General features: G+C 46.6%; 13 protein-coding genes; 5 read left to right on the plus strand and 8 right to left on the minus strand.

Moving 5' to 3' along the window:
- Positions 1-21,617: 21,617 nt before the first annotated feature.
- Positions 21,618-26,888, minus strand: RCC_12189 (uncharacterized protein; the record flags this gene model as incomplete). Its single annotated transcript, XM_023771997.1, has 1 exon — positions 21,618-26,888. The coding sequence occupies one exon, from the start codon at positions 26,886-26,888 to the stop codon at positions 21,618-21,620; it is 5,271 nt and encodes a 1,756-aa protein (XP_023627765.1).
- Positions 26,889-28,388: 1,500 nt separating this feature from the next.
- On the plus strand, positions 28,389-29,936 carry RCC_06737 (related to benzoate 4-monooxygenase cytochrome P450; the record flags this gene model as incomplete). The annotated part of the gene is made up of 1 exon (XM_023771998.1): positions 28,389-29,936. One exon carries the CDS (start codon positions 28,389-28,391, stop codon positions 29,934-29,936), a length of 1,548 nt encoding a protein of 515 aa, XP_023627766.1.
- Positions 29,937-30,340: 404 nt separating this feature from the next.
- RCC_06738 (related to aspartate/tyrosine/aromatic aminotransferase) lies at positions 30,341-31,438 on the plus strand (the record flags this gene model as incomplete). The annotated part of the gene is made up of 1 exon (XM_023771999.1): positions 30,341-31,438. One exon carries the CDS (start codon positions 30,341-30,343, stop codon positions 31,436-31,438), a length of 1,098 nt encoding a protein of 365 aa, XP_023627767.1.
- Positions 31,439-31,739: 301 nt separating this feature from the next.
- On the minus strand, positions 31,740-32,423 carry RCC_06739 (uncharacterized protein; the record flags this gene model as incomplete). Its single annotated transcript, XM_023772000.1, has 1 exon — positions 31,740-32,423. The coding sequence occupies one exon, from the start codon at positions 32,421-32,423 to the stop codon at positions 31,740-31,742; it is 684 nt and encodes a 227-aa protein (XP_023627768.1).
- Positions 32,424-33,176: 753 nt separating this feature from the next.
- Positions 33,177-34,883, plus strand: RCC_06740 (uncharacterized protein; the record flags this gene model as incomplete). Its single annotated transcript, XM_023772001.1, has 1 exon — positions 33,177-34,883. The coding sequence occupies one exon, from the start codon at positions 33,177-33,179 to the stop codon at positions 34,881-34,883; it is 1,707 nt and encodes a 568-aa protein (XP_023627769.1).
- A 911-nt stretch (positions 34,884-35,794) lies between these two features.
- On the plus strand, positions 35,795-36,487 carry RCC_06741 (uncharacterized protein; the record flags this gene model as incomplete). Its single annotated transcript, XM_023772002.1, has 1 exon — positions 35,795-36,487. The coding sequence occupies one exon, from the start codon at positions 35,795-35,797 to the stop codon at positions 36,485-36,487; it is 693 nt and encodes a 230-aa protein (XP_023627770.1).
- Positions 36,488-40,142: 3,655 nt separating this feature from the next.
- Positions 40,143-40,761, minus strand: RCC_06742 (uncharacterized protein; the record flags this gene model as incomplete). XM_023772003.1 has 4 exons in its annotated part: positions 40,143-40,158; positions 40,244-40,481; positions 40,537-40,569; positions 40,734-40,761. The coding sequence occupies 4 exons, from the start codon at positions 40,759-40,761 to the stop codon at positions 40,143-40,145; spliced, it is 315 nt and encodes a 104-aa protein (XP_023627771.1).
- Positions 40,762-41,127: 366 nt separating this feature from the next.
- RCC_06743 (uncharacterized protein) lies at positions 41,128-43,359 on the plus strand (the record flags this gene model as incomplete). The annotated part of the gene is made up of 1 exon (XM_023772004.1): positions 41,128-43,359. One exon carries the CDS (start codon positions 41,128-41,130, stop codon positions 43,357-43,359), a length of 2,232 nt encoding a protein of 743 aa, XP_023627772.1.
- Positions 43,360-45,242: 1,883 nt separating this feature from the next.
- On the minus strand, positions 45,243-46,980 carry RCC_06744 (related to Endo-1,4-beta-xylanase A; the record flags this gene model as incomplete). XM_023772005.1 has 10 exons in its annotated part: positions 45,243-45,368; positions 45,442-45,737; positions 45,857-46,000; positions 46,057-46,095; positions 46,167-46,237; positions 46,299-46,435; positions 46,494-46,518; positions 46,583-46,635; positions 46,764-46,848; positions 46,913-46,980. 10 exons carry the CDS (start codon positions 46,978-46,980, stop codon positions 45,243-45,245), a joined length of 1,044 nt encoding a protein of 347 aa, XP_023627773.1.
- Positions 46,981-49,669: 2,689 nt separating this feature from the next.
- RCC_06745 (uncharacterized protein) lies at positions 49,670-50,126 on the minus strand (the record flags this gene model as incomplete). XM_023772006.1 has 2 exons in its annotated part: positions 49,670-49,970; positions 50,023-50,126. The coding sequence occupies 2 exons, from the start codon at positions 50,124-50,126 to the stop codon at positions 49,670-49,672; spliced, it is 405 nt and encodes a 134-aa protein (XP_023627774.1).
- Positions 50,127-51,406: 1,280 nt separating this feature from the next.
- On the minus strand, positions 51,407-52,574 carry RCC_06746 (uncharacterized protein; the record flags this gene model as incomplete). XM_023772007.1 has 2 exons in its annotated part: positions 51,407-52,067; positions 52,129-52,574. 2 exons carry the CDS (start codon positions 52,572-52,574, stop codon positions 51,407-51,409), a joined length of 1,107 nt encoding a protein of 368 aa, XP_023627775.1.
- An 873-nt stretch (positions 52,575-53,447) lies between these two features.
- Positions 53,448-56,269, minus strand: RCC_06747 (related to DUF221 domain protein; the record flags this gene model as incomplete). XM_023772008.1 has 3 exons in its annotated part: positions 53,448-54,313; positions 54,368-56,174; positions 56,225-56,269. 3 exons carry the CDS (start codon positions 56,267-56,269, stop codon positions 53,448-53,450), a joined length of 2,718 nt encoding a protein of 905 aa, XP_023627776.1.
- Positions 56,270-57,673: 1,404 nt separating this feature from the next.
- On the minus strand, positions 57,674-58,165 carry RCC_06748 (uncharacterized protein; the record flags this gene model as incomplete). The annotated part of the gene is made up of 1 exon (XM_023772009.1): positions 57,674-58,165. The coding sequence occupies one exon, from the start codon at positions 58,163-58,165 to the stop codon at positions 57,674-57,676; it is 492 nt and encodes a 163-aa protein (XP_023627777.1).
- Positions 58,166-63,659: the final 5,494 nt, after the last annotated feature.

The following is a 63,659-nucleotide window of genomic DNA, read 5'->3' on the forward strand; positions in this document are numbered from 1 at the left end:
AATAACTAGGATCGGCACGTCTATTAAAGCACATCGTACGTCTTAAGCTTTCGCTAAGTTAGCTAAATTCAGCTTAAAAGACCGCAACGTAATAATACCTATATTAGTAGACGTCCTAGGCCCTCTAGAAATTCCAAAGTTTTATATAAGAGTATTGCTAATTAACATACAACTCCTCGGGAGGACACTATAGCTAGTCGATGCTATATCCCAGCGAATTTATTAGTAGGTACTAATATTCCTACTCTGTCGGGAAGCTTTACTACTATAGCATATCTAGGAAAGGGCTTAGTCCGATTCCGAAGTACGCTCGAAGATACTACGTTTACTACTAAGCCCTTGCTATTATCGTAGAATCTTTCTAATAAAGATCACGTTAATGCGAGTAGGGTATATGCTAGGGAATTTCAAGATTAGCGAAAAGAAGTTCTTAAGGCTAATCCGGGCTCTTATTCTAGGCCGCGCCGTGTAGTAGAGCGCGTACTAGGGAAGCTATTTTAAACTATCGCTACTAACTATGCTAACTAGGATTAGGAGGAGCCTGTTGTTACGTTCCGTAGAAGTGTTCGAGATACGACTAGTATACATTCCTTTCCTAATAAGCTAAAGCCATCTTATAGGGGACGTAGTAGTTACCTCCTCTCCTATTACTAGCAAGGTTAAGGTTTATATATAACCGTAGCAATTCTACTACCACCTAGCTACTAGTTAAGCTTAGTAGTAGCTATAGTAACACGGAACACCAAATGTGGAGTTCATTTAAGCTAGTAAACGGAAAGTGGAAACTACTACCCGAGCTTAAATATATAGCGGGTACTAACCTATTAGTGGCCTATACGCTCCGAGTGCACTTGCTTACTATTATATAGTAGCGGACGGTAAGATTATCGATAGGGCACCCGATAGTAGTCGGAGGGATGCCTAACGCGGACGCTTCGGAGGTAGAGCCGTATAATAATATATTACTATAGCTGTAAGTATCGACTAGAATAATAAAGCTAAAAAGGCCCGCGTTGCGTAAGGGAGCGTTACGTACTTAAGTTCGAGGGATACCCCGATCTAATAGGAGCTCACTCCGTAGAGCAGCCCCGCTAACATTACTACACCCTAAGTCCCTATTACGGAGACACTTCCGTAGCGTTTCGAATACATTTATTCGGTGTAGGCGCGGAGCCCTAAATTAAAATTGAATTCCTGAAATGCTAGATTACTGTCGATTACTTACTATTCTATATCGCTAAAGTGCCTGCTATATTATATATATTAACTAGACTCTCTACCTACTACGTCTATAAGACACTATTAACAAGTAAGAAACACTACCTCTAGGCGACTTTAATATTATGTTAACATACCGGTCTATAAAATATCGACCGAGAAATTAGTTATCTAGACATGTCCTAGATAGGTACGACGCCCCGACTAGTGTTCTACGAATAGATAAGAATAGACAACGTTATCTAACGCGGCTACCTAGGTATAGTTTCTTACTAGAGTCTAGATTACATAGACCTCCAAACCTAGAATAACACTATGTTAGCTTAGGCTATCGGGTACCTATAGACGACCTTTTAGCGAACCCGAGGGTTTAGGCCGTTTAAGCCGTTATAGGCTATCGTATAGGAAAGTCACGATATAGTAATAGCGGGAGTTAAAGGTCGAGTCGTACATATGCCTATCCGTATAGAAGTCGTTATATACCCTACGATAGCATAAGGCCTTCGCATAAAAGCTATCGCTCGCATAGACCCTACTATCCCTCGGCAGCGAGAAGTTACTACTTATCTTCGCATAGTAAATTTAATAAGGAGCTATATAGGACAGAGAGCGAGAGAAAGGCATATATTAGAGGGCTAAAGAGCATTAACTCTAAACGTCCGACGTGAGCGTCTTCTTCGTGTATAGTGCTATAGCGTCTTACTAATCTTAAGGACAGATTAGGTGGAAGTATTTTTTCGATGTAGGACGGTCTAAAGAGATTATTTAGAAAGTAAACATAGCTTAGAAAGTAATTATAGCCGAATACGATTAGGCCGCTATAGACCGATTAGAGATAATCCTATATGTTTTAGGGTTTAGGATAGAAATGATTTTCGTAGAAGCATTTCTAATTATGGGTCTCTACTAGTATATACTATGTCGATATATTCGCGCTATAGGAGCACTCTATTAAACAACCGGAGCCTCCTCTATACTATATCCCTAGCCTAGTAGATTAGCACGGATTAACTAACGGTCCTTAAGCTCGCTCGGTCTATGTTAGTTATAGTAATAGAGGAACAGGTGATTACTAACACCGATCGCACGCAAACTTTCTAAAAACAACTAGAACGAGGCATCCTTTAGCATTAAAGGTTCTAGTTAGTGTGTTTCGACTCGTAAGGGGGGTCTTAGGATCCTACTAACAATCCTATTAAGAACTAGCGCATTCTAGCGAGACATTGGTTACAATTATTAGTAAATACTAAGAAAGCTCGTGCTATAGCTATACGCAATGTCTAAATCCTAGTAAATAGGATAGACTCAATCGCTATAAAACGCTACGTAGGGCATAAATATCTAGAATTAAGGCCTACTCGTTAGTAGAACAACATGCATTATAGACATAGAGATTAGGTACTATAGGACGTACACAACCTAGCTAGTAGGAATTAGTGCGCCCGGTGTTAAGTATATAGAACGACCGGTCGGTAAATGCTTTTATAGGCTAGATTTTAAGGCTTTATCCCCTAAGGCGCCGGATTTCGGGTTAGATAGGGGCTTCGAGAAGAAGCTAGTATAAGGCCTTAGATAAGTTACGTTCTAGCTGGAAAAGATAGGCGAGTAACTAAGCCCTTAGTTGTTACTGTTAATAGGAATAGAGCGTAGCTATATATATATAACGTGGTCTACTATGTCCTAAGGCGCACCCTATACTAAGACAGCTTCGATATCTCCCTAGGAACGTCTACCTTTAAAATGCCTTTCTAGTAACTCTAGAGTAATAGTCACCTCCTAACGGTGCTACTTAGGCCCTAGTTCTATAAAGTCTCCTATAGCGAAGATAATAATCTCGGAATAATAGTTAGCGCGATGTTTAGGGAGGTTTATAGTAATTAGACTACGAAAGTCAGGCTTTAAATAGCCGCGTTGTTGCCTAAAACTAATACTCGAGAGCTTATTTCGCATAACGGTTACGAGGGAGTTAAGTTTTATATTAGTAATGTGAAGAAAGACGACACCGCTAGCGTCTAAAGCATTTAGCTCGGTAGTAATGTACTACTACGGTTTCGTTGCGCTAAATAGTAAAATGTATAAGACTTAGCCGGACTAAAATGGAATTGCGGAAAGCATAATAGTACGATGTGTAGGTGAAGGAACGTCGTCGAGTCCGTTACATCTATCCTAGAGGAACACATAAAGGGAGCGTTACTATTTATTAATAACATAGACTTGGAGGTCGTTATACGGGATCTAATTATAGCCCTAGTCGCTATAGTATTTCCGGATGAGGTAAAAGTAGTATACTACGTGCTACATATCTAGTACTTAGTACTAATCCGGCGTTATAATTCTAATATTCTAGTAAGCTAGACTCTTCCGCTAATTAAAGATGTCGACTACAAGGTTAGGGATAAGGTAACAGGTATAGTCCTTAGGAAGACATAGACCGTAGGCTCGCACAGTTTGCGAGCTAAGTTAACTAAGGAGAAACGGAACTCTATAGTTCCATAAATTAAAGTACTAAAAGATCTCTCGGTAACGTATACGTAGAGTATTCGGATCGCTATTACTTTATAGACTAGCAATACTCGCTTTAGGCCTATAGACCGTACCTATAGGGCGGATTATAAGTAATTATCTACGGACTAGTTTATAATAGCATGTAGAATCTATAGATATGCGTTAAGCTTAGTAGTGCGTAGAGTATATATGCCACGACGGCTATAGGCTAACGCTAGCGGATACTGCTTGTATAACTCTACTACACCTACGGAGCTAAGATCGGATGCTAGTATAATAATCCATACTAGTGCTAATAATTGCCTTGCCCTCTCGAGGTTAAAGCTTAGGGAGTATTGTAATAATAGCTGGGCTACTATAGTGCTTTCCCTATATACTTAAAAACTCCCGTCTATATAACACTTAAATACTCTGCCTTATCCACTATTATAGCGACAAATCTTCGCTATTTCACTTACTTATAACGTATATAACTAGCCCTTATCACTTGTTAAACGTTAGCGTAATCTAACAACACATTATTAAATAGCACCGCCTAGACAGGCCTTAGCTTAGAGCGAGTCGAAAGCCAGATTTTTCGAACGATTAGGCTTGAATAAGCGAAATGAATTCCACCGCAGAGTATATTTATTAATAAAAGTAAGCATCAAACATCTCTTCTACTTAGTACTTATCCTAATAGTAAATAGGAAGAAGTAGTAGAAGGACGGAGGCGTATAACTAGAAACTAAGACGTCCTAGTACTAGCACTTCGAGGGAACGTATCTATCGAACCCCCTTATAGCAATGCTCAAATTAGCGAGACGGTTATATATCGCGAAATTCTCCGGATCTATTAGATGGCACGGCCGGAGACTAGAATAGTATACGATCTTGCCCGTAACGTTAATCGTGCCGAGGAAGAGAATTAGGTTATCCGGTAGATGCTCTAGTATGTCTTCCGCTATAGAGGTAGTCGTAACAAACACCGGAGAACAACCTTTCCGAGTCTAGAACGATTAAGGTGCTCGTAACCTATAAGCTTGCCGTCGATAGCTACTATTACGGCGTCTCGCTATAAGTACCTTGTTTTAATAATAAGCCTAGTCCTAGCGATACGGTGTAGCTAACGGTCCTTATAGCCGTAGTAAGTAGCACAAATGCCTAACGGCAAAGCTACTATTAGGATCCTGTCCGCGATATATAGTATAGCAGATAGTTTATCGCTTGGACATTAAGTCGGAGTGCTACTTGTTATAGTATCTCGACTCGGTATACTATCCGTAGAAGTATCTATGTCCTAGTAGAAGCTTAGAGGCGGTCGAAAATGCGCGATCCCCCTTTACGATGTTAGCGGCGGTGGAACAACTAGAACAATTAACGGCTATAGTAGGACGGACGTCTTAGCTCGTATCGGCGAGCTATAATTACGATACGAAAGGTTCGACGGCTAGTACTACGACTAGACCGATGCTAGCGATAATCCCAAACCGAGCGTTATGTCTATCGTCGATACTATTAGCGTTTATCTAATTATTAGTCCGAGGAGGCCGACGGTAAGATTACCTATAGGTCGACTTCGACCTCCGTACGTCTTGTTTATACGTCTTAAGTCTACTATTTATAAGATGTTTCGTATGCTAGTCGATTAAGGACGCTAATTCGGGCGGCTATCTTAGCACTTAATAGACCCGAGTACGACGGTATGTTTATTAAAGGGACGAAATAGTACATTATAAACTAGTTAAGCGCGGGGACGGTCCTAAGGAGAGTACGGCGCACCTTTTCTATATATAGCTTCCGCCTCGTTATTAACATATAAAGAGATTCCCTAGGAACCTCTAGTCCGTAAAGAGCACGACTCGCGATTAGGCCGAGTAAGAAGTAGAATAGGGGAGCCTCCGAAAACATTAAATAAGTCTATTATATAGCGTAACGGAGCTCTATCCTATAACTAAACTAGCTAGGAAGAGAACACCTAGGGCGTTAAGCAATCTAAATAAACGTTTCTACGTGCCCGGCGTAGTTAACATAATTTAGTATAACCACGGTCGGAGATAAAGTTAAAGTGTTACGGTCAGTCCAATTACTTAGCTTATAGACCTGTTAGGTATATCTGATTCGTACGACGGAAGGGATGGCATAATTAGAACGAAACGCTTATACTACGTATAGGAACCGTTCGGGCCCTAATCGATATTAAGAGCATCTCGATCTAATAGGAGTTCATTCCGTCGAGTAGCCCTATTTATATCCCGACATTTTAAGTCTCTATTACGGGTATATTTCCGAGGAATGTTATACACAAAATGCTCGGCGGCTTAACGGCTAGGCATACAACGTAGCTACCTATATTAGCACCGATTATGTAGTACCGAAGTAGCGCGAAAATGCTAACCTAGAGATGCCGGTAACTGCTACGTTAGGCCGCTTAGATTATGCCCTTTAACCTTTGCTATAGCATATCTCTCCCTGCTTTATATGTACTTTTACTATTCCTAACATCTGCTCGGATGTAGTTTGCTTGTTATAAGTAGATATCTAGTAGTACTTTAGAGGGCCTACTATTAGATATACGGCGAAGATAAAGAAATTCGTATGTAGGCTTAATTTAGGATAGAGATAGAGAGACATTAGTAGCCGCTAATATAAATTCCGTAATTTTCTAGGCTAACCGATCGTTAGAATATTATGTAAGCTCTTAGCACTCGATTCTCTATAGATTCGGCGATGCCGTGTCTTAGGTGTGTACGGCTTTAAGCACTACATAGTTATACTACGACCAAAACATACACGRCATTTCTAGGTTAAAGGTGTAATACTATATACGAATTGTGGGATCGTAGGAGCTCACTCTTAAGGCGTAAATCTATTCGTCGCTGTTCTATAAGTAGCAGAGAAAGATGTCTTTCGATTTTCACCGCAATTTAATTACTTTACGAAGAAAAATCATAGTCGGATTAGCAGTGTAAGAGAAATTTTATCTAGTTAAGCTAGGAGGCGCCGTCTTGCATTTTTCTACGTAACAACCAGCCTACTAGTGTAACTATAACCTCTCTACTCCTTCTTAATGCCTATTAAGTGCCTTCTATAGACCCTACTCCGCGGTCCTAGTATTCTACCTTGCTTACGCCGCTAGAGGTAGCTCCGTATAGCTAGCTAGAGTCTTAGGTACTATCCGCTCGATCTATTAGTAAAGGCGCGATAACGGACGAATAATGTCGGTTATATATAGCCGAGCGAGCTCGCTAGGAAAGCATTAGGTAGAGAGAGGTCTATTAACATACTAGTAGATAGGTTGGAAATAATAAGCCGAACTACGTTGTTTAAGTGCCTTTATACTATCGTAGTTAGATTTAGGTGTCGGTCTCGGTAGATATTCCTCCTTATATAACGGTACTTAGCATCTACAATGCCACCTTATCCTAGACTAGTAAGGCGACCGCGGAGTTTAGTAACGACAAGAAGTGCTTCTAATCGCCCTACACTTATAGCATGCTCTAATCTTAATTATCCGTCTTACTAAGCTCGATTATAGAACAACATTTGTATTAATTYCCTATCGAGCATCCCTTAAATAGCGTAAGCCGGGAACGAGTATGTCTTCCTCCCTTATAGCCGATAATACTAAAGATCTTACTATATACCTCTAGATTCGTTATTAAAAAAGGTCGCCCGGCTCGCCCTTAGGTAGCGAGCAGAGCAAGAAAATTATTAAAGTTGCGTGCTAGCCCTACCGTAAGAGAAAGGGAAGGGTAGTTTCACCTTAATATTATAGAGCGTAAGCCTTGCTAATACGTATACGCGTAGTATAGTAGTAGAAGACCAGGGTGTTTATATTGCTATTAGCGAGGCGTCGACTACACCTATAAGTTCGACGACGGCCAAAGTAGAGTAGCCTTACTTAAAGCCAAATTGGACTAATTTATAATCCGGATAGAGGACCTTAAGTTCCTATTTAAGCAGTTATAGTCGCGTACCGATAAAGAATCTTCCTTGCTTCTAGCACTTATTCGCTTAAAGGTAGACGTTAACAAGATCGTTACGTAGTTAAAGGACGCACCGGAGGTTATCTTTGCTAATACTAAAGAAGGAAATCTGGTAGATCTACTAGTGTTAATGCTAAAGTGACGAGTGCTTAGTATGTTTGAACTACAGCAATTTCCCTTAATAAATATAAGCCTTAGCAGAAAACCTTAATGTTAAAGACGCGATAGAATAACCCCGAAAGTTCCCTACAAGTAGCGATATTTATTATAAGAAGAAGTTATAGTACTTTATGCTTAACGGGTTAGAATAGGTAGGCGAAGCCGAGCATTAGGGGGAGACTATATATACATAGTCGTAGACATAGTATAAGGACACCGTTAGAGCTATAACATATAGAACAGAGCATGGGTTTTATATATTAGACATAAAGAGCAACAAATTAAGGACCACATAGAAAGACACATTCTTTATAGAGATGTATATAGTTAGTTATAGAAACAGACTACAAGTAGAGGCGAGGGAATAGCTAGTCGTACTTTTAGTATAGCGAAGTAGGGCACGTTAACTCTGTTAGCGCTACTCGAAGCTTGTCCTCGCGCCCTCTTAATATGCTTTTTCCGCGCCTTTACTACACGAATATAATTATACCGATGCCTAACCTTAAAGCCGTCTTAATTAGACTATGTGCTATTGTCGAACTTATAGAGATCACCGATAGCTATGTTTTCACCTAATAGGAACCTCTATATTAACTCTAGACCCTTCTAACCGGTGCTATTACTAAGCTCCTTCCGAGCGCGCGCGAAGGCAAAGAAGGCGCTAATATCGTCGACATTATCCGGCTAAGAGCTCGGCAGCTTATAGCCTAAGTTAGGCCGTAATCCGTTACTAGATTTAGTACGAGGAACCGAAGCACTTGCTAAAGTTGTTAGAGGGCCTCTAGTACCGGTAGTATAGATATATATAAGGTCCTGCTATAACGCGCTACCCTTTATCTTCTAGCGAGCTATGCTAATATTACCCTTATCGGCCGTAACTCTATTACTTTCCGGTTAACAAGTTCTCGGTATAGTATAGGTCCTAGATTCTTAGTAGTAAGCTAGTTGTTAGCAATACTAGAGGCCTATACGGTAAGGATAGTTCCGTATAAGGGGAAGCGGTTAGTAGGCTTATTAATGCTAGAGATAAAGCAGCTTATATCGTTGTTCTTATAGCGAAAGTTGGTGTATAGCTATCGCCTCGTAAGCTCTTCTAAGCGGTTGCCGGAGCTAGTTAGTACCTTACGATTAGACTATAATTAAGATAGTTGAATCGTTGTCGCTATCCGCTATATACCCGGTGTTAAACCGACTATTAGAGCCTCTACTTCTATAATAACATCTACCTTCAAATCGCGTCGACCGGTACGGTACTATATCTCTTACTACTTTACAACACTACCCTAGTTGTCCTCGAAAGCTAGAGGGCTTATAGTTTAGTGCCGCATCTCCCGTATTGCTACTTAGGTGTAATATGTGCCGTATTAAATATAAACCTCGCCTCTTACGGTATAACGAGCAGCTCTTATCTAAGGGGACTAGGTCTAACGGTAGTAAGATATACGTTACTAGACTTGGGCTCGTACATAAATATACTACGACGAGTGCTAGTACGACCGTAATTGCATTAGCCTCCTCCGATCGGTAGAACGAGATTTACTAGCGTCGTAGCATATAAGGGACAAGGTATGCTTACTCCTAGATTCCGTTAGCATCTTCTAGACATTCTATCTAGTATAGTCTCTAATAGATGACCCCGAATCCTTAGGTTATATAATAGCATACTTTATAAAAGGKAAGCTACTATAGTAAGGGCTAAAGACACTTAGTAACGAAGAGAAAGAACAAATAGTAATAAAGCAGAAAATAAACCTAGAGGMCAAGCAACTACGTTAAGAACTTCTTACTACTAGTAATTAACGTTTTACAACGTCTCCCTAGAACTACTCCTAGCTACCGTAGCTCGATAATTCGCCTTGTGCTCTTTAGAGTGGGCGACCTAGTAAGCCCGCCCGTAGTATATAACCTTATTACACCTTCTATACCGCATCGACTACGAGAGGACCTTATTACACTTCGTACACCGGGCCGGTATTAACAACAAGCCCCTCTAATCTCTATTCCCTCTCTCGGCCGCCGCTAACGAGGCTACCGCTATCTTTCTCGTTAATCTTAACACCCGCTGTTTACCTAGACTAACGTGCGCTACTAACTATGCGTTTCCCCCTAGAGTATAGAAACCCTCCGCGAGTTACTCTTCTAGCTTTTCTAGCTAAAGTATAAATCCGTTAGGAAGAGTAGAGATTAATTTAACTAAGAATTCTAGAACTTCCACTTCGTTCGAATCGCTGATTTTCTTAAGTGCGATATCGCTGTAATAAGGCACTATAATAGCAAGATCGGATTCGTGTAATCGTTAAATACGGAGGTATCGAAGAACGCTACTTAGTAGCGGCTCGGTAAGGGTTAGAGAGACGGTAGAGGCAGAATCGAGCCTAGCTATTACCTAAAGTTTGCGCTTTTGCTTAAAAAATGGCGCTATAGGATACGTCGCGAGGACGAGGTTATAGCTGTCGTTAGGATTATCGGGCACGACAAAGCTATAGAGTCGTAAAAGACGATTGTTTAGAACAGGTCCGTAATTAATAAAAACCTAGAAGAATACTTCTAGGTAAGCGCACTAATTAGCAGCATTAGAAAAGCATATAGACGTACCTAATCTCTAGGTTCGTAAGATTTTCCGGCAAGAATAGAGAGGTTTCTAGACATAGGATCGTAGGTATAGTACTACGTAATACCGGAAGAGTAATTTAACATATCTATAAAGGGCGCTAGTAGTCGGGTTGAATCTCCGTTATATAGCTTGAAATCTATCGCGCGACTCTACACGGTATAGATTACCTACTTATACTAAAAAAATGGAAATAAATATTAGTGTGCGGTTAGTAGCATCTTCCCTATGCTGTATATTTACATTATCGATAGTAAACTTATCGCGTGGGAACAATCCTTAATGTCGTATAAACAGTCGCGATGCTAATTCCCTATAATCGTCCTTAATCTGTCGATCCAAGTGCTTCGTAGTAGTATAGAGCGAAGTTCCTATACAAAGTTCTAGATCCGCCTCTATAAAGAAGATGCTCGAAGTATAGCTCGGAGGTAATACTACTATATAGCTTCGGAGGCTATTATATCCCGAGCTACGCGACCGGATAAAGAGAATGTACGTAGCTAAGGTATTATCGATAGACAAGGGCGGCCGCGCCGAAAGAAGGGCTAGCCCGAGCATAGGATTAGTATATACTTGTTTCACTATATAAAGAACGCTATGTAGAATAGTTAGAATTTTTTCTCCTTCCTTAAAGCGCCGTAGCGTTCTAACGCTACGCCTAGTGTCCGAGAAGTCGTTAAGCTCTAAATTATCTAAGCCTAACGCTCTAGATTGTTTTAGCTATCTTTCTATAGGGTCGAAGGAGAAGTATACGCGTAAGGAGGCCACGACGTTACCGTCTTCTAGCGCGGTTAGTAACGAGTTGTCGTTTAGTAAGTTAATTGCTAAGGGCGATGGTAAAGTTTAAGTCGATTTTAAAGCATAACGTAAGCTAGTCGGGTCTCTCCGAGATTTTTAAGGGCCTATATGTTTAACGTTAGGGAAAAAAAAACACTAATATAGCGAGGATTACGATTTTTGGAATTCAGTCTAATTATAGTACGCTATATTCGTCTCTAAAGGTTATAAGAAGCTGTGAAATCAGACGCGCCGCTCGAGCGATTACACGCTCGTATACTAGCTAGAATAGAACTTAGCGAGAGCCTCGGCGTATAGAACAAAGGAAAGTAGCGACTTAAGAGTAGGCTAAAGAGGTAGGCTCGGCTAATTTAGAATACCGTCGCTCGTTAGAGCGTGGACGTAAGTGCGGCTATAAGGCAAAGCGTAATAAGCACTATAGTAAAGCGTACTTATGTCGTAAGGCTAGAAGATCCGACGCTATAGTATAGGCACTATCTACACGAACACTAACGACTATAAAGAAGCCGCTCTAGATATATATCCTTCGCGCGAATTACGGTCGTTCGCTATATTAATGTTCTCTGCTCTTCTTAACGTAGGTTATACGCACCTCTTAAGCTAGTCTTTTTAGGGGGCCTGCTTTTCCTTATAAGTAAAAGAGATCGCGCTCGTAAAATAACATGTATTAGACATTCCTTCCTCGTAAGCCCCTAAAATTTGACTACTATGTGTTACTCGGGCCCTTTTACGTTAGACTATAGTGCTTAAGGGGAGATAATAAAGCACTATACAAAGGAATTAAAATGCCACCTTGGATGTAGTAATTGCGGACTCTAATAGGCGATAAGAACAAGCGCACACCTAAAAAAATATGCCTAACCAATTTTAATGCGCCGTAAGCGAAATGCGCATAGTTCGAGAGTACAACTTAATTAACTAAGATAGGAAGTATTTTATAAACCTTTACTACTCTAACAAATTTCCCGCTAAAGCGGAATACGCGACTCTAATTAGCGTTAATGTATGTCTACGGATTTTTCGAATAGTAGGGTTCGGAAGGGAATAGGAATGTACTTTTACGCGGATTGTTATAAAGCACTGCCTAGGCTTAGCCGTATCGAAGATAGATGCTTAATCTTGTCGTCCCGACTTATAACCTAGAACGTAGTCATCCCGGCATACTAAACTTAACAGGATTGTAGGCGAAGTACCGGACGTAAAATGCGTATCTTAAGAGATTCCATTCGTAGATCTTGCCTATTAATATATAATTACGGCGTCCGCTTCTATATCCGAGGCAGTAGTAGGAATGCTATAACTAGAGAGACGATCTATCGCTACTATTACCGTAGAACTAGTGCGGCTATATACGGGTCTACGGAAAGGGAGAGAGGCGCCGAAGGGGACGGAGCGAGTGTCGCGGAGCGGTATAGTAAGTCTAGTAGTAGGGAGCCTCCGGACGTACTATAAGAGACGCCCTACCGCCTTTATAGCCTATACGATAGTAGTAGGACTCCCTCTACGCTCGACGTACGGGAGAAGAGGTAGTTATAATCGTACGAGGGTACGTAAGGGCCGGTTAACGTAGAGCTCGCTTCGAGGCGCGGCCGACCTCGGTAAGAGCGCGGTCCGTAACTCGCGCTAGGCGAGATGTAGCCGCTCGGGCGGCGAAAATACACCTTATATACGATCCCCCTTCGCGCCCGATCGGCGTATTTTCGCCTTTCCCTCGTTTAATTCTACTATAGGGCTCGCCGTATAGATAGACGGTAGTCGATAGAGTAGAGTAAGGTTATAGAGGACGGCTAGTCTTTACTTACTAAGGTCGACATTAGGCGAAATAGGGCTATCTCGATTTAGTAAGGTCGAGAACGGGCCGGCCGTTAGCTAAGCCCTACTTCCTAGTATAGCCGTAGTAGTTTACCGCTAATACCGTATAGGCGACTTACGGGCTAAGCCGACGCTTTCGCGAAGATAACCGATATATATATAGAGTAGTAGAAACGGTCGTATATATAATAGTAGACTATCCGAAGCTTACCGTAGCGAGGTAGCACATACGGGAAAAGATTAGCGAGGCATTTAATAGCATCTTATCGATGCTCGGCGGGCGTACTCCGGACGCACTTAGTAAGTCGAAAGCGGGATACGTAAACATAGAGGTTTTAGAAGCGGTTATCGAGTTTACGGAGAGAACACAAAGATTCGAATTACGGACGGCGGCGATGGCGTTAGCGTTAAATAAAACAGCATAGGCCCCTACGAGGTAATAAGATCGTATATAAAATCGTATAGCGAGGTGTATAAACCTTAGATAGGACGTAGTAGTTGTATCCTACATATCCCGATAGGGAGGGGTTAGGGTAAATAAAAAGAAGAAGAAGAAGAATTAATTAATTAATTAATCGAACCTCGCGAGCCGTATTTGGCCTCGGGAAGATAGCCGTACGGCTAAGACGTAGGCCTAAGCCACGTTATATGTCGCGACAATATTTCTAAACGACGACTACACGAACCGAGTAATTAGAGAGCCTACCTGCCCTATATAAGTCGAATTAGGATGGATTAGCTAAGCGTTGTCGCTAAAGCTTACGTACAAGTAGAGGACATCTCTAATAATGAAGACACTATAACTACTACTTAGAAGGAGTTCGAGCCGAAAACGAGAAGCGACTAGAAGACTCTAGGAGACTAGGCTACTAACTAGTTATTAAATCGTATCTCAATTGCTATAAAGGAGGTTAGGGAATTAGAGGAGGGAATTAGACGTACGTAAGCACGGCTATCGTCGCCACCTAGAGTTATACGACTCTACGCTTCTTATTATAACTATACATAGCGCGCGAACAAAGGAGAAGCTGTTACTATATAATTCCCCTCGTCTTACTTACGCTAGCGTAATCCCCATTACTAACCTTTATACATTTACTATTACTACTACGGCTAGTAGGGAGGAATGTCGTGCTTACATTGTATTAACAATATCCGTTTAGTAATCTCCTAGTCGTAAACGTATAAGGGTCTCCGTAGCCTCCCTATCGGTCGGTCTAGTAAACTAGAATGTCGAGCATATTTCCGACGTGCTTTAGGCCTCGTACTTAAGTCGTAATATTGTGTTATAATTACTACATCTTGGTCATTTCTAGTAGTAATACATTATATCGGAATCTATAGCCGAGTCTATAGTAGTACGCGCATTCGGGACGAGTCCCCGAGCACTAGTTAAGGATAGTCGAGCTTTAGCATCGATTTATAATTAGAAAGAGAATGTGCGTTCCCTAGGCAATTTATAGTAATTAAAACATACCTTGGTCTTCCTTATACGATAGTCTATACATACATTTCTTTTAGACTAGATCCTAGACTAGACGCCTTTCGCCTTAGTTGTGTCCTACTTTATCGTTATAACTACGGTGTTCGTTATGTGTAACGAAGGAACGATTAAAGTCTTCTACTTCTTCTTTATAGCAATAAACTTCTATATCGCGGCTACCTGTGTTATAGAGTCCTTCCTTAGACTAACCCCGGTACGAGATGCTCGAAAGGCTATAATAATAGTCGAAGCTTATAAGCAATTCCCTAGCGACCTTAACGGAAAGGCTAAGGACCTGCCCATTATCGACATTATTATTGTTATATATCTTCCTAACGAAAAGGACATTATTCGGAATTAGGTTCTATATGCCTACGAAGAACTAGTCTATCTAAAGGAGAAGTTGAACATTAACCTAGTTTGTAATACCCTAAAAGAAATCGAGCCTCTAGAAAGYGAGCTAGCTATATTACTAGAGCAATACAAGAATCTTCGTATTATTAAGGTGCCTGGCTCTAAGTCTAAGGTAGACAATCTTAACTACTTCTTCGGTCTAAAGTCTAACGCGGACGTAATTAGGATTTTAGACGCCGATTACTATCGTTATCTACATAACCCACGATAGGTAGCTAAACGCTTCCTAGCCGATTAGACCGTCGATATTGTTTAAGGCCGATGCATTTTCTACAATACTAAGGAGAGCTTTTACGTAAAGATCATCTCTATCGAGTTCGACCGCATCTACGCTATCTTATACCCCGGTAGAAGTCGTATGTTCGGATTCGGTCTCTTCTATAGTAGTAACGGATACTAGAAAGCTCCCCTCCTTCGCGAACATAAGATAGACGGATTAATGCTTACTAAAGACATCGACTCTACTCTTCGAGCCTACGATCCCGGTAAGAAAGCTGTTTACGATACGAATGTTACTTCCTTTAAGATAGCACTAAATAACTTTAGAGCATTCTAGAAGCAACGTCTACGGTGGACTTAGGGTTAGACACAAGCCTCTATTAAACACATGCCACTACTCTAAAACAACCTACTAACTAGCAAGCGCGGAGTCGATAAACGATTCGGCGTCCTCTATCTTCTATTCGTGCGAAAAATCAGCTACTATCTAGTTACGATGTATATATGCCTACTCCTAAGCTTCCTTATTACGGGCTAAACCTACAACGTTTCGGACTTCGTCCGACTGATTTTCTTTCGATACCTAATAGCGGAATAGTTCTTCTTTGCTACTACTGTCGCTCTTCTATTTACCCTTTACTTTACGGAGAAAGTACGATTAGAGTTTACTACATACTAGTAGATAGTAGTGTTCTACATAGCATACATTCCCTACTTAGTACTACTAGCAGTTATAGGATTGTAAGGGTACGCTCGGCAAGTTGTTAAGTATAACAACTAGAACCCGACAGCTCGGAAGTAATCTAGTTGTTTTTAATAAGATATAGACTTATTACAATTCAATTCACGCTATTCAAACTTCGTTGGACTTACTATTTAACCGTCTCCTTCTCTTAATGAGCATCCTAGTTAAATCTAAGCAATACTTTTATAGCACTCTCGTAGTAAGAGTAACCTAGAAAGCTACATAGAAGAAACTTCCTATACTAGCGATCTCTTATCTAAAAAACAACATAACGTCGACATAACTGCATAACTACCTAGAGCAGCTTCGCACATAGCGACTATCCCGCATAGATTCCCCTCTATTTAAGAAACACTTATAGTACATTATACCACATTCCCTCGGATTTACACCTCCTAAATAATAGTCCGTCTTAAAGTAAGACACACCGCACGAGAACAATATGCGAGGAACCTAACATACCGGTAAAAGTAGGTCCATCTAGGGACTACCACCCGACATCTTAAATCGGTAATTTCCACCCAGCACACTAGATACATTCACACGACTTACACGTAGGTACCTCGCCCGGTGCCTCGGACAAATAATACATCTATAGAATCACCTTAACTACGGAACTAAACAATAGCACAAATCCAGACCTACTAAGGGTCTAGAGTGTTTAGTTATTATTTCTAATAATGAGGAGTTATCCGAGACGTCGACGCTCGGGCGCCGATCGTAGGGGAAGAGTAGTGTACGAAGGAATGCACTCGAGTTCGTTCGTGTTTATCGTAGGTAGGAAGGCGGGTAGTAAATTCGGCAAAGGGAAATCTCTCGCGATAGGTTCTATCGAAGTAGCATAAGGAATCGAGCATATGCAGGACGTTACACAAATTTTAAGGGAGAACTTAGTATAAGGGAAGAATGTGGGAGGGAAAAAATAGAAGCTAAATATTAATAAACTCGGGACTTATAAATTGTTATTAGTATAAGATATGTGTTAACAGGCTCTAGCTAAGTATAACTATGCGGAACTATAACGATTCGCAGCCTTTAAACGGCGTCTATAACATATAATCCTTCTTTACATAGCTATTAAGACTCGCATGCTTATAAAATTTGCGAATACACCCTAACCGAGGGCAGATTATAGTCGATCGTCGCTATCCCGATTTCCTTAGAGGTAGCTTCCTATAGGAAGACCGTCTTCCTACGGGGCGCTCGACGCTAATGCGTACCTAGTGATTTTCTCGAATTATAGGACTACTATATAGTAGCTCCTCTTCTACGTCTAGACCTATATAGGCGAAGGTCGACCTAGCTTCGGAATCGCAATCCGAAAAGTTCGCCGCGTATGCTAATAAGTTGCTAAGAGATACGTCGGTAACTATTATCTACCGTAGCTCGATTATACGCTCGGGGGTGTTTACGCCAAATAACGAGATTCTAGAAACGAGTTCGTAACTATCCTCGCCGGTATCTAGGTAGCTATCGCTATCTTTAGCATCCTAGGCAGCTTTAACAAGGTTGCCCTTATTACGGTTAGATAGAATATAGGCATTACTTCGCGTATACGCCTTCCTCGGTACTATTCTTAAAATAGTCGGGCTATCGCTTCTTATAGAATCGTCGCTCGACTCGTTATCGGACACCGATGCTATTACTTAGGATAAGCCGGGCTAATTAGTCTTATAGGTAGTAATCCTATAATAGATATTAGCATACTTCGAGAAGTTAGTAGGAGATAGTGTCTCCTTACTATAGAGAGGGTAGGGGCACACTACGGGCTAAAGTTTCACCTTTTCGAGATGCTTAGATATGTGCTTATAAAGCTTAGAAAAGCGCGGAAATTAATAGTATCTCTTCGCTAGTGTTTTAGTCTCGTCTCCGAGATAGAATAGGCATAGCGCGGCTACGATAACTACGGCTCTCTAGCCGACCTACCCGTAGAAATGATCGAGAGCTTCTAGGTAGCCGCGGTAATGCTCGTTCTAATCTAGTTTAGAGTAATAATATACACGGTACTTAAAGCAGTACTCTACTCGAGGTAGCTAAGTATTAGGAAGTAGCAGCTTATAGTCGTCTAGAAGGTGTTTCTTTAGTAGGCTTACGTTAACGAACTCGGCGTTATAAATATCCCACCTATAGCTGTTTCGTAATAAACGGATATAGTAGGCGAGATAATTCGCCCGTAATTCCCGCGAGCGGCCGGATAGCGCAGGTCTTTTATATGCGACCTAACGACAGCTCGGCTCGTTATCTATAAGATCACCTTGTAGCTTTTCGTACTGCTTAGTAGCTTCCTTAGCGAGATAACACCTAAGAAAGTAGAGGTTACTAGAGCGAACGTCTTTATGTTAGGAACTATTAGGGTTAGTTAAAAACATGTATAGAGAAATAATAAGCACTTACTCCGTTAGCTACTAGCTATATAGCGAACACGTAATTTTCCCTTCGAATTCGGTGTAGCTAGCGTATAGGTAGTGCTATTTAATCCGTTTAGGCGCGGCTATCGAGATTAGAGGCTTAAGCACGTCCTCGAGCTTAGCTCTACCCTCTACGGGATAATAGAATAGCTATATAACGTTAGCTCGCGCAACATTATGCCGAGTATAGGCCCGGAAGGCTCGGCTAGAAGGTGGACGTTACGACTAGGGCTCTAGGATTAAATCTGTAGCCTTAGGAACTGGTTTTGCCTATAATAGGAGGCATTATCTAGCCTCTAAGTACATTTTTTTTTCCTCTAGGTACTACGCTCGATGCCGCCGGCCCTTAGATATATCCGTAAAGCGTAAGCCGAGCGGGCGCGGAGTCTATAAATCTAATCGCTTAGACATCGAAGTTAAGAACTCTATTATCTCTTCGTCCGGCGGACGCTCGTATATTATCGCCTATATATCGACACTAGATACGGAAGACAGGTAGTGTTAGAAGGTGTTATCGCTTGTATAACCTATACGTTGTCTACGAACAGCGGAGGTAATAGTTTCTATAGGCCTATTAGCCCGCTCTTAACATTAGACCCTCTTTTAGGACTTACTGTTTAGTATATTGCTATACCCCCGGCGTAGAGCATACGGAGTAAAACGATCCTCGTAACCTGCCCGCTCTCCTAGGTCCGTTATTAGTGTACTAATATAGTAGGCAAGTATAATTCTTATAGGCGATATTGCTCTATTACGCTATAGACTACGGAGAAGGGGAACCTCTACTATTTCCGGTCGGATGCTAATTATAAAGTTAGTATTAACTAGCGGATTAATTCGCTTAAAGTTAGCTAAGGTTCGAATCCCTTAGAGAGCATTATCGGTAATCGCGAGTGCTAACGTCTAGATAATAGGGTAGAGGTGCGGTTCTCTCTTGTCCTCTAGAAGGGGCAGCTCTAAGCTGCTTATAATTAGACTCGGTCGTGCCTATATATAATAGCCGTATCTTACTCGTATTTCTCTTGCTCTCGGCGAAATTTCTAATTTCTAATCTTAAATAAAACCGCTACGCGACGCTCGCCCTTTCGATTAATAACGTACACCGTTAGATCTTTATATAATATCCCTTCGTTAGAGCCGACGTACGTAGAGCTCTCGAGAAGCTCGCCCGGCCGGATTCTAAGGTAGAACAAGATTAGCATTAATACTAATAGCTATAGCCTAATTCGCGGATGCTCGAGCTCCTTCTCGTCTAAAGCCTATAGGAAATAGAGCATATCGAACACTATAGCTAGGCCTACGACTAGGCGATTACGGACCTTCTACGAAGCGCCTTTTTAAACAAGCCTAATTTAAATTACTCTATTAATTTTCTTAATAGTCTTCGCCGATACCCTAAAGTTGCTACGTTCGTAGATAAGACGTACGAGTAAGCCGAACTATTTCTTAAGGGTAACCGTACTAAGCTTTACGCTAATTATGCTAGCTTTAGTCGCGAGTAGCTACTAGAGAAATGCTATAAATTCACCTTCGCTTAGTGCGCTTAGGAACGGTCTTTCGACGTCGACTTTACGCCCGAGGAACTTATAGAAGGCCACCTAGTCGCGCGATGTCCTAGCTATAGCGTTAAGGTAGTACTACTTAGAGGTGTCCTACGTTATTAGYTAGAAGTCGCTAGATATATTAGCTAATGCTCGAATTTCTTCTAGGGCATTATCTATAGTAGTAGTAGGCTTACTAATAAGATAATGCGGAGTGCTTTAGTAATAGGAGACTAAGAGATCGAACAAATAGACGGTAGGTAGCGAGAGGAGACGATATAGTTAGAAGATTTAGCGGCTAAGTACTAACGTCTATACGCTTACTAAATGTGCTACGCCTAGGTACCGGCATCGCTATCGCTTAGTAATAGGATATAACGAGCTTAGTAGACTAGCGAGGGGGAGCCCTCTCGATACTATATAGTAATACGTAGAGCGTAGACTATCGGGTAACCGCTAGAGGGAAGTCGGAAAGTAGAATCTAGTGCTAGTATATCGGACTTCGGACACCCTAAGGTCCGCTATACGTCGGCACTAGCTATAGTAGTATCGAGTTACGTGCGGGCGGGCCCTTTAATAATAATCTCGCTCTGATTTTTATCGGGACGTAGAGGGTAGAAAGCAAGCTATCCTATCCGCTCTAGCCTATTAAACTATATAATCGTTTAATTAGTACTTAGGTGGGTGATTACTAGGGAATCCCAAATGTTAAATGTACAATTTCTCTTTTTGGCTTTTTGGCTTTTGCTGCGTAGGTCCCTCGTAAAGTAATTACTACGTAATAGCATTGTAGTAATTTTGGCTTTTTGGCTTTTGCTGCGTAGGTCTCCCAAGGAGAAAACTAGGTGAAAGCATCGTAGTAAGCATCATTAGCGACACATGATGTCTTGATAGTGACCTCGTCTCAAACGCGGCCATTCTGAACATGGACGGCATCGTATCAATAAAGAATGAAGGCTTAAGAAATGATTGATGTTCTCTGCTCAAATGTGCACGATTTTGTTAAGCAACGCCAGATGGAGCACTATGGCCACCACTGGCTCACGGGCTACACAACATCCCTCGCTCGCTGAAACATAGCTTCTGCGAAAACACATCCCTCATTGTAGGATGTTATCGCAGAATGTCGTCAAAGAATGTCATCGCATAGTCCGTGTGTTACTATGAGGAGACATGTACAGGAGATGCGAATGAATGGATCAAGGTCTCATGTTGGTCACCGTGCCTTGTGCAGAAAAAAACAGTGCTCAATGAAATGGCTTGACTATGCCCACAAGCCGAGAGGTATGGTCCCAGGCCAGAAACCCCTGATTTTAGTATCACGGTCCGTGAACGAAAAAACTTCCTACACACTGTGGTGAAGGTCACTGATTCCTTGCACTATCGTCGATGAACGTGCAACCTTCCAAGCTCCAGTTGAGCGACGATTCCACGTGAGAACTCTCTTTTAGATTTTTCCAGAGTCCTCCTCACCCTCACCCTCGGAACCAGAGGAGCAAGAGTTAGCTGGTACTCCTCGTCCTTGATCAGTGAGAGGCAAAGTACCTTATTCCCGACTTCGTATCCCAAGACTAAGCAAACATCCTCCTCAACTTGTCCTTGTCGTCGTCGCTAAGCTTCTCATCGTCCTTGAGGTAGAGCGAGGCGAATGGATACAGCGCGGTCATCGTTGAGAGGTTAGGTTAGGTTTACTTTGGGAATGTGTTGATGAAATTGGTTTTCAATTTCGTGCTTTGCTAATAGATGTCCTTGTCACTTTCGTCAGCAGGCTGGACAACAGCTTTCCAGTGTCGAAAACTGGACCTGAAGAATGCTCCCCCCCGCCTGCGATTTCTCTCCTCCAAGACTTGCGGTACATGCTCAGCAGAGTCAGGTAAACGTACAGGCAAGGGCAGATATCCCTCTCTGCCAAGGAACTCCAAGCTCTTTACCACGGCCAGTTCCAGCCCCTTATGTGTATCCATCTCCTCCCGACAGGCACCGCTCCCGTGTTTTCCTTTCCGTGGCGTATCTTCGACCTCCAGCATATACTGCAGTGGCCACAGCGGGTGCTCTTCCTTGGTTGCGTTGATGGCCTGACGTACAGCAGCAGTCCACTCTTTTCTGGTGGCAGGTTGAAGTCTGTAGCCCATGTCACTCAGGATGGTCCAGAAACGGCTCCATAGCATCCCATCGGCGGCCTGCGTCACGATTGGCTGTGAATGGAGCGACAGCGCATTTCGAATGATGATCCGCGCCGTGGTTGCGGCATCCGTTAGGGGAATCCATGTGTCGGCCTCATCGGCGTTGTACATGCCAATGCTGATGCTAGCTGCCACGAGCCGCCATATGTAGTCATCGGCATTCGCAACGCCTTCTGCTGGCGTCCCAATCACGCATCCGGGACTTACTACTGAGATGCGCCGAGTGTTCATCCACGAGCTAGACAGAGCCGCCGCCCTTTTGACCACAGCCTCGGCCACAAACTTTGTCTGGCTGTAGCCCAGAGCATCCGAGGTAGACAACTCTTCCACCACATCCTGCTCCTGCTCCTGCTCCTCATCCCCTGTGGCTTCTCGGCCGCCGGTTACGTAGACAAAAGCCATACCGGGCACGGCAATGGCGAGACGGAGCAGCTCCATCGTGGAACTGACATTGACAGCTTCCAAGGCCTGGTAGCTCATCCCCCAATGCACTGTTGCGCCGCAATGAATCACCACATCAACTGTAGCACCGTCGAAAAGCGCTGTCCAACGAGATGAGTCGAGTCCAAGCTGCGGCATTCCGAGGTCGCCTGCCCAGACGCAAAGCTTCGACTGGTGCGACCCGGTCCACCAAAGAGCTTTCACTGCAGCATCAATGGTGCGTCTACTGGCTTCCTCATCCGTCTTGCCGCGCACGAGGGCAATGACCCTAGCCACACGACTGTCCTCGATGAGCTGGCGTAAGATTTGTGTGCCGAGGAAACCGTTGCCGCCCGTCAGAAAGACAGACACCAGCTTATCCGAGTTGTGCTCTCGCTCATCGTCACTTTCGCGCACACTGGAGGACGACTCTGCCTGGAGAGTCGCTGCTTGTTGCTCAGCCACGATCCTGGAGGAATGGCCATCTATCTCGGCAAGGAGGTCAACCGGGGCTATCATAGGTCTGCATAGCGCTTCAGGCTGTTCGACTGACGTAGCGGTAGCCCGTAAATCGCATATCGCTCTAGCCAAACGCCGTATGCTCGTGGTCCTATCCATCAATAGTGGGATACCTACCTTGACTTGGAACTGCTGTTGGATAAAGTACACCAAGGACATCATGTTGATCGAGTCAAGGCTGCATGAATGCAAAAGGGCATCGGGGAAGCTCGCGGTTGTGAGGTCGGCCCGCAAGTCTTCCCGACCTGAATACTGCCCCTTCGCCGAGAAAACCCATTTGGCCAATGCATGGGCTGGCTGTTCAGTCTCCAAAATACATCCATTGCTGTTGCCAGCGAGCGTGGTGTCGCCACTAGTCCCGTTACTTATTCCCGTCTCCCGACCCTCTTGAGCGGCGAGTGCCGCGCCGATTTCACGTAATCGCTTGCGGTCTGTCTTACCGGCAACCGTCAGAGGCAGTGTTCTCATGGTGAAGAAAAGGGTTGGGATCATGTAAGTCGGCAGGGAAAAAGCCATCATATCTCGGACCGAGTCAGGGAGGAGGAACTCTTTGGCTTGCAAAGTACCTTCTGGGTTGCCCTGTGCAGTACTGTCGCCCTTGCTGTCTTCATGAACAAATGCTGCCAGTGCGAGCCCGCCACTCTTGCTATTCAGATTGATGAGTTCCGCGACAACACCGGTCGCTTCTGGAAAGTATTCTCTCAGGCGGTGCTCAACCTCACCAAGCTCTACTCGTTGACCGCGGATCTTCACCTGTGTGTCTTTTCTCCCAACAAAGCTGAGGTTGCCGTCTTCGTTGCTGTACCGAACAAGGTCGCCTGTCCGATAAAGTCGCCCACGGCGACCTGGTGCACCTCCCGGTCCGCCTCGAAGCAACCAAGATGGGTCCTCGATAAAGGCTGTAGCGGTCCTCTTCGGGTCGTCCAGGTAGCCTAAGCCAACGAGCGGTCCTTCAAGTAGCAGCTCGCCTACGCATCCTGTCGGAGTCAAAAGATTATAATTGCTAGGATCTACAATCCAGGTTACTAGCCCGATACCGATCCCTATCCGAGTGGCCTGTTCTGGACACGACGCATTTTTGTTCATCGTACTCGTCGCGGTACATTCGGATGGACCATAGACATTAATAACTCGTCGAACCTTGTCCCACCAAGGTTTAATAGCTTGGACTGGTATAGCTTCACCAGACAGGATTACTGTCTGCACGTCGGGAACATCCTCCGGAAGGAGCAGCTGGGCAACAGAAGGCGTAAGATCAATTACGTTGGCGTGCAAGGAGACGATACTCTGTCTCAAGTTCTCCTTCCGATCCGATTCACTTGGGACACATAAACAGCCGCCCGCAGCAAGTGTTATCAGAGTGGTGTAAATGGATGCATCGAAGCTATACGACGAGAAGTCATATACTCTTGACTTTGGCGTGAAACCAAAGTGTTCCAACTGGTAACGAATGGCCGAGGCGACATTTTGGTGACTTATCACCACCCCTTTCGGCACGCCCGTCGTACCAGACGTAAAAGTCACGTAGAGAATGGCCTGCGGGCTTCTGACGTTTGCGGTCATTGTATTGCGTTCAGCATCGCTGCATTCATCTTTGAAGAATGCAGGACTGACAGCAACCACTTGTGGTGCCAGTCTCGAGCCAAGTGCCTTGCAAGAGCTTGACGAGAGGATCATGCTCGCCTGGATTTGTTTGCATATTGCTTGGAGCCGTTGTCGGGGAAGGGACGGGTCCAACAAAACAAAAGCCTTGCCCAGTTTGATGACACCAAGGATTGCCACCGTTGTCCACATCGACTTCTCGAAGCATAATGGGATGAACATGCCGATACCATCGAAGCTGCTGAGATGAGTGGCGAGCCTGGCTGCCAGCCGGTCTAGTTCGCCGTACGTCAGCTGCCCGTCCCAAGCGCAGGCGGCTATAGCCCCGGGTTGACTCCGTGTCCGCTCCTCGACCAATTCATCAATACAGCACTCAACCGCAGTTGGCACAGCGCCGTTTCTTGCCCATATCTCAGTCAGATCACCTTGCGTGACCAAGCTGACTTCTGTCAACAGCTGATGGGGCTTCGCGTCTTCCAGTTGGTGTAGCACGGCCCCGAGCCGCTCCATCAGCTTCGAAACAGTCCACTGCTCGAGCAACTCGCTGTCAAAGTGAGTTGACACGACAATACTGTGTGCTTCGATCTGCACCTCAATCTCCAAGATATACGTGCCCCCAAACTCCTTTTGGGAGTCTTTCCACCTCCCGACCGAATGCCGCTGCTCGGAGTCCTCTTCCTCTTCCCTTTTCTCCGGCTGGATCACTAGCAAGGTCTGGAACATGCAGGCCCGACGCCCATCAGAATTGATCCGAGCGATACGCTGCAACCCAGCCTGCTCGAAAGGCATCATTTCCATCGATTGCTTCTGCACTTGTTGCAGATATTCCCAAACGGTGGTCTGGCCCTTGGGCAACTTGATACTGATCGGGACTGTTGCGATTGTCGGTGCGATTATGTCGTCGATGCGGTCAACAGGCGCAGTCCTGCCCGACACAACGCAGCCGAACACGACGTCGCTCGAGTCGGTCATGCTGCTGGTTACCAATGCCCATGCGGCTCGGATCATGTTCGACATGGTGACTCCGAGACACTGGGACGTCCATTTCCGCGATCGGGGGATCCGCCGCTCCAGGACACTGTCCGTCACTGGCTGCTCCATGTCGGCGCGGAGAGTCGGAAACATTGAGCTTTCCGAGCAACCGCTCAAGGAACGTCGCCAATATTCCATGACCGCTTCATCGTCTTGTTCTCTGACATATTTGATGAAAGCTTTGAACTGTTGCCGAGGCGGAAGTCCCTCGCCACAATATGCTTGCTCGACCGATTTCAAGATGAGAGGGAGTGACCATCCATCATACAGCGCATGATGGATTGTCCACACCAACCACCTCGGAACTCCGCCGTCATCCTTGACGAGAGCAAACCTGGTCAGTGGCTGGCCAATTTCCATCGGTCGTGTCCTGTCCAAGCGGAGATGCTCGTTCAAGCCAGTGGAGACGTCAACCCATTGGATTGCTTCGTCCAAGACAACCTGCACAAAGCCGAGACGAGCGTGGTGCACAACCCTTGTCCGTAAAATGTCCGTGGCTTGGACTGTCACTTCCCATGCCTTTTGGAGCTTGAAGAGACAGATGTCGGCAGATAATTCCRGCGTGTACTGTAAGATGTAATCCTCGGGTCGTTTGRATGTTAGCGATAAAAGGCCTTCCTGAAGCATTGTGCACGGATAGATGTCTTGAATAGCGCTAGGATGGGAGCTGCATTGCGCTGACACTTCCTCGAGCAGGGACGGAACGTGAACGTCATTGCCCAAGAGGGAAAAGGGTGGAATGGTGTCCAACTCGCAGTCGAGTGACTTTGCTTTACAGCAGCTAGCTAGATGCTGTAGCAATGGGTTGCGGAAAATATCGTCCACCGTCAGGCTGAATCCCATCTTGCCGACGTTACACACAATTTGCATCGCGCTGAGGGAGTCTCCACCGAGCTCAAAGAAATTGTCCTCCAGCCCAATGGCGGCAACCTGGAGATGAAGTACCTGGCTCCATGTTCGTTGCAAAATCAGTTGTGCTTGTGTTGACGGCTGCCTCTTTGTGTCCCTGCATGTCATTTGTCTGTCGACTTTCTCATCACAGAGTCTATGACGATCAATCTTGCCATGTCTGTTCAGTGGCATTTGGTCCAGCACTACGATCACACTGGGAATCATATAGGCGGGCAATTTGTCGCGTAGCTCGGCCAGTATGCGTTCGGCGGCTTTCGCTCTGCTCTGTGGCCCCTGGGAGGAGTCTGAACGGTGAACCACATTGGCGGCATCCTCGACAGAATTTTTACTGACTGGCATATTCGGAATATCGCCCAGCTCGACGACACAATGGCCCCAAATCCCCGGATTTTGGCCTGTATACGTATCTGTTCTTCCGAAAAACTCTACCGGCAGAGCCCTACTGGCAGTTTGTTTGCGGCACGATCAATGGCAGACGCAAGGCTTGCAATGCAAGGAGACTGTCGTTATCTCTTGCTTAGCTTTGCGGACCGTGAGAATGCGACTTGAAATCCTGGCCGTCGTTGGTCTGCGTCATTTCGTAGAATGAAGGTTTGTCAGAACTTTACCACACTGAACCAAAAATAATTCGGCATACGGCGATGGATGTATTTGGCGGTGAAAAGTAAAAGTACGGTAGTAGTGGGGCCATGTCGCCCTCAATAGGTAGTCTTGCAATGTCTAAATGAAGGCTAGTAGAGTCTTGCCTTGGCAAAAGCATGTAGCAAAAGCCATGTCACCCCATAGGTAGCTTGTAATGTCTAAACGAAGATTAGCGGCAAAAGCAAGTACCTTCGCTTAGGTGTCCCTCTACTTGTCAAAATTTCGACCAATCTCGTTGTATACCGACTTCGGCCAAAATGGGATAGTGTCTCGAGTAGATGACGTGGTAGGAGTTCATGACCTCCGAGGTGCATAACCTCATGTCCCCCCCCCCAATAGGAAAGACAGCGGAGGTCTCGACTTGCCTCCAAGACGCGGGTGGAATGAATGTACACGACACTACTCCGGATTTCGGATGGATCTATCTCGACCGCTCCGAAGTTGCATATGTAGCTAAACTACGCCCCGCCGGACCCTAGGAAGTTGCATATGTAGCTAAAATAGTTCTTGGCACGGATGTACATCCACTCGAGTAGATTTATTCGCCCCATCACTACGCGTGTTACAAATATGAGGTGATTCGCCTGACCGGCGATATTGCCAGTCGAGAGGCTTGGGCGATGAATGCACTCGCACCGGACGAATGGGACCTATCTTCTTCGTGAATCCAATAGTTTCACATTTCTAGTTGTACAGCCTGAATCTACTAAACCCATGCTAACGAGAGGCAGATAGGCTCACTAATCTCAGCCGTGTTGACTTCCGCCAGCCGCTTTTCCGTTTTTCTTGTGACCGAAGATGTGACACGGCTCGTCTAACTTCATACTCCTCAATCTCACCCCCTACATCGCGCATGTGGCTTTGAGTAGGTGCGGCGGGCATTTGTAGAGGAAATCGAGCCGGTAAGGCCACAGCACGTAACCCTAGTGCAGCCGCAGGAGACTATTCAAGATGACAGCGCTGCGGTTGTGGTCAGAAGAATTGCGTTAGAGATGAATGGAATAATGAAATGTGTCGGAAGACTTGTAGCTTCCGGTCTCCCTTTTTTTAGATCTATATATCCAGCGTGTGGATGAGTCATGACTGTCATGGTTGAGCATCTGGCACTTACAGCCAAAGGACAGTCCATAGGCAAAGAGCCCACATCACCAACAACAAGAAGTCAATCTATCTTCTGGCACATACCTAGCTGGACAAATGCTCGCCTCAGCTGTAGCTCCATTACAGAGTTATCTGCTCGATCTACGGACTTTGGCACTCGTCAGTCTCGCCCTCGGTATCGCAGTCATCTATACATGGTTCGTGCGTCCTCTACTACATGGGCCGCTATGTCTTGTCCCTGGTCCATGGTATTGCAAGATCTCGAATATCCCCCTGAGCTTCTACGACCTATCTTTCTGCCGGAACGACCAAATCCATAAGTGGCATCAAAAGTACGGCCCAATCGTCTGCATTGCACCCAACCAGGTTTCGATAGCGAGCTTGCAAGGCACCAAGGACACGTACGGAGCGACACAGCGATGGGCCAAGAGCAACTACTTTGATCACTTCAAGGGGTTCAATATGCGGTCTGTGTTTGCGACGAAAGCTTACGAGGAGCACCGCACAAAGCGCAAATATACGTCCACTTTCTATCAGTCCCCCGCCATCTACAAACTACCCGAGATCGAACAGCACGTCAAATCTAACTCCTTGGCTGTTCTGGATCAGATTCGACTGGGCCAGGAGATCGATGTCTACAGCTTGACAAACTGGTACGCGCTCGACAACATTACCTTCTTGGCCCTGGGACCAAACCACGGAACCCAGTCCGTTGGGCAAGCTTGCGTGGAACGTGACATCCTCAGGGATCTGAAATACCAACAATTCTTCGGTCCCTTTCGTTTCAGGTATCCCAACGTCTACCTTTTGCTCTCCAAGTTCCTCGAGGCGCTGAGTTCTCGATTCAGTTATCTCTTGGCGCATGAACGGTTGGAAGCCTGGTGCAGAGAGCGGTTTTTCACAGCGCTAAACGATCCCCTTACGTTCCAATCACATTCCCTCATTCGGCACATTCTGAGGACGGAAGAGCATCACGTAGACAAGATCGAGATCGATCCGCAGTATGTGGCCGCCGAGATCCTCGACAACATCAACGCTGCGGAGGCTACAGTTGCGGTGACTGCCACGTATCTCATATGGAGGCTGACAGAGGCCCCAGCATGGCAGAGGAAGATCCGGACAGAGTTGATTTCGATCCCCAAGCAACAAAACGGGAGCCTTGCCTTTTCTGATGTCGACAGTCAGGCTCCATCATTGGAAGCTTGCTTGCGGGAGGCATACCGCCTCCACCCGGCGTCCAGCGGCCGATCCGAGCGGGTTGTCCCCTCAGGGGGTCACAACTTCTCCGGGGTGTATGTTCATGAAGGTACCATTGTTGCAAACTCTGTCACGGCTCTGCACCACAATAAAGACGTATTTCCAGAGCCCGAGTGCTTCGCTCCGGAGCGATGGCTTGGGGAGGACAAAGAGGCGTGGAAGCTGCGCGACGCCTATCTGATTCCGTTTGGGTACGGTGGAAGGGTTTGCCTGGGAAAGGCGTTGGCTACATTGGAACTGAAGATGCTCATTGCATCTTTGTATCTCGAGTTGGAGAGTTTTGGCACCTTGTCGACGAATCCTGCCTCAATGAAGCAGTGCAGCACCCATGATGCTGTGCCTCGGGCTCTGCAATGCATGGTTCGATTCGAAAGGGCTCAGAACTGACTGAATTGTACTCTGTGGAGCCATCTGTCCTCAGAAGCTCTTGTCTTTTTTTTATTTTATTTTGGCGGCTGGAATTGAGCAGCCAGTCCATCCAGTGTTTCTCAACCACGTTATTATATGCGGGGCGCTCGCTGTCTTTCTCGACCTTACCCCCGCTGAGCTGCTCAATAGAACGTAGCGTGTCCTGCATGGCGAGGCCTGTGGATCCACTGGGACCTAATCTATCCCAATTGCAACCAGACCAGCTTCCGTCTAATCTTGCCGTCTCTAGGTTCACCTGCTTCTCCTCCGCCTCCCACCTCCAACTCTCACGTTTGTACTGCCCATTTGTACCTATACACGACACGGCTTTCGCAATACTTTGCCCTCTTTTCTCAGAGGTTTGATCAATGGATTATCAACGGATGCTCATAGAGAAAGAGGCTCCTGAAGAAGTCGGCATTGTGATCAAGTACAATCTGTCTGAGAGTGCCGTCTCCGACCAGACTCTGGACTCTCTAAACATCAGCATCCAATCGAGCTCCGTCCTCACATACACGGAGCACAAGGGAAGCCACAAGATCCGCTCCATCATTGCCCGTGGTTATGGTGATCCCATCACCGCCGATGATGTCCTCGTCACAGCGGGTGCTTCCATGTCGCTGTTCATCGTCAAAACAGCTCTTCTCGGCCCCGGGGACCACCTCGCCGTCACTCGCCCCAACTACGCGACCAATCTAGCAATACCCCAATCCATCGGCTGCGACATTACCTTCATAGACCTCGACTTTGACTCGCAATTCCGCTTGGATATCGACCGGGTGTCCGCGGCGATCCGTCCTGGTTTCACCAAGCTCATCAGCATATGTTCCCCCAATAACCCGACAGGCACCATGTGTACCGTCGCCGAGCTGCAGTCGCTTGCTGCGCTGGCCAAGAAAAGCGCATGCTACCTCCTCATCGACGAGACCTACGCAGATCTCAACCACGGCGCGGACAAGATGCCTGCGGGAGCTTGCCTCGGCGACCACGTCATCACCGTTTCGTCCATGTCCAAAACCTATGGTGTGCCGGGGCTCCGCGTAGGCTGGCTCACGACGACCAATACCGCCCTCCAAGAGAGATTCCTGGCCGCCAAAGAGCAGATCATGATCAGCGGGAGCGTACTTGACGAGCTCGTCGCCGAGCAGATCCTGTCTCGGCGGGACGAGCTCCTCCCCACCATCATCGCCGATATGCGCCGACGTAAGGATCGTGTCGCCAGCTGGGTGGAGGAACACAGCGACATTGTCGATTGGGTCCGACCGGAGGCGGGCGCCATGTGCTTCATCAAGGTCAAGGCGGAGCCGGCGAGCGGGATGAACACATTCTACAAGCATCTCCTGGAGAAGCACGGGGTGTACATAGGACGTGGCACCTGGTTCGAAAGGGACGATACTTTCTTCAGGATGGGTTACGGATGGCCGACGTGGCAAGAATTAGAGCTGGGATTGGACAAGATTGCAATGGCGCTGAGGGAATGATGATGCATCAATCACGGTGGTGAAAGGCGCTCGTCCTGAGCTGGCTAACAACACTTCAATTGGCTCAGCAGATGGTGGATGACATGGGCAATGATGTCTTATGCAGCTACGAGAAAGTATAGCTTACGGGAAGAGAGGATGCGAAGAGGGAACCAACAGTACACTTGTGCTCGGAGTGTAAGCCAATATGTGCACGGCGGTCGGTTCATTATTTTTTCCCATCGTCCATCACCGGCCAAAATGCCTCCTCCGCAGCGAGGATCTCTCGCCACTTGACCAAGCCGCGCTGCAGCAGCGCCTCCTACACATCTTCCGCCTGCGTCTGTACCGCAGCGTCGATGATGTTGGCCAGTCGCTCGACAAAGTCCACAAAGTCGGGGCTCGACCAGTTGGCCATGAAATGCCGCCGCACCGCCCCGCCATCCTCATCGTCCGCTACTTCCGTGTCGTCGACCTGCTGCGATTTCATCCACGTCCACGCTTCCAGAAACAACTTTTCCGTCCCGTAAAACACCACCGCACTCTCGAGCCACGGCAGCAGATCCCTATCGCCCGCCTGCAGTCCATCGAACAAGGCCTCAAACCGACAAAGACCAGGCATTTTTACCGATGCAGGCACCCGTCCGTGCTCATCCGCCGGCAGGTTCACGTTGATGCCGTACTGCCCGGCCGTCTCGACGATGAAGCGCTCCTCCTGCTGGATGTTGATCAGATCATCAATCGTCCACGCCAGGAGTTTCGACTCGGAGTCCGCTTGCAGCTCGACCAGCACAGCGGGGACCACCTGTGGCAGCGACAGGAAGCTGAGCAGCCGGCCGGCGGCGCGAAGATAGCCGTGGACGTAGAGACGGTCGTTGGCGAGCCATTTTCCGAGCACCTCTTTCGAGAGCGTGCCCTGAGCAGCACGGCGCAAAAACGGCGACTGCGTGGCGCGCTGGAAGAATGCCGGGTCAGAGACCACGAGGGCCTGCGTAAACGACGACATGATTGAAGATGATTGTCTGTGTAAAAAGTTGACGGCACGGGAATTGGGCGTTATTATGAGAGATGGTGCTGTATTGCAAAATGGCTGCGGATTAATGTGCTGTTCGGCTACGGCTTCTTCAACTCTACAGACCTTATGAGACTCAAAGACTTGCCTGCCGATCACGGAAAGGATAAGAGGCGTGAGACGCCCCCGCAGACAAGCTGCAGCTAACAGCTCAACAGATGTAGGGTTTCGATGTGAGGAGTGGTGTAACGTGAGATTGAGGTTCAGCCTGTAGAGCATTCCGCATTAAACAACTCGCTATGGATGGGTCTAGCCTCTCGCTAGCGCAAGTCGGGTGACTATCCGATGGACACTACTCCCCAGACTACCACACACTCTATAGGACTTGAAGCCGATTTAAAGCTGAGTCGTTTAAGGTTTAGCCTTACCCGCTCATCCAACTTTATACTAAGCACTTGCCGAGAGAAGAAAGCGCAAGATTTCCTCTTTGAGACTAAAAGCTTGGCGCTTATTAGCAGGTTGTCTTATACATGTCACTTCCGTCGGGGGTCTGTAGTTGTCGCCCACATCGGAGATGTTCATGTTACCATGTCACTTCCGTCGGAGTTCCATGTCCCCGCCCTCGGCGATACCTATTTTTCCGGAAGGATTCCGTCTCCTGTTTGTTCGTAGCTGTGCTGTCTACTTGAAAGTCAGAGCGTCCGCCCTCCTTTCGATGGATCTACGGTATGCGTAAAGACCGTCAAGATGCGCGTTCTCGGGATCAATTCAGTCTATCATGAGTCGGCCGCGGCATTGCTCGTCGACGGACAAATCGTTGCAGCAGCCGAAGAGGAACGTTTCTCCCGCGTCAAACACGCCAAACCGGCGAGAGTTGACAATGCTGACGAACTGCCTCTCGAAAGCATTCGGTATTGTCTTGAATACGCCGCCGTTCGGCCCGAGGACATTGATGCGATTGCCTATTCCTTCGACCCCGATCTACGGGCCCGAGAGTTCAGCATAGATGACCAAAGCGAGGCCGGGGATTTTGGGACGGAAGCAGGCGAGAAGACTTTCCTGTCCCATCTTCGTTCAGTCCCCGACGCATTGTTGGCTGCTCACTTCGGCCGAGCCGAACAGCGGTTGACCTTCATTCCGCATCATCTMTCTCACGCCGCCTCCACTTTCTACCCATCGCGGGTCGAAGACGCCGCCATCCTCGTCGCGGATGGCATTGGAGAGGCTTCTTGCACGTTGCTCGCGCGGGGCGACAAGAATGGCATCACCATCTTGCGGGAGATTCCATTCCCCCATTCCATCGGCTTCATCTGGGAGAAAATCAGCAAGTACCTCGGATTCTCCGAATATGACGCCTGCAAAGTGATGGGTCTTGCGGCCTATGGCGACGCGGCAAAGTTCAAGGATGCCTTTTCACACCTCATGCGGGTTGATGAGAGCGTCAACGGATACGCCGTCGACAAGACGACAGCCAACTTCCGCTTGCCTGATTTTGACGGCATTGAGACTCTGTTTGGGCCCGCCCGCAAGCCAGATGCACCGCTTGAGAGCCATCACTACGATGTGGCCGCCGCTCTTCAAGTCGCCACCGACGAGGCTCTTCTCGCCCTTGCAAGGGAACTCCGCCAGCTGGTTGATTCCGACAACTTGTGCCTTGCGGGCGGCGTTGCACTGAACTGTGTGAGCAACATGGTCCTCAAAGAAGCCGGAATCTTCTCCAACATCTTCATTCCGTCGGCTCCCCATGACGCAGGCACGGCCATGGGTGCCGCACTTGAACTGAATCAGCGCCTAGGTGGTCCGGCAAATCGCGCCTCTGACACACCCTACCTCGGCCCAGCGTATGACGACGCCTCCATCGTCGCAGCATTCGCGGCCGCTGGGCTGTCGCCGGAGCTGTCCAGCTCGCCGGCCCTCGAGGCTGCCCAGATGATTGCGGCAGGCAAGATTGTGGCATGGTTCCAGGGCCGAATGGAGTTTGGCCCCCGAGCTCTGGGCAACCGCTCGTTGCTGGCCGATCCGCGAAGCACTTTGACACGCGAAATGCTCAACGTCAAAGTGAAGCATCGCGAAACGTTCCGTCCTTTCGCGCCCAGCGTTCTGGCCGAGTCGGCGGGGGAGTGGTTTGAGCTTGGCCACCCCTCTCCGAGCTACGACTTTATGCTCTTCGCTTGCCAAGCCGCCGCCGGCCGCGGAGAACAAGTACCCGCCGTTTTACATGAAGACGGAACGGCGCGTGTCCAGTTGGTTCATCGGGAGGCCAATCCCGCATTYCACGAACTCATTTCTCATTTCGCAGACTTGACGGGGGTCCCGATGGTGCTTAACACGTCCTTTAATGACAGTGAGCCGATTGTCTGCACCCCGACCGACGCTATTGCCACATTCAGGAAGACGCGCATCGATGCCCTCTTCATAGGTAGCAGATTTGTCACTCGCGAAAGTAAAGATTGATAGAGGTTGATATCTAAGAGACAATCAGCTTTGACCCTGGCACACCTTCGACTCTAGGTAGTCTTGGCAAGGGGAAGGGCTTGGCATGGCTAGTTGACTGTGTTGAGTGACGCTGGGTATACTAGGATTTGATACCACGATGTTGGAGACATTGTTGCTTAGCACTCGTCCCGATATCATGTCGTCCTAAACTGTCTGTTGTRACACGTTGAAAGTTTACTCCATTTCGCGCTGCAGAGTGAAGAGCCTCAGAGACTGGGCTGACCTAGAACAGGACGATCAACCTGTCCAGTCGTGCACTCTGCTCAGATGACGGTCAAGCTATAACGTTGGGCGGTAGGGCTCCGCCCCCGCCCTGACTGCTCACCCCATGCGGTATTCCGCCCGAAAGTCTTGGGACTCACCTTGCGGTTACTATGCGGTCTCCCTACGGACCTCCGGCGGATTCCTTCTCTAACGTCCCTTCTCCCTAACCGAACCGGACGAGGAACGAGTGTTCCCCAAAGGGGAGGATAAGAAGGGAGGAAGGAAGGTGGAAGGAGGACAGGAATAATCACCCTAACTGTCCGACTCTACCCTGACTCTACACATTCACATTACACGAGGAGTGTTAACAATGCTCACACGGCGACCCAATGGCTGAGCCGAGGTGAATGTTTTCAGGAGGTCGACGATCTTCCTTGGGCCCCTTCATATTGCAAGGTATGTAAGCTGGGTATCTACCGTGACTCCCCGGCCCCCGGCAATATCACCCCGGAGCTCTCGCAGCAGAAATTGTCAGTATCTCCACTCCTGCCTGTTGTTGTCTGCTATAARGTCGTAGATAGTTTCCGCCTCTTCTCGGCGTGTGTGGAACACTGCAATACAACAACTTCCTACACAGCTTCATTACCCCTCTTATCAACGCGATCATGGTCATTCTCTCTCCCTCTACACGTCCCGAATGGGATCTACGACAGTCTGAGCTATGGGCCGAGTCTTGTGCACACAAGGATACCTACTTCGAGCGTGTCGGAGACTTTGACATTTACCTTCATCCTTCCGTGCTCTCCCCCAAATACTTCCCGGAGACGCTTTGGTTCGGCGAGAATCTTCCCCACATTGTTCAAGGGAAATCATTCCTGGAAGTTGGTCTCGGCTCAGGGCTCGTCTCCCTCCATCTTGCCGCTTCGGGCTCTGCGGTTGCTGGGGTGGACATCAACCACAAGGCCGTGGAGATCACCAAGAAGAATTTCGAGTCCAACGGTCAGATTGGTCAGTTTGTTGTTAGTGACGTTTTCGAAAACGTCACTGATAAATATGACTTTATTTTCTGGAATCACCCCTGGGCGTGGGACGGGTCGCTACAGGCCGCAGACGAAAAGTTGGAGATGTTCTTGGACGAGGGATACGTTGTGCTGAAGCGCTTCATCTCTCAGTCCAAGAACCACTTGACCGAAGGCGGTTCGGTGCTGCTGGGAACAGTCCCTTACGCCAACTTGAGTCTTGTGGAAGAGATTTGTGCAGCCTGCGGGTATACTCAGGAGATTGTTCGAGAGGGACTGGGCGATTTGGGTAATGGCGTCACTGAGCAGTATTACATTATTCAAATACGACCACAGTAAGGAGCTGTAGCTGGACAGAGATGATTCTAGGATTAAATGTACTGCACTTTTGAAGATATCTGCTTCGTATCGAGCACCATGTCTTCCTGTTTCCGTACCGAAGAAGTACCTGGAAAAGGAACTGGAATGGTGGCATCGAGAAAAAGATTCCGTAGGTGCCTTTAAATTCGGTCTGAATCTCCCATCATCGTCGTTCCGCAACAAGCGCAAGCGAACGAATGCGCACAATCTATCTTACCTCAACTGCAGAAGATGGCAAGCCAGGATCAGAAAGCATTTCTTCACTCTCAGCAACAATTTGGCAGATACGATGCGTTCGATCGAGGGCATTCTGAAGACGATTGCCATGCCGTTGGGGGAAGATTCGCCTCTTGGTGGCGACTTTTCCCAAATGTTCCCGGTTCAATCATGGCTGTGTAGCCAACGCAGCCTACCTTATTCTTGGAATGAAGACAAGAAGAAAGAGCGAGTGCATGCGATCCGGAAACATTACCGCTGGAGAAGAGATGGTTTTCAGCTACCTCCTCGTCGAACATGCTTGGGCTTTGCCCAAGGAAGAGAGAAGCAAACAGACTATGATTGATTTCGTATTGTGAGACAGTGACCTAATTCGAAGTGACGAGCGAAGAACACGACTCGCAAAAATTAATCAGGATATTGGTCTGCTGGAAGCAGTGTGCTTGTTGGTGTGGTTAGCTTAGTAAGTGGTTATTGGTGGTTAGGTTACCGGTTGGTATGGTTAGCAATTGAAGCGCTGTTAGTAGGAGTTGGTATAAGGGTTGTTAGTTACCGGTAACTAACCGGATAGGGCTCCGATTAGCTATATTGCCTCCGGAGGTCCGCATCCTTAATAATCCGGTCGTCTTAAGTAAGTTCATCTATACTATTAATTTATCGTTAATTTAATGCCATTCGGTAGCTAGCTAATCCTTAGTAAGGGAGTTACTAATAAGGTCATCCTTAATCTATTAAGTGAGGGCTATAGCAAACCAAACCTACCGAACTACGTAACTATCCGAGGGAAGCGCTACCTCCGCTAGCTTACCGCCGCTAACAATAAGGACCTAAGGAAGCGTAGGAGCACTATATAGCAGTACGGAGAGTAGTTTATTAAGGACGTAGAGGGCGTAAGTGTGTATTACTACTACCGCTACGAGCGTAAGGGTAAGAGGCAAACTCTACTAGTTCTAAATAGCAATTAAGGGCCGCTCTACTACCTCCTTAGGGATTACCGTATTAATAAGGATAGTAAACTAGTAATAAGTAAGAAAGAGGCGGCTTCTATAAAGGGCGGTATTATGTCTATAGCGTTACTCGTTTTAAGGAAGAGCCTTAAGAGGTTTAAGAGCCTATTAGTGCGGTAGATTGTGTATTACTACATCTCTTTCCGTATACTTAAGAACACGTACTTCCGCGCTCTTATATCGTTCTTAAACGCCGGAGTTAGAGGCGTTCTTCTACGTATAGCGTCGACGATTCGAGGGTAGGTCTTAGAGGCATATAGGGCGTAGAAGGAAGCGTTAATAGAGGAGTTAAGGGAGGCGTTAAGCGACATCTACGTATCGTTTAATAGCTAGACGAGTCCGAATAACTACTTAATCGTTAGCATTAATACGCACTTTATCGATAAAAGCGGAAAGCGTAGGATAGAGCGGCTAGCCTTTAGAAGGATCCTCGGCGAACATATAGGCGACAATATTAGTGCGAAGCTGCTTAAGGTAATCCGTAAGTAGCGGATTAGAGGGCGGATTAGTTACTTTATTACGGACAATACGAGTAATAACGATAGTATAATTAAGATAGTTCTAAGGGCTCTCTATCCGAATATGTTAGCGAAGACACGTAAGGGACGGAGGCTCCGGTGTCTTAGCTATATTACTAACCTTATCGCGAAGGTAATGCTCCTTAGTAGGGGTGGCGGTAAGGCGATAAAGGAACTAGAGCGTAACACCGAGAAGGGCGCTTTTAAGAAGGTAGAAGAATTCTAGCGTAACCGTAGCGCTATTAGACGACTATACAATATTATTAAATGGATTAGAGCGTCTATATAGCGACGAGAGGCGTTTAAGAAGGTGTATTATAGTAGTAAGGAGTGTATAATGTTTAATGATCTTAAGGTGAGTCTAGAATAGTCTATACCGCTCCGGAGGTAGCTCCGCCGGTAACTCCGGTAATTCCGGTGTAAAGTCATCCTTACTTCCATCCTTTAACTTTGCTAATTACAACATGCACAGCTTATCTAAGACAACTCCACACGCTAGAACTTATTCTACTATATACTAGGAAGGGCATAGACCGTTAGGAAGCGAATTACCGAGTTCTATAGGCTCTATAGAGCTAAGAGGGCCATCCGTAATAACTAGCTAACACCGAACGATTAGGCTTAGATTAACCGGCTGTACGATGCACTATATATATTCGAACTTACGATAATAACGACTTAAGGCAATAAGAAACACCTATACGACTAGTACCCTACGCTTTAGTTCCTCCTCGATTATACTAGCAAATATTCGGCCGAATTTAAGGAAGAAGTAGCGATAGATAGACGGTTTAGATACCTCTTAGGTTGCTATAACTATGCCTAGCAAAAGGCTAAGAAGTACTAGAAGCTAGTGGATAATACACTAATTATCTACGCTACTATCGTCCTTAATCCGACCCTTAAATACGGCTAGTTCGAAGACAGATAGAGTGAAGGTTCTAAGGAAGAGTAGGGCTATATCGAATAAGTGCGCATAATAGTAAAAGAGCTATAGATGTCTAAATATCGCCCTATACCACCGCTGTCGCCGGTAGGTAGTTCTATAACACTAGCTCCCTTAGATAGTAAGGATCTCCGTAACTACCTATCTATGTATAAGCGGCGTAAAACAACAACAACCTCACGTAGTAACGCACTCGAAAACTACCTATCTAAGGACTGCGTTCCGGACACTAATAAAGCACTAATTAATGTCCTCAACTAGTGGTTTGAGAGGCGTTACTCAGAGCTAGAACTAGCTAAGTTTGCCTTTAATACACTCGTAATCCCCCTTTAATTAGATGAGCTAGAACGGTCCTTCTTAGATGGCCGTAACATTATTACCTACCGCCGCAACCGCCTCTAAGAGGAGGTAATTAAAGCATGCAGTTGTTTGAAGAGCTGGTACGGTCCACTAACACCGGATGCATTTAATAATGTTAAGGGGATTAAGGAGTTTTATATAGCAAGGACAACTGCAGCTACAACACAGGGCTCTTAGGGAGTTTCAGAGGATATAGAGACGCTTTTTGTAAACTAATTGCCTATTTAGGAAGCAGGTAACCATTGGTGGAGTTGGTATTCACTTCAGAAGCAGTTGGTTAGTATGGTGAGAGCCCTTAGCTAACCGGTAACCACACCAAAAAGCACACTGGCTGGAAGAAGAAGAAGAAGTGGGATGTCCTCAGATCGAAAGTGTCTCTACTACGATGCCTTCCAAACTTGCATATGTCATGGAGACCTCTCCATCGGAAAGCCGCTTGCCTTTCCGAGATCATGCGAAGCAACCCACCATATATATACTGGTCGTGTTGCCACTCTGGTCGAGCATGATACAGGAAGTTGGGGCACATTTCTCTGCAGCGGCGATCGTACGAAATATCCAATTGATWCCAAGGCAGGCTTCCCAACTCAAGCCATCTCGTTTCTGACAAATATTGGTTCAGAAACCCGAGCACATTGACTTCAAGAATATATTGTGAGGACTTCAGGGCCGAAGCGGAGGTACTAACCGATCGATCTGCTCGCCTCTGAAACCGACACGAGCGACAAGCTGTCCAAATGTTTTCCATAACAGCGGATTCCGAGTCGTTGCCTTTGGCCGGCCTTGGTCGGATTCCATTAGAGTGGTCACGCTGCTCATCTGCGGAAATCTCCCAAGGGCGAACAGCCACAGCTGCTGGTAGCCTATAGCAAAAGTGGACTCTAATACTGTCGTATGCTCGCGGAAGTCGTTCTCGGCGTACTCTACTATAAGGCTTTCAGGCCGATGATAAACGCGCTGTAGCGCTTCTTTGACACAAACCTTTGGCTTTGGGTCGCACAGCATACGCATAATCTTAGCGCAGGGTTCCAGATATTTCAGACTTTCCAAAAATGTGAACAAACTAGGAATCGTTCCCGGCAAATGATGTATGTTCTGTAATATTCTGTTGCGATGTTCTTCCGATGTGGTATTACGGAAGATCGATTTTCCGATCATTGCGCCAGTTATCTTGTCACCGTCGGCTTTTGAGGTGCCAGGAACCATGGTCTCGAGACATGCGACTGTTCTTTTCATCCACTCAGTTTGTGTCCATGCATTTTGAAGTGAAGAGAAGGATGATTGATGAGACGGCATGTTGATTTGCTTGCCAAGGGTTGGATTTGTGGGAACCCAGAATCTCGTAGGTCTTGCTTTTAGATTTCAGGTTTTGAAACGTTGGTAGATACATCCGGAGCTCCGTCTGCATAAAATCCGGATTTCGGAAAGACATCCGTCTGACCATGATTCAAATCGAGGTATTCAAGGCCTCATCATCCCTCATATCGAAGAATTTCTAGCTCCTCTCCAACGGCATTTAGTCCACGTAGCACAGCGCAAGGATACATCACCCAAACCCTAGATACCAGCATCATGACCTTTGACCAAGTCAGCAACATTACCGGTGACAGTCTGGCGACGCCGGGACTGGTTGCCGCACCATATTCAACGACTGCGATACAGGACAAGGCAAAGCACAACCAGACGCTCTATGCATCCTTTCCTACTCTTCATCCACTTGGAAAGCCGCCAACGCGAAACGCTGTGCTGGAGCAACAATGTCCACCGGTTGAAGATTGGATCAAGGGGCAGACAAAGTCGACCACCTTGTACGCGKCTTGGGCCTTGATCGTGAGCCACATGACAAAGTCGAAGCGCGTTGTGTTCGGCGTGACGGATTGGCAGCATCAGCCAGCGAAATCAGGAGATGTGTCCGGCGCAGAAGTGCTCGTCATGCCCATGTTCATCGCTTCCGATGGCCATCCATCAGTCCAGGACTATCTCGCCCATGTACAGAGTCAGCAAGCCAGACTCGGGTCTTCTGATCCAGAAGGCGTGCGTGAGCCGGGAAGCGACACCCAAAGCAGGCCTGCCTTCTCGACGCTACTCAATATTCAACCTGAGAATAACACTTTATCAATGGAGAGGTCCCCATGTAAAGGTACCAGCGAGCAGCAACCGAGTTGCAGGAGTACAGGAATTGCTCTGACACTTAGCATTCACTTTGGCATCGACCATGCTGCTATCACGGCTTCTTTCGACTCCACCGTCATCTCCGATTGGACAGTGAGACACTTGTGCCGACAGCTGGCCTTCGCTTTACACCAGCTTCAAGTTGCAAGCGCCGTGGACAGCATTTCTACAATTACGATTACAACACCCGACGATTTGGATCATATTTGGAGCTGGAATGGTGCTGTCCCGACTCCTGTTGAGCGTTGCGTTCATCACATAATCCAGGAGTGCGCGGCATCACAACCAGCTGCACTAGCTATCTGCGCCTGGGATGGTGAGCTATCGTATAGCCAACTGGACCGCCTCGCCATGGGTCTTTCCCGCCAGCTTTCCGGGCTGGGTGTTGGTCGCGGTAAGATTGTGCCGCTATGTTTTGAAAAATCCATGTGGGCAGTCGTCGCCATGCTCGGGGTGCTCCAGAGTGGAGCCGCTTTCGTGTTGTTTGATCCCTCGCTTCCCGAAAGTCGTCTTCTTGCCCTGGCGAGGCAGGTGAAAGCCAACGTCATTGTGTCGGGCGATCTGGAGAGGCAGCTGAGTTCTCGACTCGCACCCCATGTGATGGCCCTGGGGACATCTGTCAGTCAATCCTTATACGATCAACCCGCATCACCGGCAGGCGACTCCCGTCCGTCCGATGTCATGTACATTGCGTTTACGTCAGGTAGTACGGGAGTGCCAAAAGGCGCAATTATCACCCATCGAAACCTCGCATCTGCCCTACACTATCAACAGGACAGTCTCCGCCGTTCATCTCGCTCTAGAACTTATGACTTCTGCGCATACACATTCGACGCTTCAATCTGCAATATATTCTCAACACTTGCTGCAGGCGGGTATGTATGTGTCCCTAGCGAGGACCAAAGGCGAAACAACCTCGTAGGAAGCATAGCGTCTCTTGGGGCAAATACTATCGACCTTACTCCATCTGTCGCCCGAATCCTATCTCCCGAGCAGGTGCCTAGTATAGAAGTTATTGTCTTTGGAGGAGAAACGCTACACCCCAAAGACGTGGCACGTTGGTGGGGGAAAGTCCACATTATCAACCTGTATGGGCCATGCGAGTGCACGCCGAATAGCACAATTAATGGCAGTCCTACGAGTATTGAAGATGCTACACACTTGGGAAAAGGCCTCGGTTTGTTGACTTGGGTTGTCGATGTTGATGACCACGATGTTATTCTTCCGCTAGGGTGTATTGGTGAGCTGTTACTCGAGGGTCCTCTTGTTGGGCAGGGCTATCTAGACGACCCTGCGAAGACAGCAGCAGCATTCATTGAGAATCCGCTGTGGCTACTTGAAGGCAGTCCCCACCATCTAGGAAGACCTGGTCGGCTTTACAAGACTGGAGACTTGGTTCGGCTTGACAAAGACGGATGCTTGACTTTCATGGGACGCAAGGACTCCCAAGTCAAAGTTCGAGGGCAGCGGGTGGAACTGGGCGAGGTGGAGCATGCTCTCCTCGCATGTGGTGCCGTTGACGATGCCGCCGTTGTTCTCCACAATGATGATGAACAGGGCGCTCGGATGGTAGCCTTCGTTACTCTTCATGACCAATACCCTGCATTCGAGAAAAGACCAAAATTCACCTAAACAGGCAGAGACCTCACCGTTACTGGGGTGAGAGGTTGTGGTTAGCTGTTCAGTCAAAGTCGAAATCTATGCGCTCGTTTCTCGCTAGACAGCTGGCGGGAGTCCTTCACAGTCATGGCGTTGCAGAAGTACATCGCTTTACTCTATTTGTTCTTTGCGGCATAGCTTATACTGTGCTACGTTATCCCATACTTCTCTTCCAACAAGAGCCTTAAGAGTATCCCTAGACCATTTGTAGCCAAGTTCAGCAATACATGGATTGCTCTTGGAGCCAGGAAAAGAAAGAAGAAGTTTGCTTGAGTACATTGGGCTCACGAGCGATTTGGTGCGATTGTTCGAGTCGGACATAATCATGTCTCTCTTACAGAACCTAGAGCCTTATAAGTAGGTTACGGACATGGAAATGGGTAGGTTGCTAAAGAAGAGAGTCGAAGGCGATACAATTATGAACTTGTAATTGGTTTCTCAAAGAGTACGTCCTTACCGTTGGATCATGATTCGAAAGCTCATCAATCTGTAGTCACTTCTACAAAGCCTTCGTATCTGGAGCATTAGGTATCTTTAGCGTACAAGATCGTGTCGAACGGACTCGAAAACGGAAGATCATTGCACGTGCGTTCGAGACGGTACTGCCTCGTTCGACAATTTTGCAAAGTCCGTGCTGATATTTGCTCACAGCACATAGCTAAGAGTCTGCGGCGATGGGTTCGACAACTGGATCGTTCAKCTTCCTATCCAACGTCCCGCGGCGGCTTTGCGAAGATTAACATAATGCCTTAGTACACCCATCTTGCATATGGTATCAGTGAGTTCATTGCAATAAACATCCCCTAGATCCTCGGCTAATCTTGTGCAGTCGGTGATCCGGCATTTAGAGCTCCTTTCGGTATGGTTGAAAAAGGTAGAGATGTATGTGAAGCACAGCTGGTTCCTTATGGACCAATAGTGCTCGCTCCCGGTACAGAGACATTAAATCGAAGAAGAGAGGTCGGCTCGACGCTAGGGCTCCCCTTAAGGTCACCGAAAGTGGACACTTCAAGAAAGAATGCAACCCAAATCTCAGTCTTCGTTTCGTCACGTAGCCTCTGCGATATCACAAGCGACATAAGAGAGTCTACTCCGAAATCTGTAATCCTTACATCATCTAACAGCATTCGAACATCGACAGCTAATTCTTAGACGATGATGTCAAATGCTCGCTTCACGACGTCAGGGCCATGTTTTCTGCTGACAAAGGGCCGTCCTTAACCGCTTGTAATTCGTTGTTCGGTGCGGGCTCTTGGGTGGTGGTGGTGGAATCTGTACCAGCCTTGCAATGGTTAATGTAGGGCGATGAGAGGCCTGGGGGTGTCTTGGATGGGAACGCACTAGATTCCGACGAGTCCAGTGTGAGACTTTCGTAAGCGACATCTGGTATCTGAGGGACGTTCTTGTTGGCTGGCGGGCAGAAAAAGCGATGAAAAGGCCTTGTATCGTAGAAAACGCCTTATACGTGGCCGCTAAATACGACACGAAAAGCGCCCTAGAACCCTACTAGTGGCCATGTATAAGGCCTTACACAGAATATAAGCGGGGACATCAAGAGACGGTAACGCTGTGGATGAATTCTCAAGTGTCAGACTAAGAATGGTAAATGACTGAAGTAATAATGCAACACGACATAGACAACTGACAAGTTCGTTTACAGTTCCCGCCAACGATTATTGCTGGGAACGAGAGTTGCAGTTCTTGAGTATGAAAGATGTCTGCGGTATTGAGCAATCTGCAACTCCTGTCCATCAGCGACGCAACACAACCCACGTCCCTCGCCAAGCCCGTCTCTTCTTTCAGAACCATGTTCGTAAGCCATCTCGGCCGACTTTCAGTCAAGGCTTGGCCTTCTCTCAACCAGTGATTCCCGACAAGAATCCGGCCCTCGCGGGCTTCGCTTGCATGTTCTCATTGTACAAAGCAGCGGCACCTTCAGCGGGGTTGACACCAGGGATCCAAGAATACTTGTCCGACACGCCCTGAAGATCATCGTCAGTAACAGGACATCCCGAAGTCCAAAGTTAGTCTCAGAGAGACTGAAGAGAAACTCACCCAAATGGTCATGCCAACACATCTCGGTACGGCCACACAGCTCCTCGCGACGTTCTGGTAGACCTGTCTCTGCGTCTCAAGCTTGGCAGAGTTGGAAGGAAGAGTCATTTTGACATCGATCTCCGTGTATGCGACGTCGACGCCGAGGTTGGTGAAGCCGGTCAATGTCTGTACCATCGAGGCGTAGGTGGGGTTGTAGGTAATGCTGAGATGGCACTGCAGACCGACACCGTGGATCGTTTGCCCGGCGGCTTTGATCAGGTTGACGAATCTTCGCGCACCACCGGCCTTGGAAGCTGTTGGATTGATTAGCCGTGGCTCGGACGATGAGTTGTAGACGTGGATCGAGATCTGCTGACGAAGTTGGAGGGAGCGCCTCCAACTGAGTTGCGGGCCTCCTGCTATACATTCTTACCGGAAGTCTCAAGGTTGTAGTCGTTGTAGTACAGCTGTGCGTTCGGAGCCGCGGCCTTGGCGAGCTGGAAGGCAAGGGGGATGAAGTCATCTCCAAAAGTCCTGCGGAAGACACTATCACGAGTGCTGCCGTCCTCGTTCAAGGCTGAGGCTGAAGTCAGTATCCAAGACTTGGGTGATCGAATGAGTGGAGATTTATACCTTCGTTAACAACATCCCAACGTGTACAGACGTCCTTGTCTATGAAGAGCGAGCTGGTAAGCATGGTCTCACATACATATGACAGAYTTGCTGCGGTTCAATTCACTTACAGCGTCCAGCAACCGCATCGATGTGGGCCTTCATAACAGCAGTCAACTCAGCTCGGGACCATGTACGTCCACTAGAGAGGAAATATGATCAGTCAAAGCTCAGGATGTGAGAACCCGGATCATATATCACACCTGACCCATGCCGGCAGCTGGCTGTGCCAGACGAGGGTATGGCAATGAAGCTGGTATCCATTCCTTCTGGCGTAGTCGGCGTATTGGTCGGCACCGGCCCAGTTGAATTGGCCCTGCGAGGGCTGAATCGAAGCCCACTGAGAGAGGTAAGCAGGTCAGTAAAGCCCGGCAAACTTTGCGAGAGGGACATCATACCTTCATGGCATTCTCGGGGGTGATTCTGCGAGGCGTGTGCGTCAGTGGACAAACACCAGGTGATTGGGACGGAAGTCTATAAAACATACGAGTTGAAATCGTTCTTGTTTCCGTAGATTGCACTTTCAGCAGCATCGTTCCTCTGGTGAAAGCAAAGGGTGAAATGTCAGCGGCAGTCTTACATCATGATTCCGGTACAGAATCTATCCTGTAGACGAAGCCCGAGAAGCTCTCGAACTGAGCTGCGAGTCTTTTGCGGTTTGCTCTTACGAATGTCACGGCAGTTCCAAGGAACTTGCGTCCTTTGGCCAGGAAAGCCTGCGCCAGACCCTGACTCTGGCGTTTGTCGAGAGAGCTATGACTYGTCAGCGCCAATATTCAACAGCAGAATGGCGAGCATGACTGGGAATGTCACTCACTCAATGGGTGTGGCGGATGTGAGTCCAGCCAGTGCCGAGATGGCGAGAAGGGCGTGGGTAAAATGCATCCTAGATGAAGAAAAATAGATTTCGATATGAATGCTTATGATTTTGACCGGTTGAGGGCGAAGGAGGTCGTCTTTATGTTTCGCAGACGGTTAATATATCCACACCTGATGGTGCAGGGCGAGGAGTCCATCGCAAGTCCTTCCGCCGCCTCCGTGTAAATTGAGATGCATTCGTAGCATTCATCCCCAAGGTGCCGCAACGCTGAAACGATCGTAGCGCGGGTCTTGGTCGCATGCTGCATGGATACGGTCTGCTCGGTCACCGCCAGATCGATGAGTTTGGACAAATTCGTCGACGAGGGGGACGCGAGGTGGAGTCCGGAGACGGGTTTGTTCCTCGAACAGGCTGGCTGAATGGACGGAGAAATAACAGTGCGAGGATAGTCGTCGCTCGGTTACAGTAGTTCGTTTCGACCGCCGTTTAGTCGATGGAGCATCGATATGCATATCCTTCAGAATAGGAAGGTCTATCATTATTGCCATATGCATGCACATTTTCCAGAATAAGAAGGTCTGTCGTCTTTGTGAAATGCAGAGTTCCCATTCGAAGGATTGCTAAGGGTCGGCGCGATGATAGACGTCGGGCTCCCTCCTGGTCAATCAAGATAAGGAAATCCACAGGGCAGTCCACTCCACTAGGTGCATGTCTTTAGGCAGTTTCAAGTCATCCGCACTTGTCGTTCTAGGTTCGAGTGCGGGGTGCAGATGGATGTTATTCGCTAGGGGAGATTGCAGGTCTTGGCGTTCTTTTGCGGTTTAGCCCCTGTCAGCTGCCAACCATCTTTACTTCACTCAACTTTCCCACACCCTCAGCTCTCCATCGTCCGAGACCCTGAGCCATGCCAAGCGAAAGTCTTCTAATCGAGCAAAGAGGTACGAATCAAACTAAACAAAATGCATGATGCATGATGCAGGCCGCAGAAGAGCTTGTGTAGGTCACAGGGTTACATATACGAGATTCGCACCAAGCAAAATCAAATATGCATCGAGGGTACCRCTCGTGTGAATGGATGAGTTCAAGCCAGGCAGTGTCTTGTTCTTCGTTCGGCTCCCATTCAATCTTGGTGAGAACAGAACCTGTCAAGTCTGAGGGAAGCCGGTCTAAGGGAAGCCGGTTTCTGGCAATGCGGTAGATAGACTACGGGGATGGGCTGCAATGGATAGGTTGTCCGAGTCGAAGAGTGGAAAGCCAATGAACTCAAGTGTGGATGTTGATCGGGTAGGAAATGAGAGAGCGGCTCGGTCGTTGAGGATAAGATGGATGAAAGTCGATGTTGGTGTTCCGACCCACGTTCAAGGTGAGTAAACCTGTTTTCGTGTTCCAGCGAGTCGACCGCGCTTTGACAGTTCGCGCCAATACAAAGCGCAGAGTGTAAAAGGTACACACTGAGGGGAAGCTAGGTAAGCTACGGCCGTGCAGACAGTCGTGCTCGTTTGTATGAGTGGATTTCTGTGACTCTCAAGGTTTCGCATGTGACGCTTGGCAGCTGATCAGGGATGAACGACGAAATTCCAGCGGCAATCGGTCCACACTTTATCCGCTCGTCTATACTATAGCCTGCACAAACCAGTGGAACTTGCGTGGGAGAAAGATTGCTTTGTGATTAAACAGAGCTGCTCAGTCATGCACTTCACTGCTATTTATCTCGTTTCTTCTCGTTATCTAGTTGCTCAGACGTTACAGCCAGTCCATCACGAAGACCCATTTTCTGTCGATTGCATCCCGACATCCTACGCCCATGATAGACCAGTCCACCGAGAGAAGTCTCACGACACACCCGCGCACTTCTCCGTACAGCTCCTCTAATGCTTGATACCCGTTCTACCATCCCCACAAAGTGTTATAGAATTTGTAGCGGATGCTTGCTTCTATTTTTCTCTTGTACGCTGGGTTTGGCGACTTGGCTTTGTGGCCCGACACTGCTATGAGCCGATGGGCTGCGGACATTCGATGCTCTAGGCAGAGGATGCATCTGGAGATCACCCTTGCTGGCTTGACCGATCATCAGACTTGCCAACAAAGGTACCACTTTTATGTTGATCGAAACCAAGGATGCTGCAAGGCCTGGTAGGCAGAAAGCCTTCTACCAGGATCTAGATTCATGAGACCCTTTACGAGATCAACAAAAACTTCGTCTTGAACCTCCGACCATTCCGCGAAAGGCTTATAAGGAATATAATCCTCATTCCGTTCCTCCCAAAGYAGTGAGAGGACTTGACAATTGACATCCTCGTCGCCAACATRAGTCATTAGCCCTTTGAGCCCTTCAGGATCTCCAAAGAAGGATACTTGACGCTGTAATCGTATCAAGGCCGGGAAAGCTCCTTGGCGATAATGTTTTGCAAAATCTTCGTCAGGTCCGCATATGACGCGGCCAAGTACAGCGTAGATGCACTGGGTAGGATTAGCAGGGACTCTGTCGTCAATAATCTAGCAAATGCTTACTACCAGTCCAAATGAGAACATGTCTGAAGGCTTGTTAAGCTTGCCTTTGAAGTGCGCTTCTGGGCTACGCCAATTGTCATTTCCAACGAGCATTCCTTTGATGAATCTGCCCTTGGGCAAGTAGGCTGCGTTCTCTAGATCGATCAGCTGCACTTGCTCGATGATGATTTCTTCATCGATATCGCGACATTGGACCATGATATTGTCGGGTTTAATGTCTGGTGGAAGTCCGCTATCGCTCTTCTACTGGAAGATGATGTCTTTACCCAGATGAACAACATCTCGTTCGTGCAAGTCGGCTATGGCCTGGAGTGTGGCCCGCAGAACATCTCGTCGGGCCTGCATCGACATCTCCTTCTGCACCAGACGCAGGAAGTCTTCAGTCAGGTATTTGTAGACAAGGACGTGCTGATCTGGTATCTCATCGACTGGAATTCGGAGCAACGGGCTTGGCTGCTTGCTCAATCGTGGTAGTATTAGTTCCTTGAAATGACTGAAGATATTGATGGGAACATCCTTCATCAGGTAGGTGTCCCGTCCAGATCTAGAGGAGTATTAGTCGACGGAAAAAACGGAAGGATAAGTCGCCTACGTACAAGGCTGTCCAGACACGTCCAGCATGTGGTCTCTCTTGGAGAAGATCCTTTGAACGGTAGCGACGTCCCATAGTACCAACAAGCTCGCTAGGCAAAGCTGCCATTCTGATACTTGTACGGAGCATTTTGAATCTGGATCCTCGTGATAGAGAGGGTAGAGATTCGGGAGTGAAAAAGTTGAGAGTCGTGGCGTTACCACACTCGGCAGGTTTGCCGATTCTGTTGGTCCATCAAAGTCAATTATATAAACTACATGCGATTTGTTGCCATTAAAAATCGAGAGGAGTCAGTAGGGCTATAGTTTGGTAGAGGSTAGGGTGTTTAGAGGATGATGTACGTAACAATGTGGCGATGCATTAAAGTATAGCACTTCGGCTAAATGAGGTCAGTAGGCACATTCTTGCACCAGCACGTCAGACGTCGCTATTTTCGAGTTGTTCGGCACTACATGTAGTGCTAGAGAGCGTGCACGAGAACACGTCTTTCGACAGTTACGATGACGGGGTTAGTCTTTCTACTTCGCTAATCCTRCGGCAGCCCGGAGTCCCCTACTATCTCGATGCCTTCCGATCCTACAGAGGCAAAGCGTGCTTTACTACTTAGTTCATCTCCCCTTTCGAGATCGGTGAAGCATTGTATCAGACAAGACGCCAATCAAAAGATAGAGAGTGTGAGATCCACCACCTCCTTATACATATTTTGCCTCTAATTTAAGCGAGCAAGAAGCTCGAGGCGGTCTGTATAGCAGACACCTACCATCCCGCCACTGACATACAGCGTGATGCAATCAACAGTACGAGATACCTCCAAGAGAGTGTTGTCTAAAGCCTAATTGCTCAACAACACATCTCTTCTACTTTACACACGTGTCCTCTATATATCGCCTACCCTTAACTCATCCCGATCCCGATGACGGGTAGCAACCATGGTAGTAAGGTAGCAACAATTGGAAGAATGCCCTCGAGTTTATCAATCACCCTGGCCAGTCTACTTTGGTCTCAAATGAGCTTACTCCGGCKTGTTTTGAAAATGATCTAGATAACTCGGTGGTAGGACCTTCTTTATTACAAATCAGACAGCAGGTGGATGTTCTCGAATCTTCAACACAGCGAACGTTCCGCAATGACCGACTTTTTGGTGGAAGAGAGGAAGGTTAGGAGCAAGAGTCACGGATGGAAGGTGGAAGGAGGCATTGGTTCATATCCCCATAATGCTCTTCTTCGATGAAAAGGCCGAGCTTTGATCAACACTGCATAGAGTATCTACATCACCTCGCCATTTCGAATCTGGAATTCCGCTTTTGGACGACTTTCTCTCGTCTTCACGATCATCTGGTATTCACCTCCAAGTCGCCATGAAAGACGGCACAGTACCGATCACTCCACTATCCGCCTCTCTGCTGCACCTCTGCAAGAAACGCAGAGAACTCCTCCTTGGGGTTTTGCTCCCGCTTCAGCCTAGCGAGCAAAGGACACACCACTTTGTGCGTTGCAAAGTCTGCCTTCTGACACGCCGAGTTGCAGTAGTACACCTCCTGGCACTTTGCGCATTTCGAAAGCTTCGTCTTATGTGCGCACGACCCGCACGCCTGGCTGGAGTGCTCCTGTGCACCAGTCGGACGAGTGTGGAAGTCGTAGAGCTTCACCAGACGCTCGGCTTCGATGCGATACTTTTCCGGATGCGAGTCTGCCTTTGTCGATGATATCGTGGTCTTGGCATTGTCATAGGGATTGAATACAAGGCTTGCAAGGGCTTGGGCAAGGTCGTCGACACCAGGCTTGCGATGCGCAATGAGATGGAGAATACTCTTTCGAAGGAGACTCATCTCTCCCTTGTCCCGTCCATGGTCTGGGGACCAAACATTCCGCATGCCGAAGCCTGGGAATAGCTCATCTTCGGCGCTGGATGACATGGTTCGTGAAGCCTCATCGCGGCCGAGAAGGCCAAAATCCCACGGGCAGCCATTGACATAGCCAGTGTCAGGATCGAGGGCATGTTCGATCTGAGTAGCAGCATCACGCATCAGTCCACAGCTGCGGTAGTGTCTAGAGTGAAGGAAGCACGGTCAGTATGTTTTTCAGATGTTGGGGATCAAAGTTGACATACCTGCCCATCGCCGCACGGTCGTTGGCCGAAATTCGAGCACCCAAAGTCATGGCACAGGCACCCAGAATGCAGATGTGGTAGCCCGGACCGTATGGATCACGCAAGAAGCTACGCTCAACCTCGACAGCTCGGCGCTTGAGATCGGTGAAGACACGGGCGAGAATGCCAGTGTTGTCGAGGTGGGCACGAACCTTCAAGGGATCAGAACATAGCTTCTCCAGCATCGAGTAGTCGACTGGCAAGTTTTTGCGAGCCTCCGGTGAGATTTTGGACATGGCGGCAATTCTGATATGTTCGTCCTTACGAGCCGTCCCGCTCATGGTGTCAGGACGCGGCTGCCTGCCTGCCGCACGCTCAAGGTCGGGAAGCCCACATTTCTGGTCCAGATCCTGCACCAGGTCGAGGTCATAGTCGCAACAGAAGAGACTGAGTGCCCAGGCGCCCATCGTGTCTGATGTGATGGTCGGAGTTTGCTGTTTGTCGCGGAGATGAAGTTATTATGGAGTTGTGGTGGGGAGGAGAGAAACAGAGAAAGCGAGTGGGGTGTTAAGAGAGAAGGAGCCGTGGGAGTGGTAGTTGGAGTGCAAGTGCTAGAAAGAAGGAGCCTTGCTGCTGTTTGTCTCAATAAGCAAGAGCGTTGGATGGGATGCAAAGGGAAGGTGCATGATTATGGCGTTTGTGCAACACAGACCAAATTAGTACCTTCCAAGCAGTTCGATGTCGCCAGCGACAGACAATCATCAAATTCGGCATTTCGCATTCGAGCCATTTGGCTCATCTTTCTTTGAAAGAAGCATGGAGCTGCCGGGGCATAAGGTATTGTCAATGCATCGGATCAAGGTTTTCCCGAGACATGATCTTTTCAACAAACTTCGGGATATTGCTGGTGCACACAGTAGTCATTTCGTTGGTGAAGGACGCAGAGACTGTAGAGGCTGTTTGGACTTCAGAGCAGTCGACCTCCGAAGACAATGCTCAAGATCTCCAGCGTCTGTTTGCATCAGAGGATTCTCAGACTCACAGACTGCTTTCGATCATCATCCAGCTCCGGCGTTAGCAACGAATTGATCCTCGCGAGATCATAGCAACAAATAGACATCTAGTTGTTTCTTATCATTCAAATATTTGTGCACAAGGGGTATAGTCCAGTCCAGAAGGCCTCCTAACAGAAACATCAGCACTATTCACTGCTTCACATACCAACTTATACTCACTTCCCTCCCATCAAGACTTCCCGAAAGACGCGAGCACTTCGATAATAATAAATATCAAGTAATTACACGAACCTAGCTAAACCATCGCTACACAATCACACAAACCTAATACGTCGGCTCATCCCGCCAAATCGGCGCCTCTCTCAAATCATCCTGCTTCCATTCCACCTTGCCCTTATCATTAAAAATGGCACCCTTATCAGTCATAGTGAACCCATCGGCCTCAGTCGTCTTCCGAATCTCCTGCTGCGAAATCCCATACTTGTCCTTCGCAATCCATACAATCGGACACTCGGAAATGATGGCTGGGTGAAGGTATGCTTCGTCGTGTTCTTGCGGGGTGTATGCTCGAGGTGAGGAGCCGAGATGAGGTGCGACGTGACCGAGGGCTTTCTGTGCGGCGACGTCGGCGCTGTCGGTGAAGTAGCCCTTGAGGCGGGCCATCATGCTCACTTTTCCAGCTGGGGTGTTTTGAAGTTGTAATTGATCACCTGCCTCGTCGTATTCGTCTCGGGCTATGTGTGGCTGAGTTTGAGAGGTTTGTTCGTAGCCATCCTTKGAAAGATGTCCAGTATTAGACGTGTTCTTCTCAGTATCGTATCCATAGTTGGTAGCTGTCCCCGTGGAATTGATGCTGTTTCCAGGCATATCCAGTTCCATTTTGTCGAGACCACGGCGCAGCCAAATGTGCCAAGCGATGGTTGCGATAAGGAACACAATCATGAGGACCAATGGACCAATGGACTGTTTGCTGGAGGCGACACCGATGGCCAAAAGACCAATCAAGCAGACCTCGGAAAGATAGATACCGACGGTAAGCTGCTGTAGAGCGCGAGCGTAAGATTCACCACGCGTGGACGCAGTTGTACCAAGGGTGAAGATAGTGTTGTAACGGAATGCCAGGTAAAGTAGGAAGAATCCAACAGTGGCGAATCCCAGCACGAGTGGCGCGATCGAGGAGTATGACAGCGCTGCGATGATGGTCAGCATTGGAGTTGTTCACATGTGTGCAAACATTCACTCACCAACAACGCCCAAGTTGGTAAACTTTGGGTAAAGCGCTCCCCATCCCAGACCGGCAAGGTTGGCGTAACGATTGAACAGTTTACGTGGTGTCTTGTCGAGTATTTTACCCAAAAAGAGGGCGAAAAGGAGCGGCACAAGGTTAAGAAACTGCATAGCAGTCGTCATAAGTCCGAAAATGATAAAGTAGGAGATGTAGAAGTTGGACGCTTTGGGCAGGTTGTTCGCAAGAAGCGAGGCCGCTGTTGTAGGGTCGTTGATGATCTGTGTTGCGACCGATGCGGCTCCAGAAGCGAAAGTGGTGACGAGGAAGACCTGAATGACCTGGAATGGGAAATACCATCCTTGCACCTTCATCTGCACGGCGCCTTCCGTTGGCTCAAACATTCTGGCAATGATGTTGCAGACGATGGGCACCAGCAACATCAAAACTGCCAGCAAGACCGCGGGTAGCAGTCCGGTGACCACACCCAGAATCTTGTCAGGGATGGAATTGATGAAGCTCAAGAAAGGAACCTTATCAATGAGGTAGTTGATGTTCGAGATGGCTCCAATGGCAGCGACGGGGATCGACCAAAAGATGCAGAGGAATGCGACGAATGCAGTGCCAGCCGCACTCAAGAGCTTGACTTTCCCGAAAGACTTGATCGTGTTCTTCCAAATTACGTCCTGGGGTGGAGTACCAAGCTCCTTGGGCGTCATCTTCATCTTCTGCTTCGCCTTGTCCTTCTTGTCGATGTGAGTGGCCTGGAATGTTGCCGTTTGGGCCGCCTGTACGGTATCAAACTCAATGAAGCAAGCTCCCTGCACGTGAGAGCGGTCTCCGCGAAGTCTGGACTGCTCGTTTGCGACTTCAGGCGCAAGACGCTGCAATTCCGCTCGTGACCAGTCCACGGTGTCCACTTTCTTGCCAATAGGCAGGAACTTGAGCTTGGGTAGGCGATGCGCCGGACGGTCCTTCTTCTCCACCTCGACGAGTGTGCCCTGCTCTGGGTCGGAACGCTCCTTTACAACGCCCTTTTTCTTCTCCTTCTTCTCCCGCTTCATTTCACGCTTGGTGTGGTTCTGGATCATTTTGATCTCGCCCGTCTCCAACTTTGCGGCAGCCTTGTCCCGATCGTCAACCTTCTCTGCGAGGTCTTCGGGCACGTTGACAAGCCAGATGCTCTTCACACCTGCATATTCCTGTCTGAGATAGTTCTCATTGCGAGCCTCTTCCGGGACGTTCACAAACAGGACGGTCCTTGATGAGATGCGGCTGGACATGTACGGCGAAAGGAAATAACGTTGCCTCAGACGCACGAAGAATTTGGACTCCTTGGTGATCATGAACATGACCCATGAGAGGAAGGCCCATGCGACGAACACTTGGGCGTAGTATCGTGGGCCTGGTGTGATGTGACTAAAGGACAATATGTCCAGTCCGTTGATGTTTGGTGCTGTGCCCGTCGCATTGACCGGGAACAGAACTGGCCAGGTGATGAAGCATCCGATGAGGCACATCATGGCCAGCATTTTGAAGAAGCGAAGCCATAGGTAGTTGTCCAGCGAGGCATGTCCCAACACAAACTCGTCTTTGAGCTGAGTGTACTCCCGACGCCATCCTAGCAGGCCAGCGGTCTGTCGTGGGGAGCGCTGCCAATTGCGCAAAGAACCGATGAATGAGCGAGGTTGGTATACTCGTGCGAGGCGTTTGCGGAAGATGAGGAAGGCTATGAAGATGACAGTGGATATCGCGAGGACTGGAATCAAGGTGGAGACGAGCTGCGATACAGAGGATCCGTCCTGGCGGTTGGAACCTGCATTGCTCTGCGATTCAATTAGAAAGGGATGGGAGAGGCCGTGGTGGAGACACATACTTGTCGCGCATACAGACGCGTGGGGGAGTCCTGTGGAGCCTCCATCTTCGCGTGGAAGAGTGGTGCTGATGCTGAGATCAGTTGGAGATGTCAAAGTAAAAGCAAGCGTTGCACTGCCAGATTTAGTTTGCCCTGACCCAAACGCCCTCCGACGTCAACAGGTTTGACGTTGCCCTGCTGGCCATGATTTCAGGAGTCCAGATCGAAAGCTTAAAAGCTCGTGCAACCGCGCGAACCAGAAATCCGCAATGACGATCTTCCCGGATGAGGTATGTGGCGTAAGGCTTGTGAACTCTCCTGGGACCACATCTTCTTGGCACTCAAACCAGGAGTTCACTTGGCGTGCAACCTGCGAGCCTGTAGAACGCAATAGCCAACATTCGTACGCTTGAAAGACATCACACAGCTGTACTGTGGTGATGGTGCTACTGCAATTTTGAAAGGGCCGCTTCTTTCTCCGATCGACACCAAAACCAAGCTCCATGACGACAGCAGCCCCCATTGGTGATGGTTTCACCACCAAGATCTGGGCCTCCGTTCCTCATTTCCTCGTCGTTGCCTAGGGTGATTGCCTATCATTTTCGCAAGCCCGGGGGTCCAATGTATTCCTGAACGTGGTGTACAGTGTATCTTACTGGTTACACTACCTATCAGGGCCATTGAGTCAGCACTCGGAGTGATGTCCGACTGCTGGTTGTTTGACGATCTTCGCATGTCCAGCAAAACCGGCTTTTTCCCCACATGGCAATGAGTCGGCTTTCGAAAGGTGCTCTAGGTGTGCAGCAGCTTTCACTGCCAAGGAATCTGAGAGCTGTGACCTGAGCACCTTGAGAAGTGAGCTCATCGATGGCTAATGCAGGGAGGAGCCGTGCATCAACCTGACATTGTCAGCACCATGCACGACACCGCTGGGACAATACTCTCTGCATTTGTGCTTGTCATTTCGGCATCCCTGCTGGTTTCAAGAGCCTCATCACTTCCGATGGCTACGTAGTAGTGTAACACGGTGGTTCTGCGACTCTTCAGATGTATCATCTCCTTGGGCGGATTGCTCTGATGACTGACTTCTTCTGCTTTGAGCTTGAGAAGCTCCCTCGTGTTCAAGAGCCGAGATTTTCTGCGCCAACCTGACCACCATTAATGTCTCTGCCGCTATCCCAGCCCTCAAAAAATACGTGCATACCCTCATCCGACCTTTGTTGTCCCCATAGTCACAAAGCAGAATAAAAACAAGCAGGAGAGAGACGGCGGGAAGAGGTTCATCCGAAGTCTGCACAGGTGAGATACCGCTACTAAGTCGATACTGGACTTGCCGTCTTGAAAGAAACTCTTCAAACGATGAACGCTGCGCCTTCTCCAACTGCCTCTCCGCTCAATAACGGACCGCCCTATGCTACCTGTCGAAGCCTTGCTATCTGTCAAATCGCCACGTCCCCACCGTGAAACCTGTCAACACCCAGAAAGTGCGATCGACAGTGAAGCGACGACCAACAATGCAGCACCGAGGTGCGGCTGTAGATGGAGGGCGGCGGAGATGTGTTGATAGCCCGTCACAGCATAGTTCCCCGAGCTCAGCTGCGCACCGGCGCTGGAGTCGGAATCGTGCAGTTCAGCTTTGAAGTAATAATTGCTGCCGGGCGTCAAGGTCACTTTGCTGTTCTCCAATGCCGCGGAGACGTTGGAGGGGTGCCATGTGTAGTGGCCCTCGGGAACGGACAAATTCTGGGCGATGGTGTAGGAAAACCCGGTCCCCTTGGCGGACTGACCCTCGAATGCGAGGTCGAATTGGGAGTACTGAGCATTCTCGGGAGCCCATTGGATGTCAATTGTCGGGGCGGAGAGATTCAGCGCTGTGCCTGGGGTGGGCGTTGTGAAGCTGAATGCAGTGACGACGGGCGCCGCTAGGACCATCCAGGCGGTGAAGACGAGTGAGGTGAGCATATCGGAATTGGGATGATGATGGACTGACAGGAAAAGTGATGATCGGGTGCTGGGGAAGGAGCTTGTTGTTGATATTTGCAAGCAGTGGGCAAGCGCGACCATGCAAGCGCCAGCAGGAGAAGGAGCAGTACCTACCTAGGTAGGTAGGTTTGCTTGCTCGATGGCTTCTGCCGTCACCTGACCTTCCACTTACCTCATACCTCCCCGCACGTTGCTGCTGTTGGTTTGTAGCGTAGTGTAGTTCCATGCCATGCCTTTCGCAACCCGGACATGCAGCAGCGAAGAATCCTCCATGCACGGACCACAACCTAAACTGGCCGGACACCCGGCGCTTACGGTGCGTTTTTACGGAGATTTCTGCAACGAAATATTTTTAGCACACTACGTACGCTTTAGGCCTTCGCGTCCCCACCTCCTTCGAATCTAGCTACACTAAGACGTTAGCGGTATTAATGTAATATTGTACGGAGCATCGCGATATAGCTTTTTACCTACTATGTAGTTATAATACTAGCATCCAATTCTACAAAGTAGTAACTCTTAAAGACCGCTTATATAGTATCTTCTCGTACTACGTATAGAGAGATATAATAAGCAAAGGAAAAGCTTAAACGCGCCCGTATAATAACGAAACTATAGGTTATGCTATAGTATTAAGTCATCCGTTAAGATATAAACGCCGTTTATAACTAAGTGCTTTTAAAACTTCCCGAAACCTCCTTTAACTATCTAGCATATCCTTATTCTTTTATTCTATAACGCTTAGATCGATTTCGCGTACAATTTGCTAGAGGCTAGCTAGCATTATTAGAATAGGACGAAACCTTCGAGATCGTTCGCTTATAGCTACTACTAAGGATACTAGGCTGTTCCCTATTATCTGCTAGAGGTTCGGCCTTAATTTCTAGCTCCTGTTTTACCTAGTAACATATTAGTAGTGCTTTCGGCTTTATATACGGGCTATATACATATAGTAAAGAATTTAGACATCGAAGGCAATAACTCGTTATTACTCTCGTTACTCTTATCGTCTTACGTAGGAGCTTCGGGTCCTCCGACATCGTCCTACGATAGTTAGCGTTTTCCTATTATACGCGTACTACATTATACGGAGCGATAAAGTACATACCTATAGCTCTAGCTTTACTAATAGCTCCTTTACCTCTAGCTTAACCTTAACCTTTACCTTTAGCTCCTTCTTCGGCTTCTCGAGGGCTATAAGTGCTTTCGTAATCTTTACGTTAATGCCGGCCTCGTATAATGTATCTACTTTAGGTTTAGCCTTTAAACGTCGCTTAAAGATAAGGAATACCTTATGCTGCTTCCGAGCGGGGTTACCCTTTATATTAATTTTATTTAGAAAGATACGGCTTAGCTTCCTATCCTTAAACTCGTCTAATAGAGGCTAGATAGGGCTATTACGGTTATTATACGACTAGGTTAGGTACATCCGCGTGTTGTCCTTATACTTAATCTCCTTTATAATTAGTAAATCGGAGCCGAAGTATTTAACTACGGCTGTTATATCTACGATAGCATAGTCTCTAATAGTAATACCTACGGGAGTCCCTAGCATATTATTAGCGATTGTACGGAGTAAGGATAGGTATATAACGCCCTATATACTATTAAGAGCGTTGTTCTTATTTACCTTTCTTCGAGCGTTACTACTTTAGTATCTTATCTAGGTCGTCTATCGTAATATAGTATCTCGCGATAACGATAGTAACTATAAACTTAATTAGTACGGTTACTATCGTTAATGTAGCTATAAGGACCTTATCCTTAGACCTCTTACTCGGTGGCATATTACTAGCGTAGTACTCGTGCTTTAGTAGATTCTTTACCCCTTCCTCTTCGATCTTCGCTTAACGTATCTTCGTAGCCTTTATACCGGTTAGGCGTGCGGTCTATAGAAGGTCGCCGTAGTTGTGCCCTCTAAGAACTTTATCGTCTAATGTCCTAGTATCGTTATTAGAGAGTTCTGTTAGAAAGTGCAGTTATAGAATAGCTATATATCTAACATAATAGAGAGCCAAGTAGCTACAAGGTCACATAACTCTATATAGGGTAAAATCTCTTCTTAGGAGATGGAGACACATCTCTAGATAATTAACTTAATTAACACATTAGTTCCTACTTTTAARTACYKCCTATCGGAGATAGTAAGCTAGTTAAAGATTAAGTTACTCTTGTACTCTACCCCTAAAATCTACGAACCTCCGACTAATATTTAACAGGTTATAAGCCCAGGTTTGCCGAAGGAAAAAGACCTTAACCTTAAAGTAGTAAAGGTTTCTCCTACCTTATAAAGCTAATATAGAAAGGACACTAGTTTCTAGTACCCTATCTTGCACTGCTAGGAGTTTTAATAGCAGGTTAGATAAGAAGAAAACATAGAAGACAGATTAGTTCCTAAGGGTTTAGAACATTTAACTATTAGGACTAAGGGATTATCTAATAGCTATAAGGAGTAGAGGACTCTAAATCTAAAGCCTTAAAACAYAYAYACACCCTTYACTTTACTACTAAAGCCTTAGCAGGACTAAGCTATTTATATACTAAAATAGAGGAAGAGAAGGACAGTTAGACCTATATTAGGATTCTAATCCTAATAAGAGAGAACTAGAAAAGATAGTTTAAACTATAGAGGGACAACCTAGAAGGAAAAGGCATCTTCTACAACATTAAGGGATTAATTAACCTAGACAATTTATTACTCCTTAATCTAGATGCTAGGGTTATAAGAATAGCTAGCTAGCTAAACTTTTAAAAGGAGAATGCTAAGTGCAGATATAAGCTRAGATTAAGAGTTAGCTTAGATAAAGCAGATAAGATTYAATTATTAATAGATAYAAAGATAGCTRCTAAAATGTAGCTCTTCCTCTAGAAGAAGTATAGCAAGGTRCTTATAGYAYATACTATATTAATAGTATAAYAACTTATAAACTTTAGAATAGGAGAGGAAGACATAGTAAGATTAGCYTAGGTAYARATTAGTTTAATAGCAAAGAGGATTRYAGAGGTTAATAAAAGGGAGTTATATATAAAAGAACCTAAAAGGAAAATTAGGATCCTTCTTTTAGTACTCCCTCCTAAGTTTAAATTAACTAAGAATGCAATTATAGCCTAGCTAATGCTTGCTAGGAACTATAAAYAGATCCTACTTATCCTTAAATCTTARGAAGYAAGGGACCTCTATTATAGGGAGGACTTTATAATAGYAGCCTTTAGAAGGATAAGAATATACTTCCTCTACAATAGATAACACTTTATATAAGATTATCTATAGCTAGGAAAGGCAAAGAAAGTAATTAGACCTTAGGAAAATTTCCTATCTAGAAATAGGGATTCTCTAAAGCCTAAAAAGAGAAAGATCTCTAGTAAGAAATACTCCGCCTCTTTATTAAAGAGGGTTAAGAAAAGAAAAGACTCTCTTAAAGAATTTAAGAAGGTAATAGAGGAAATAATTAGAAAAGAGCTTTCTAAATTTAGGAAAATAAGGAAAACTACTAAGAAAGCATTCCTTACTAAACAAGCCTAATCTAGGGAATTATCCCTAACCTTATTAAGTACTACCTTATTCTAATTTAAGGAAGAAACTAATAAGATTATATACTCTTCTTTAGAGGCAAAAGGTAAGTTAACCTCCTTAGAATAGTTACTAGACTCCTATGCCTTATCCTACATAACTAACTAACTACAACTCTTTAGATCTATAATTCCACTTTAAAGGAAGAAATAGATTAAGGTTAGGGGTAGATAGCTATARGCTATATATAAGGGAAAAGCAGTTATAGGAGGCTAGAATAGGAAGAAAATCTTACTTAATAAAGTTTTRTTTATACCTAATTTAGRAGTTAATCTTATTTCTTAGAATTAGTTYAGCTATTAGTATAGTRTTTAACTACCCTAGTTTACTCTAGTATTATAGGATAGARCTCCTRTTATCTAGACTAGAATCYAGAATAGTGTTCTATTTATTTTAGAAGTTTTAGAGTCCCTCTAGGAGAGGGCTCTTATTTTATTAGTAAAAGAAGAAAAGGAAGAAAGTAAGGAAATAGGATTTGCTATAAGGGAGTTACTAAATTAGTAGGAGCTTTAGTACAGAAGATTTAGCTATTTTAGYAAGAATYTTCTTAAGAATGTCTATAAAGTAATAGACTTAAAGGATCTAATCTAACTCTTAGAAGACTATAAGGAAAAGTGTAGAGTCTATGCTCTTATAAAGATAAAGAAATATAAAGGAAAAGTTACTAAAAGAAGACCTTAGGTACTTAAGCTTATGTCCCTAAATATCCGTAGCCCTCTCCTAAAGTCTAGATTAGGATATTAATACTAGCTAGAAATTGTTAACAACTTCTTAAGAAAGAAATAGGGATACCTACTTATTAGCAGAGAGGATACCCTAGCTACTCTAAAAATCTAGAAGCTAAAAGCTAAAAGAAAAACATCTTTAAAATTAAAGACAACAAGATTAGATAATGCACCTAAACTTACTAGTCTACTAAWATAGTAGGAGAAGGATTTAGGAATCCACTTTAATATAATAGATGTATATAACTCTATTTAGAATAGAGTTRTAGAAAGATCTATCTAAATATTAGAAGATGTAGTAAGGGCAATAATTAAAGAATTAGGAATACTAATTAAGTTTTAGCCTAAAGCCCTAGTAGCCTAGTTTAAAATAAGGAACAGGCTGCTAAATAGTCCTAAAGTTAAAGGCTTTAAGCTATTACCTAAAGAAGCATTTATAGGAATTAAGCTAACTATGTATTATCTAAGAGTTTAGGGGTGCTAAGCTATTATATATATAGACCTAAAATCCTAACCTAGATAGGCAAGAAGTAATAAACTTATAAATAGAGGTAAGGATGCAGTATTTATAGGATATATTAAAGGAACATTAAAATCCTAGCTTTTCTAGGATCTAGATATAAGAGCTATAAAACAGCACTTAAATGTAGTATTCTTTAAGGAAAAGAGGGGGGGTAATTTAGATTTAAAGTTTTAATCTAAGCATCTTTCCTTAAATGCACTATAGAGAAAACCACTTAGAAGGCTAGCTAATGTACTAAGACCTAAACCTATTCTAATCTAGGAACCTATAACTAAAAAGTTAGCCCCTATAGCATTTATTTAGATTCCTCCTCCCCTAGCAAATATAGGGGAATTCTAGAAAATTAAGGACTAAGTTAATTCTCTACCTTAGGTAGAGTAAAGAAAGAGAAAAGCTATAAGTAATGTAGAAGGATTTAAATCTAAATCTAAAGGACTAAAAGTCCTTTAGGAGACAAGCTAAGAGAGGCTAAAGGATTAGAATCCTAATAGAGAAGCAATAGAGATTATATAGGCCTTATTAGCTATAATCTCTAAACTAAGCTAGGACCTAGAAATGCAAGATATCTTCTATAAACTTGCTTTCTCTATAATAGCTACCTAAACTACATACTAGCAGAATATCCTAGTTCTAGCTACCTATAAGGAAGCAGTA

The sequence above is a fragment of the Ramularia collo-cygni genome (assembly GCF_900074925.1).
Source record: "Ramularia collo-cygni strain URUG2 genome assembly, contig: RCC_scaffold10, whole genome shotgun sequence".
Classification (NCBI taxonomy): domain Eukaryota; kingdom Fungi; phylum Ascomycota; class Dothideomycetes; order Mycosphaerellales; family Mycosphaerellaceae; genus Ramularia; species Ramularia collo-cygni.